The sequence below is a fragment of the Andrographis paniculata genome, unplaced genomic scaffold (assembly GCF_009805555.1).
Source record: "Andrographis paniculata isolate CXL003 unplaced genomic scaffold, ASM980555v1 Contig60END, whole genome shotgun sequence".
NCBI lineage: Eukaryota > Viridiplantae > Streptophyta > Magnoliopsida > Lamiales > Acanthaceae > Andrographis > Andrographis paniculata.
In genome coordinates this window covers 4,585,380-4,657,468 of record NW_026137596.1, presented here as the reverse complement: position 1 = coordinate 4,657,468, position 72,089 = coordinate 4,585,380, and the positions used below count along the sequence as shown (strand labels likewise).

The following is a 72,089-nucleotide window of genomic DNA, read 5'->3' as shown; positions in this document are numbered from 1 at the left end:
AACTCTCTTTCTCGCTCGCCTCCTCCTTTTCCACTCCGCCGTCTCTACTAATTTGACTTCATTATCTACAAGAGCCTCCCGGCGATGGATTTTCGCCTCCTAAACTCAGCGGATCTCCGCCCCGCCGCCTTCAAGGCAAAATCATCGTCGGATAGAATATCGGAATCCAACAGCAACAGTTTTAACCCGAAAAGCATTCAATTTCGCAAGTTTACGAAAAAAGACCTCTCGAGAATCCTACGAACGGAAGCGGCGATTGAACAGATTGAAAGGAAGGCGAACTCTTCAAAGTACAACAATCTCTGGCCTAAGGCTGTACTGGAAGCTCTGAGTAACGCAATTAAGAGAAACCGTTGGGAGTCTGCTCTTAAGGTTTATTATTATTTCCTACAGTTTTTATTTTGAATGAATTTCTGCTGCATCTTAATTCAAAGTCGCTCAAGCAAGTACAACAACATTTTGGCTTTGATTTCCAGAAAATACTTGTAAATTTGTTATTGAACATGAAATTCTATCACGAGTATGCATAATTACAGAATGCAACAAGCATTTGCAAAAGCATTGCATATTTCTTGCAACTTGTATGCTTTTTTGGGGAGAGATTGTTAAGAGATTTTCTTTTTTTTTGGGTATTTATTCAGTGATTTTTACTATTAAATTGATTTTTGCCTGGCGTTAGATACTAACTTTCAGTATTGCACATTGGTATGGAGATATCATTTCTTAATCTAGAGGCAAGAGGGCTCTTTTCACATATAAATTTTGTCTAATGTGGAGTAGCACAGAATGTTTCCTGTTTTGTTACAAATAAATTTCACTTTCTTGTGTATGTAGATATTTTATCTTCTGCGTCAGCAACAGTGGTATGTGCCGAGGTCTCAGACATATACAAAGCTTTTAGTAATGCTCGGAGAGTGCAAGCAACCAAATCAGGCTAGTTTGCTTTTCGAGACCATGCTATCTGATGGCCTCCGACCAACAGTTGATGTGTACACTGCACTCGTGGGTGCTTTTGCTCTGAATGGCCTTTTTGATGAGGCATTTAGTATTATTGAGAATATGAAGTCCACTGGCGATTGCAAACCTGATGCATTCACATACTCCATTCTTATCAAATGTTGTGTTAAACAATATCGGTTTGAAATGATCAAGGTTATTTTAGAGGAAATGTCATGTTTTGGAGTTAAATGTAACACCGTGACCTACAACACACTTATCCATGGATATGGAAAGGCTAAGCGTTTTGAACAGATGGACAACTCTTTGACAGAGATGATTCAGAGTGGTGAATGCTGTCCAGATATTTTTACTTTTAATTCTGTTATTGGGGCTTATGGTGGATGTGGGAAGATTGAGGAAATGGAGAAGTGGTTCGATGAGTTTCAGCTGATGGGCTTAGAGCCTGATATTATGACATACAACATTTTGATTAAATCATATGGGAATTCTGGGTTGTACCAAAAGATGGGATTAGTGATGGAGTTTATGGAGAGGAGATTTTTCTCTCCTACGACTGTTACATATAACATTGTGATCGAGATATTTGGGAAGGCTGGAGATATTGAAAAGATGAATGAGATGTTTCTGCAAATGAAGCATCGTGGGTTGAAACCAAACACTATTACTTACAGTTCACTTGTCTGTGCTTATAGTAAAGCAGGACGGTTGGAAGAAGTTGATGCCATTCTAAGGCAAATAGAGAGTTCTGATGTGGTGCTTGATACAGTGTTTTTCAACTGTATCATCAATGCATTCGGGGTTGCTGGAGATATAGAAAGGATGCAGGAGTTATTCATAGCAATGGAAGGATGTGGGTGTAAGCCAGATAATATAACATTTGCCACAATGATCCAAGCTTTTCAGGCAAAAGGGATGATTGACGCTGCCAAGAACTTGGAGAGTAATATGATCAGTGCTAATCGTTCTTCAGGTACTCACACAAGAAGCCTTTCTATTAATTTTTAGATTTAGAGTGCATAGCATACTTCCTAACCTGTTATATTACTGATTGCATTTGGTGCTCCAGCAAAGTTACAATCTGCGCATGGACTTGATAAATGGTCAGGGTTGACCTGTTTTCATTAGTTAGATTATAACTACCAAAAGATGTGATGTAAAAAGAATGGCTATTCAATTGATACAAGAAAATACTACTGAGTCCTATGTATTGTGATAGGGAATGATTTTGTTTCTATATTCACATATTTGTGTGTTTTACGGATCAATCTCCGGGGAATTGGATTCCATTACGCATTTAATGCAGGAAACCAGGAGATTCTATCTGTTAGGTCAATGTAAATCTTTAAGCTATCTGTGTGCTTATTATTAATGTTGAATTCTGGGGATTAAAGAGTTCTGCACGCCTTCTTTGAGAATTTGTGATAGTATTGTTTTTGCCTCTAGCTTCACCTTGAGAAGTTGTATCTTAAGAAACAACTGTTGAGGGAATTACTTTTCTATGAACTCCACTATGTATTTGTTTACAAGAACAAATTCTTAGCCATTTCAATCTCAGATCTTTCAATTTGTTTGGATGCTAGTTTCGATGGGATAATTTCGCTTTTGTTAGCAATGCTAAATAGTTATGCATGGTATTGTAAAGAATACTTTTATGTAATTTTACACTAATACAAATTATCCTTTTCAGTAAACACCTCCTATAAGTGTACTTATGCATGTATGCATAAGTTGGTAGTATTGCTATAGCATTATATAGATATAGATATTCAAATTTTGGATTCGTTTCATGTATGAGCAAGGAATAACTTTTTGTTCAAAATTCATTTAGTAGAATCAACTGTTTGAAAAGATCAATATTATAAGATCAGGATAAGTTGTCTTTGTGAATTCCATGTAATGTGATTGATGCAACTTTAATCTGATTCATTTTTATGGGTTTGCTCTTGCATTGTTTTAGCACAACTTCTTTTCTTACTGCAGCTAGGAGTCCAAATATATGACATTGTAACGCAGGAGGGCAATTTAATTACTGCCGTCTGCCATAAATACGATTTTGTTAGCTGAGATCTTTCCCCTTGCTTGCCCAGATCACATATTGATTCGATAGCAATCAAAGTACAGCCTGGCCGCTGTGCCCTTTCTTCTCTTTACAGTCAAGTCATTTTAAGTTGTGGTATGACTGCTGAAGAAGACAATGAAGTTATGGAGAGAGTAAAAAGTGCTCCTCAAAGAAATGCAAGGAATGTTGTGATTGATGGTTCCGGTGGAGGGTACATTTTTCTCTAAGATAAAAGAGTGCCGATTATTTGCTGCAGCTGTGTATAATTTAGGTGGGGTGTCGCCTAGATCCTTCCAGATGCTCGCAAGGTAACCAACCATCTTTATTTTATATTTTTAGATGCTTTCCTTGAAGTTGGAGATGTGTATATATCATATCATCATCATCAATCAATAGAGAAGTTTGTTTTTGGTCGAAATGTTTGCCTCTGTGCTTCCCCTCTTTAACATATAATACTCCCACTCCATCTAAAACAGGCATATTCTCCCACTCCTGTTCCTCCTTGCTCTTACATTGCCATATCCAGTCCACTTTTAATCTGGCCTTCCTCTGTAGCCATTGGAGCAATTCTTGTTGGGATTTTGATTGATGGTGTTTAGTAGATGAGGGAGGTCTTTGTTGTGTTTCTGGAGCCGAAAGAGAGTTTTTGGTGTATTTAGTGTGCACATAGCTCATTTCATGTGCTTGCGCACACCAGATTGCAACTATGTGCCGGATGCTGTTTGATGATATTTATTTTTCTATTTTATTTATGTATGTACGGTGCATTTTATTTTATCAAATTCATAGATAATTTTTATTTTCGGGCTTTACTTTTTATTGTTGAAAATCGGCATCAACAATACGATTAAACAAACAAAATAAAAATAACAAACAAATAAAAATAACAAACAAAACGATGGTGATAAGGGTAGCTGATGAAGAAAACAGGCAGCAAGATCCTATCTACCAAGACATATAAGATTCATTAGTATTTTATACTGCCTGAAAATGTCGTCAAATCCATAACCATGAAACAACATTTTAAGATTAAAAGGTAGGATAATGAAACACAAGAACATCGATTACAATCCAAGCAAGGAAGCCACAAACATACTGTCTGTATGTATAATCACAAAGTCTACACACAGAAGAAGAAGAAGGAGAAGATCGACTCACATGCAGCAGCGTCAGCCACCACCCCCAAGATCATACCGAATCTATTTTCATATTTTTATTTAAGCACTAGTAAAGCCAGAATTGAATTCAAGACAAGTAAACAACATCACCTTAGCGCCCTCTTTCGAAGCCAATTCTTGATCTACCCGATCCCTCGAACCCATCTCGCATCGATCCAGCACTGGCCTTCAATGTACCTCCACTCCCCACCTTGTCCATTGCTTTCTTACCGGTCTTAACCTCCGTCAAGAACTGATCCAAACCGAACGGATCCTCTTCAGCTGGTTGGTCTTTCTCAAATTCCATCGGCCTGTCCCTCGGCCCCGTCCTCTCAGATGTACCTGCAAATTGTTTGTCAGCCTTAAAGCGATCCGTTTTCATCAGCTTCTCCATCTGCTCGTCAGCACCGCCGTACATCTCATCATCCGCATCCTTTTTGGGCCTGTACAGAGTACTTAAAGTGGGCTGAGAATTGAACAACCCCTTGTCATAGATGTTGTAAGCGTCGTCCGTAGCGAAACCGGAATCCATCCCTTTCTCTTGGTTGAACAGCCTCTGATCATACATAACTTCACCCCCTCTCGCCCCGGTCGATGCCATTCCAAGTGCGACTTTCTCACTGATATCACGATCTCTGTCGCGGGTAATCTTGCTCTTCTTCCCCATTGCAGCATCTTTTGCCTCGAGTCTCCTTTCCCTCTCTCTCTCCTTGCGACGCTCCTCACGAATCTTTTCCCTCTGCAGCCTCTCCTCTCTCTCTTCTTTCGATTCCTTTGGATGAACATCCCTCGGGCGCTCGTAGTTCATGCGCATATCGGAATCATCCATGCCACCACCCCTTTCGGAAGGAGGCACTGTCACGGCAGTAGCTGTAGCCACACCGGTTCTCTCTTTTCTTGCCTGGCGAGCAAGCTCCCGGAGTTCCATCTCTTTCTTCTCCTTTTCTTTCATCATCATCTCCTTCTGAACCTTTGATCTCACTGCAACTGCCTCCCTAGCTTTCTGTTCTGCCACATACAGAGCCTCTGATAGCTTGGCAAAATTGTCATTGATCTGAACCTCCTGCAGACCCCGACCATCAGCAGCCAGGCGCTTGTCGAGTGGGATTGTGTATCCTTTAGGGTTCTTCCAATTGGAAATACAAGGTGGGATCTTCCAGTCCTGCTGGTCCTTGACTGTCACAGGCCGAGGCGGAGAATGCATAACTGGCACAGGTGGAGAACCCGAAGCCTTGGGTACCCTCTTGTGCTTAAACTTGGGAGGCTCCATAGGATCCACAGGCATCTCGACCATGCGAATGATCCTCTCTTTAGCCCCTGAATTAAAGGCTGCAGACTGCTGAGAAGGTTTGTACTTGATGAACTTCGAGTCTGAAGACTGTTTTGGAACATTTTTCGGCTGTGCAGCACTCAACCTGACATTCACAATCTTCTCAAGAGCAGATCGGGTTTCTTGGGTGGTCTCATCAATCTCTTTCTGCTTCTCATCCACATCCATATCATCTTCCTTCTCAGCATCCTTTGCAAATATTGGAACAAGATCGGTATGCTGAGAATACACGATCTTCTTAGAATTCTCATTCTGCCTCACAACTGCATCGTATCTCAAGTTCCCCTGCTCGTCCACAGTGAGGGGCAGAGTCTTCCCACCTGGCTTCTGCTTGGTGCTTCGGCCCATGCCAAGTGGATACTGAGCATAGTGAATCTCCGGGAATGCACCTCCATCCCCAAAATCTTCAGGCTTAGAGGGCTTAAATCCTGCCCTTTTCAAATAAGGAGGCACAGGTTTGGCCTTGGAGATGGGAGCTTCGGATTCCTCGGATTCAGATAATGAGTACCTACTTTTGAACCATGGATCATTTGAATGATCATAGTTAGAGGTCACAGATGATTTCGCCTTTGGGAGAATATCTGTCAACGCCACCATCTTCAAATTCTGGTGTCAACACGCCGAGACGTTATAACCCTAAAAATGAATTAATCCAATAAAATTATCAAAGAAATCCAAACAACTAAAAAGAATTATATCACGACAATATTGGAAAGAAGATGACACCTAGAAATCTAGCAAACAGCATACGGGATGGAATACAAGAACCAAAGCATATAAGAAACTATCTATGGGAGAATCAATAGCAGTTTCTCATAACGTTGATTTGAAACCATAAATTCAACGATTAATTCAAAAAATAAAAATAAAAAATCTAAATATTAGCGCCACATGAAACCCTAACCGAGATCTAAAATAATTGCTCGTCTACAGCGCGAAACGTATGCTCAGATGAAACGAATTGCAGCACGAGGAGGATACACGCAGATCTACGCATACAAGAATAAAGTTTGGGGGTTGCAGAAAGACCTGAAAGCGGAACTCGACGGTAGAAGCTTATCGGCCTTATGCCCTGGATGAAGGCGGCGCCTGATTACAAAAAGGACGAAAAATAAAGACCAGATAGAAATAGCATCGTATATACACTTGCCCATTCGGTATCGAACCGTCGGTTCGAACCGCCGGTTCGACGGCTTATGAACCGGTGATTACGGTTCGAACCGAAACCGGACACAAACCGAACCGAAACCGTCGTTTCGACGGTTCGGTTTGGAATTTTCTCAAACCGCAAACCTCCGGTTCAAACCGTAAACCGGCGGTTTAGCTTCTTTTTTTATTTTCTTTTTTTTAATCTCTCACCATGGCAGGGCAGGTAGGCGCACAGAAGAAAAAGAAGAGGAAAGGAGTAGAAGGACCGAGGTTGCAAGAAAAAAGGAAAGAAATGGGAAGACCTAAGGAAAAAGGAAGGAAGAGGGAGAACCTGGGGGCTCACTGGCTCAGGCGCGGCTGCGGATCTGCGGCCTCCGTACAGCGTGGATATGATGCCTGATTAGATATTATCGTTAAATTGTGTGTATTTTATTATAATATCATTATATTTATAATTAAAATTTAAAATATAATAATAATAATATTAATACATATAAATAATTATTAATAATATTGAAAAATAATAATACTATTAATATTTTATATTTATATTTTATATTTTATAATTATATATAATTTAAATTATTTTATTATCTATTAGTACAATATTTTTATAATTTAATTATTTATTATATTTATTATTTTAATTATTTTTATATTGTAAAAATTTAATTAATTATTTATATATATAATTTTTATATAATAAATAAATAATAAATATATCTAAGAGCACATACAGTGGCTTTATTAATTTAAATGTTTTTTTTTACACATTAATTTTACGTGTCAAACGACGGAAGTAGGCAAATGTAGGAGGGGGAAAAATAAATGTACAGTGGCTCTAACAAATTTATGTAAAGAGAAAGTGAAAGAGAAAAAGAAGACTTTGGCTTGGCTTCTTCTGCACCAAGGTGGTGTCGATTTTACATCAACTTATGTAAATCAAATTTAAGGTCACTGCGTATCACTAATTTCGATTAAGGAAAGTAAAGCCGTCCAAATGTAACGAGAAGTCTTCGATAACAGAGTCACTGTTAGTGCTTAAATAAAATTAAAATGAAAATTAATTATTTTTAAATAAAATTCAAATTTTTAGAAAAATAGAAAATAAAAAAAATATATCAAAAATGAATATATAAACCGGCGGTTCAAACCGTAATCGGCGGTTTATAAACCGTAATCAAAACCGTCAAATCGTAATCGAAACCGTCATTCGGAAAGTTCGGTTTCGGTTTGATATTTTGACAAACCGTAACCGACGTTTTGTAATCGTAACCAGCAGTTTGAACGTTTGAGCAAGTCTAATCGTATAAATATATAGACAGAGTCTCAGAGACTTGCCTTAAATTATTGGATAATAATGAGGGAAAAAATTATTTTTAGTCCCAATAAAACTAAAATTTATTAATTTTGGTCCCAATATATAAATATTATCATTTTTTATCTCAATATAACCAAAACTCATCATTTTTTTGTCCTGTATAACCAAAATTCATCATTTTTTGTTTCAATATAAAAATTTTATCAATTTTAGTCTCAATATAATTAAATATTATCTTTTTTGGTCCCACCGTCAACAAACCGACGGAAAATATTGATGTGAAAAGAAATCAAACCTTATATTTATATTCGAAGAAATTGCACAATCTTGCAAGTCAACATCAGCATTTTCCGTCGGTTTGTTGACGATGAGACCAAAAAAGATAAAACTTGATTATATTGGAAAAAAAAATGATAAGTTTTGGTTATTGAGACTAAAATTGATAAAAAATTTATATTGAAATAAAAAATGATGAGTTTTAGTTATATTTGGACAAAAAATGATGAGTTTCGATTATATTGAAACTAAAATTAATAAATTTTTTATATTGGGACAATTGATGAATTTTAGTTATATTGGTACCAAAAATCATTGTTTTTTTTCCCTGCTAATAATAATGATAATAATATTAGGACTTGCTCTGAAGGATGCCTGTTCGAACAATTGGCTTGACGTTCGAACCGGCGGTTCAGACATATTTATACTCTCTTATTATTGTCACAGTCCTACTATCCCACTATCATTACCTTTTTCCTTAATACCTTTGTGTTTGTTTTTGAATTTAGATTTTGAATTCCAGGATAGTAAAAATTTTAAATTATAATATTTGTTATGTGTAAAATGAATTTTTAATATAATATAAAAATAAATAATAAATATTTGATTTGATATTTTTTAAAAAAATTGATAAATAATGGAAATTTGAAAAAAAAAAAGAAAAAAGAATTTACATTGCATTAGGAATTACGAATTAGAAAAAATGACAAATTATCTGGGACAGAAGAACAGCAGGAAAAGAGTGAGGGAAAAAAAAAAAAAAAAAAAGTAATAAGGGGAGAATAGGAGAAGATGAAGTATGGGAAGAAGTGGCGCACTGTAGTGCAGCGTTTTTATAGGGTAAAATAAGTTTGTTCTTTTATCAAATTTTATTAATTTTTCTTTTAAAAATAAAATTATATAGTATTATATTAAATATTTACTTTTTATTTTTATATTATAGTAAAAATATCAAATTAATATCTATTTATATTGTATTATATAACTATTTAAATTAAAAATTATTATTATTTAAACCTGAGACACAAATTCTAAATCTCCAAACAAACTCATATTTTTATAAAACATAATAATAGTATATTATTAAAAAGAAAATTAGTAGAAATATAAGAATATAATGCTCCCTAAATGTCTGTCTTCTAAGGATCACATTTGTTTTTGAGTCATTGTAGTTAACATTAAATATATTTTTATATTTATATAATTTTTTTTTGTGTACAAATATCATTTTATTAATATTTTAATATATATTTTTGCAACTCACACAAAAAGTAAACGAAACTTTAGAGTCCGACGAAGTATATACTCTATCCCCGACAGATGATTCTTTTAACTTTTTTATCCGTTCCACAAAATTGACTCTTTCTGTAATTTTATCACTTTAAAGTCATTTAACATATATAAATATATTTAATTAAATTTTTATTTATTCTTTAAAACTTTCAATATTTTTATAAAACTAATTATAGGAATATAAATAAATAAATATTTTTTATTATATAAAATTTTATTTTCTACAAAATTATATTCATATTATATATATATATTATTAAAATATAATGATAAAAATATTTAAAATATATATTTTAGAATTTTTAATCATTAAATAATAAATATTTACTATTTAAATAACTAATTTATATCTTTCTTGTCCAAACAAATAGTTTTATCTTTCTTGTATTTGAATTCTGCATTGGGTGATCTATATTGTGTTAATTCAATTATTCTTTCACCAAAGTAAACCGGCCTTCTTTACACGATTGCATAAAATGACGTAGTTTTAAGGATTCATGTGTGGTTTAACTAAAATTCACTGACCTTAATCCAAATACTTACAAGATTTCAAGGAGTATTACTACAAGAGGTCAAGGAGTATTACTACAAGAAAGCAGACAGTTGCAATAACCCATTCAGATATGTACTTCTATTTCTATTGCATCGAATTCTCCAAAAGAGAAATTGGAAGACTTAGACTGCAATAAAAAGTTGGAAAAGTTAAAAGTTTTGCAGACAAACTATGCCGACAAAAGAATAATGGGTTCTAGCTGTATTTACCAACACATCCTAAGAGGCCAATACCTAAGTGACTTTGAACTAAACCAAAACCCATATTTGATCAGCAATCCATACTGTAAGTCGCAAGATTTGATCCAATGTTGCAATAATGTTAAAAAACTAGAGAGATTTCAAGACAAGCGTACCTTCATTAAATTCTCAATGGTAAGCCTGTTATTTACAACAAGAAGCACCGCGATGTAAAGATAGAACAAACCTGCATGGCTCTGTAAATAGAAAGCAATTAGTTTTGAACATCACATGGAACATAATATAACACAAACATGGAATTCAAGATAGTTTCATACAGATTGCTCTATCTACTATCTAGCCTGACACATCCAGCTCCAGGTAAATCTCTGAAAATGGAAAACAATTTAGTAATTAAATCATATTGGTCTTGATAACTTACAAAGACAAGAGTTCAATTACACAAGATTATAAAACACTGTGGGTGTGCTCATTTTGTCCAGACCCGAGAATACTATATGGCCAAACCACATTGTCATTTATTCTTGTAAAGAGAAGAAAATTCATGTCAGCAAGACCAACTTAAAGAGGGTATATATACATACATCCATCTATTTTTTGGTATATCTATATATCTATCCTTCACTGATCCTTTGTTAAAAATCATGTAGACAGAGTGATAGACTAACCGACCTTCAATCAGAATCTGATGTTTCTTCGAATGCTGGTTTCAACTTTGCTACCATATTTGACAGCGTCTCTACCATATCTTCTACATCCTCATCTCCAAATCCCCAACTTTTCAGTAACTCTGCCCCAAGTGCTCCTCGTCCAATGCCAAACTTGCCAAGGCTTCCCAGTCTATTCTCCAGAAACGGCAAAAAACCATTGCTGGAACGTAGTTTTGCTGCCATGGGGATCGAGTGGACTTCAAGTGACCCCCTTGATGGAGAGTCGGAAATGGGGGCATCCAAGAGCTCACCATTTTGGCCAACATGGTTCCCAAATATTGAAGGGAAAGGCAATGGTATTGGAAGAGGACACCGAGCAAGAGATAGATGGGAGAATTTGGGCCTTTCTTCTGCACTTAAATAAGCAGCTTGGACAGCTTCCTGAACTTGGGAAACTAAGGCTCTTTTGCTTCCTGATTTCAGATACAAACAAAAGAATTAGAGTTAAGATCATATGAAATTAATATTTCTCACAAACAGCATTCTACATGTTAATGGCCATTTCTCTGCTAAAGGTATCCAGCACTATCAATTTTCTTTTATACAATGCAAGATTTTGCAAAACCTTGAATTAAAGGCATAGATATGGATTCCTATGTATCAATGCTTCTATCCTTTTTGCTTCTCAGGAAGAAATTCAGGATATCACAAAAAAATATCCCAAAGAACATTCTCAAAACAATGTTAACTAGAAAGACTTTTCATTTTTCAACTTGTGCATATAGAGGTATTCAGGATATAGCAGAATCTAGAGAATAATTGCTTAAGAACATTCAAGTTTACAGGCTCAGAGGGAACTTAACCTGATCCACAGACCCCATGGATGATCATAGATTCCAAAGCATGCATGTCTTCAACATCGGATATTTCAGGACTAATTGGCTGCAACTGCTTTAATAAAGATTGTTGGACCTGGACAGCTGTTTCAAGTGATATAAAAATTTCAGCGATGGCTGATTCCTGATAATGGGGCAGTAAAATTTAAACTATATAGAACCTGTCAAAGCTGGAGCCGGCATTGCAACATCCAGTGTAACAACCATGTTCTGCCGATCCCGGCCTGCTAACATTTGGACGAGGTCATTGACACTCAAAGCACCACATGTGTGGCTCAACTGTGCACTAGGCCCCAGTGTATCCATTCTGAAAGGGAGACTGACAGAGTGTATCGCAGATGCATAAACTGCACTGGTGTGATAAGGTTTTTTATCTTCCAAATGGAGGTGCTTTGACATCTTACCTTTAAATAGACAAATAGAAGTTATCTAAATGCCGTGGCTACAAGCACATGCCAAGTGCAACGTACCGGTTACATGTAAAAACAAAAGAGAAGTGGAAACCACTCAAGCACACCAAAATACAAGGGAGAGGTTAATCTGAATTGTTAAAAAGACATTCATGTTTAATTACTGCAATGTCGCTTACCAATTAAACTTAACTCCATGTGATAACAAAAATATGCACAAACTTATTCACTAAATAGGGGTGAAAATTAACCACACTAAATGAAAATTGTGGTTGATTTATATACTATGTATATAACAGAACATCCCAAAAGCTTATTGGATATACAACTTAAGCCAGCAACATATAACTTAGCATTTAACATTCATATCAAGCATTTGACATGCAATGTTAAGTATTCAACATTTTTTTAAAATTTTACAACTAATACTTAGCATTTAACATCCATAGCAAGCATTCAACATGCAATGTTAAGTATTAACCATTTTTTAAAATTTTAATAAGCATCTTCAAACAAAATTTCTAATCTCCTTAAGCAAAGAGATACATAATATTTTAAAGAAGTGGGCAATATTAGCCAGGATTAATAAGCATGAAGCCATGAACTTAAGTTTGAAGTGACCCTTCAACTAATCAAAACTACAACAAGCATATGTTTGTTTAAATGTTGCAATTGAAATACTATAAAAGGTCAGTATTATTAGAATTTCCAACTTCAACTGTTATTGCAACTCTAAAAGAAAGTAGATGATCAATTGTCACTATAAACAAGCAGTTCTCTTAATATAAATTAAAGAGTCCCTTACGGCTATGAGATTTAATTTGAGAGTTGGGAGAGTTAATAGTCGGCATCATCAGCTTTTCAGTTCCATACAATTATCAATTGTTGTATTGTGGTATCTATTAGGTCTCACAGAGAAACAACCAGAAAACTAATAATACTTTTCAGTTCCATATAATTATCAATTGTTGTATTGTGGTATCTATTAGGTCTCATAGAGAAACAACCAGAAAACTAATAAAGAAGTGTCTTTCGTATGATCAAGATTCTTACTCATACTTGGCGATGGCAGACCAATCGGAACAATCATTTTACAGAATGATGACAACTTGGCGAATGAAACTGCATCATGAAGTTTACGGGATATTGCCATTTTGCGGTTTTGGGAACCTAGGCAAGTGTCAGGAGCATGAACAGAGTACAATAGGACTGGAATGTTTGGGTACTCATCAGAAATATTCTCTAGAAACTCCGCTGCTAAACCAGAGAAGCCCCCAAAATCATCAACAATGAATTGAATTCCCTGTTCAAGGAAATCAGTATTGAAATTCAAACACAAAAAAATAAGGTGAATATTAGTATAATGGATACTAAATAATTGGATGCTCTACAACATTATGCTTTGTATGATAGTAATTCAAAATATTAATTCCACGTAAATGTTTTCTTAAAAGGAAAACTTCTAATGCATCTTTGTGCCAAAGTGAACTGAAGTGATAAAAAGGTTTTCGAAGAGAACCCTGAAGCTTTCAATAGTTTAGACAATTGCAAGTCTTTTATATTCAGCGGCAGGCAGACCAATGCCCCAATTCCATCATTTACAAGTTGCACCGGTAAAACCAAAAGCTCTTAGTTATCATGCATGTACAGTACCTGAGGATGGTCACTTTCTTCAATGAAAAAGCGAAGTCTCTCATTAATTTCTTCTGTGTGTACACCTGAAAATGCCTCTTTTCCAATTCCATAATTTTTAAATTCTTTGAGGTCCATCCACATCCCACTCAATTCATACAAACTCTGAGGGTGATAATGAACTTTTGAGAAATCTGTCCAATACTGAACTTCATTTTCGAGACTTTCGACAATGTCCTTATCAGGAATTTCAGTATGGAAAGCATTGTCACTGCTGTCACAACCTCCTGAGCTACCCAAGTTTTCATTTTCTTCCAAGTGCAAACTTTGCAAGAACAAATTCTTCTTTATAGGCTGAGATGTTTGAATTGTTACAGGACCTGTCCTACAAATTTTTCTGAATATTCTTAGTTCAGGCAGTGAATGCAAAAACCAGGATGCAATTTGCAATATATGAAGAACAAAGCAAGAAATAAGAGCTTCCAAAAATGCAGCTAAGGCTTAAATTCACCATTTTTAAGGAGCACAAAAATTAAAATGGAAATAAACCTCCACTTTCCGAAGGCAGTGATAACAACTATGAGTGTTAGCATTTCCATTCTTTAAAAACATTATAAAATGGACCAAGTTCAAGGTCTGAGGTAATATAGCATTTCAGGCATTTGAACCATAATATGGATAGAGCTTCCAACATCTAAAGGCAGTATCAAGAGTCGCTAGTCTTTCAGATAAGATAAAGTCAAGACCAAAGACACAGATCTTTTGTGCATATAACAGTGTAAAAAAAAAAAACAGAGAAGTACAACATATCGAGAATTTAGATCCATTTCTGAGGGAAGAAGAGGAAAGGATGTGTAGGGAAAAGGATGTAACCATAATGCTTTTCAGTTAAGTCCCTCACCCAATTTAACAACAACCGAAAGAAATAAATATCTTTTAAATAAGATCATGTGATATAAAGTAGTACTCAGATTTCAATGTAGCAAGTAGCATAAAATTGAAAGAGATGCATCACAGAAGCAGTGAAAAAACAAACAAACAAATCTAGAGATGAGAGCCTCATTACACACAGAGCTACACTTGCATCCACTTACAGCAAAATTCAAAAGTATATTTCATACAATATGAAAGAAGAATTAACATCACACCATGTAATATTATCCGTTGACGTTTCTGGGGCTTCATTGTACAAAGATCCCCGCGAACCCACTGATCCTAGGGATCCTGTTGAAAGACACGCAGCAGCAGCAGCCTATTAGAAGCGAATAGCCCATTTATGCATTTTCAACTAAACTATGAACAAAAATGTAACCTGTACAAGATTGCTCGAAATGCTTTTCAAATGAGAACTAAGACAATGATGTTCTTAAAGCAGTCAGCAGATCTCTTTTGTCATTAACTATAACATGACTCAGCAAATTACAATGACATTTCCTCTCCCTGAAACCAAAAGTTCTACCTAAAGTACCAATTTTGAGGGTATCATACACAGCTACAAACATGGATGCATAAAATACATTGTGGAGACATATGCATAGGCAGGTTTATATGCATGCAAGCATGTGAACATATACATAGACACATACAGCACCAAGGTTTAGAAAACCTAAAAGGATAAAAAAAGAATTATCAAATATTTTTAACAAAAGATAACGAATCAACAGCAATTTCAAGATTTTCTTGAGTAAAGCAAGAAAGATACCCAAACACAACTTTGGAAGTCAAATTTTGAGACAAAGAATTTGAACAGTTAATATTCAATTTAAAACTAAAAATTGCTATATATTACTATGAAAGCTGAGGTATGCGTAAAAAAGCTGAGCAGCTAGCTCTGCAATTAAAATAACATATTGCAAATTAACTTTTATATTAGCATTTCTTTTTGTTTCGTCTCCTTCTGATATAAAGTTATAAATCTCAGATATAGCCTCTGAACTTAAAAATATGCTTTTCATTAACAGTTCCAATCATTTTCACACTCTGGTGCTCAATGACCAAATCTGATCAGTCATTTTTTTTTCCTAAAGGAGTTACTCTTAGAAATTACCAATTAAACATATTGATTTATTTTATTTTTCTGGTAGTAGGACTACACTAATAAAAAAAAAATCTTGAATCCCAAGACGGAAAATGGTGGAAAAATACTTCCAGAGCAGGCAAAATATTTTCTAGGCAACTCCATATCCTTACGCACCCACATAAGTTAATAATACAATTGTTTCAATTTGGTAGTGAAAACAAAGAAATGGAGAAGAAAAAATCAGCAGCAGGAGTTCTGATTGAAAACACAACATCATGAACTCGAAACTCAGCTTCAATAACCTACAAGCTCATCTCCTCATATTAGCAAAAACTCAGAAGTTGATGTATCTACGTATGTATATATAGAAGCAGGTTGGATTATAAGATACAACGTGAGGCTATATAAAGTGATTCATAAAATATAATGTACCTTGAAGATCTACCGAAACCATACGCGGCGTGTATGTAGGAATGCCCTGGAATTAATAGGGCATAGAGCACAAGAAGAAGTCGTCATCCTCATCTTTGAACTAAAAACCACCACTTAATTCATTCAAGCTAAATGCAGAAATAACATAAAAGGAAGAAATTTATGCCTTCAGCCAAAAGATTGACCTGACCTGACCTGCTGAGTTTCACCAGTACGATAAAGGACATCCATGCGGCCAGGCTGGCCAGAGACCAACAGACCAGAGCTATTAAGTTTCCTGCTACAGTCTCACAAGATAATAGGATCGACAGCCTGTCGGTTCAAATCAAAGAGCTTGCCAAGCTCGTAAAGTAGGACCCCGGTAATAAAGGAAAACATGTAGTAAGCGAGGCCGTGGCCATAGAGGAGTGCGCCTATGTTGACCAATCTAGCCTGCAGGTCGCTGAGGGCTCTACTAAGCAACCTCAGAACCTATCGGAGGTCTTTTACATAGCGAATAGAAATACTCTTCAGTTCCAACAGTTTCAGAAGGGGCAACCCCAAAGGCCTACTGGACCACGTGCTCAACAACAATTTCAATAGCCGCCACCGTTCGCTGCGCAACAATATTATCTGGGGTAATTCTACCCACAACAACAATACTTTCATACCCCCCATTTTCCGCATTTTCCGCAGCAGGCACTTGTTTTCGCTCCACTTCTCAGGCACCTGTTTTCGCTCCACTTCTCACAGTGGCACGGCATCCGTGAGTCTGGAGGAACTTTGGAGAAATACCATACGAGCGAATCAGGAGTTCCAACACAATACATCTCCTCGATCAAGATGCTGGAGATTCAAGTCGGGCAGATAGCCGAAGCTATGAAGCTGAAGCAGAAAGGAACGTTGTCTGGGATAGTTGAGACTATCCTGAACCAAGTAAATCGCCACCATTGCCAGCTAGAGGTACTAGCTTCTCTTCTACCTTTATTTTTGTAAATTTACCTTTGCAGGATGAAAACATCCAAATCCCAAAGAAGAAGGTCCATCCCAACCACGAGCGACACCAGTCATTCGGGTACTTGAACAGCCAGAAAAACCCCACGCTCAAGCGATAGCCAGGGCTCCTTTTCCAGCCAGGCTTGGGAAGAAGGAAAATGACTACAACTTAAAATGACTTCATTGTCTTGTTCAGCAGTCATACCACAACTTAAAATGACTACTGTAAAGAGAAGAAAGGGCATAGCGGCCAGGCTGTACTTTGATTGCTATCGAATCAATATGTGATCTGGGCAAGCATGGTGAAAGATCTCGGCTAACAAAATCGTATTTATGGCAGACGGCAGTAATTAAATTGCCCACCTGTGTTACAATGTCATATATTTGGACTCCTAGCTGCAGTAAGAAAAGAAGTTGTGTTAAAACAATGCAAGAGCAAACCCATAAAAATGAATCAGATTAAAGTTGCATCAATCACATTACATGGAATTCACAAAGACAACTTATCCTGATCTTTTCAAACAGTTGATTCTACTAAATGAATTTTGAACAAAAAGTTACAAATCCAAAATTTGAATATCTATATCTATATATATATAAATATATAATGCTATAGCAATACTACCAACTTATGTATACATGCATAAGTACACTTATAGGAGGTGTTTACTGAAAAGGATAATTTGTATTAGTGAAAAATTACATAAAAGTATTCTTTACAATACCATGCATAACTATTTAGCATTGCTAACAAAAGCGAAATTATCCCATCGAAACTAGCATCCAAACAAATTGAAAGATCTGAGATTGAAATGGCTAAGAAGTTGTTCTTGTAAACAAATACATAGTGGAGTTCATAGAAAAGTAATTCCCTCAACAATTGTTTCTTAAGATACAACTTCTCAAGGTGAAGCTAGAGGCAAAAACAATACTATCACAAATTCTCAAAGAAGGCGTGCAGAACTCTTTAATCCCCAGAATTCAACATTAACAATAAGCACACAGATAGCTTAAAGATTTACATTGACCTAACAGATAGAATCTCCTGGTTTCCTGCATTAAATGTGTAATGGAATCCAATTCTATGCAAAACTGTAACCCGGAGATTGATCCGTAAAACACACAAATATATGTAAATATAGAAACAAAATCATTCCCTATCACAATACATAGGACTCAGTAGTATTTTCTTGTATCAATTGAATAGCAATTCTTTTTACATCACATCTTTTCGTAGTTATAATCTAACAAATGAAAACAGGTCACCCTGACCGTTTATCAAGTCCATGCGCAGAAACCAAACATCATCAATTACCGGCAAGAGAAATCACATCAGAAAAGCAAATGAAACCGCATCAACTCCAGAAAAAAATCAAGAAAAACAAGCAGATCTCATGAAACAACATTCGAATGAACAAAATCCATGGATTAATAGATTGCTAATACGATTATCTTGACCCCAAGCTCTGTTCAAACAGGCACTCAGTGGTCATATCCATTTCCTCTTCACTCACATAAATCAGTGTGGAATCTAGCCATTAATAAAGTGTGCAGAAATATAAGAACATGACTTGTAGAACTCATACTGCTTCAAACAATAAAAATCTAAAATGCAAGGCGAAGACAGCAAGAAAGTGGTTTGCATTAAATAATGCAGTGATTGAATGCTGTTCTTAAAGAGGTAAGAAAACAATGGAAAAAAACATAAGAACTAGAAGTTCAAATTCAGAAAGTGGAGTCATAGTAGACAACAGCATAAAAATAGTTCCCAATCTCCCAGATCAATATAATTACAAAGGCATATAGTCAAGATTGCACACAATGTTTTGCTACTTCCTAAAAATTTATATGTTGGAAGTCTTATGCAAGGATGTTGCCATCAATGAGCTAACGAAGAACTTATTTGATAGTTGAAACAAGTGTAAGGGAAAGATTCATTTGGTACATAGAAATTTAAATCCGGGCAATACAACGACATATGTATACAAAATGTTGCCAGTAACAACACATGATGGGGTTAATAAGGTTACACTCAGACAGATTGGGGCTTTTCCACAGAGTAAGTATCTTGAGTAACAATAGAAGTAGAAGTGACCGGAATATTCAAGAAGCAAAGTCATTTTGCTTTTGAACAATATATAATATATGTCAATGAATTTCTATACACTGGTTTACAGGATTCAATCAATTGTCTTGATTGTATCATCGAAAATAGGAATCTATGTTATCAGAGGATTGTGCAACTAACTCTACTCAATCAACTTCTTCCATAAATCGTAATTGAACCACGTAGACATCGGCAGTTTTGTGATTGTCAACAAACATGTAGAATTATCATCAATACTATGCATTAAAGCTCAACAAGAGCCGAGGAATTGTAACTTTGCTGGAGTACCAAATGCAATCAGTAATATAACAGGTTAGGAAGTATGCTATGCACTCTAAATCTAAAAATTAATAGAAAGGCTTCTTGTGAGTACCTGAAGAACGATTAGCACTGATCATATTACTCTCCAAGCTCTTGGCAGCGTCAATCATCCCTTTTGCCTGAAAAGCTTGGATCATTGTGGCAAATGTTATATTATCTGGCTTACACCCACATCCTTCCATTGCTATGAATAACTCCTGCATCCTTTCTATATCTCCAGCAACCCCGAATGCATTGATGATACAGTTGAAAAACACTGTATCAAGCACCACATCAGAACTCTCTATTTGCCTTAGAATGGCATCAACTTCTTCCAACCGTCCTGCTTTACTATAAGCACAGACAAGTGAACTGTAAGTAATAGTGTTTGGTTTCAACCCACGATGCTTCATTTGCAGAAACATCTCATTCATCTTTTCAATATCTCCAGCCTTCCCAAATATCTCGATCACAATGTTATATGTAACAATCGTAGGAGAGAAAAATCTCCTCTCCATAAACTCCATCACTAATCCCATCTTTTGGTACAATCCAGAATTCCCATATGATTTAATCAAAATGTTGTATGTCATAATATCAGGCTCTAAGCCCATCAGCTGAAACTCATCGAACCACTTCTCCATTTCCTCAATCTTCCCACATCCACCATAAGCCCCAATAACAGAATTAAAAGTAAAAATATCTGGACAGCATTCACCACTCTGAATCATCTCTGTCAAAGAGTTGTCCATCTGTTCAAAACGTTTAGCCTTTCCATATCCATGGATAAGTGTGTTGTAAGTCACGGTGTTACATTTAACTCCAAAACATGACATTTCCTCTAAAATAACCTTGATCATTTCAAACCGATATTGTTTAACACAACATTTGATAAGAATGGAGTATGTGAATGCATCAGGTTTGCAATCGCCAGTGGACTTCATATTCTCAATAATACTAAATGCCTCATCAAAAAGGCCATTCAGAGCAAAAGCACCCACGAGTGCAGTGTACACATCAACTGTTGGTCGGAGGCCATCAGATAGCATGGTCTCGAAAAGCAAACTAGCCTGATTTGGTTGCTTGCACTCTCCGAGCATTACTAAAAGCTTTGTATATGTCTGAGACCTCGGCACATACCACTGTTGCTGACGCAGAAGATAAAATATCTACATACACAAGAAAGTGAAATTTATTTGTAACAAAACAGGAAACATTCTGTGCTACTCCACATTAGACAAAATTTATATGTGAAAAGAGCCCTCTTGCCTCTAGATTAAGAAATGATATCTCCATACCAATGTGCAATACTGAAAGTTAGTATCTAACGCCAGGCAAAAATCAATTTAATAGTAAAAATCACTGAATAAATACCCAAAAAAAAAGAAAATCTCTTAACAATATCTCCCCAAAAAAGCATACAAGTTGCAAGAAATATGCAATGCTTTTGCAAATGCTTGTTGCATTCTATAATTATGCATACTCGTGATAGAATTTCATGTCTAATCCGAAATCATAAGATCTTCAACAAGTAAACTAACTTCCATAACAAATTTACAAGTATTTTCTGGAAATCAAAGCCAAAATGTCGTTGTACTTGCTTGAGCGACTTTGAATTAAGATGCAGCAGAAATTCATTCAAAATGAAATCTGTAGGAAATAATAACAAACCTTAAGAGCAGACTCCCAACGGTTTCTCTTAATTGCATTACTCAGAGCTTCCAGTACAGCCTTAGGCCAGAGATTGTTGTACTTTGAAGAGTTCGCCTTCCTTTCAATCTCTTCAATCGCCGCTTCCGTTCGTAGGATTCTCGAGAGGTCTTTTTTCGTAAACTTGCGAAATTGAATGCTTTTCGGGTTAAAACTGTTGCCGTTGGATTCCGATATTCTATCGGACGATGATTTTGCCGTGAAGGCGGCGGGGCGGAGATCCGCTGAGTTTAGGAGGCGAAAATCCATCGCCGGGAGGCTCTTGTAGATATGAAGTCAAATTAGTAGAGACGGCGGAGTGGAAAAGGAGGAGGAGGGCGAGAAAGAGAGTTAGTTGGTGGCAGTGTCACCGTTGTTAAGAATTGCAGGCGAAGAATGTGAGGATGAGGAGATGTGGATAGACTCGCCCATCCGGTTCTTAGCAGCCGGTTCGTCGGTTTTCGAACCGACAATGTTCGGTTTTGGTGTGTATTTGTCAAACCGGCAGTGGTTCGGTCATTATTTATATTTATATTTATATTTATATTCATATTCGTATATTTAACCTGCTTGGCAATGTCTGTGAAGAAGGAAGGGAAGGAAAGAAAAACGAAGAAGAAATAATTGAAGATGAAGAAGATAAGCCATGCATTTAGTATTATATTGAGATGTGATATAAATAAAATAAAAATATATATATGTTGTAAGTTGTAAGAATATTTTTAATGTTAGTATAAAGTACGATTTCTAAAAAAAAATAGATAATTTGTTACAAGAGAAATCAAAATAAAAAAATTGATAAATGGTTAAAGGAGATAGAAAGTATATATTATTATATTTTTATAAAAATAAAAATAAAAATAATATCAATATTAGTAAAAATAAGTAATTATTAATAATATAGAAAATAATACTACTATATTATTTTTTATATTTATATTTATAATTTTATAATTTTTATTATTAATATATTTAATTTAAAATATTTTATTATTTAATATATCAATAATTTTATAATATATTTTTATTTATTATAATTCAAATTTTAATTTAATTAATTACTAAATTTATTATCTTTTATTTTTCATATCATAATATTAAATTAATTAATATTTTATATAATGTTTACATAGTAAATAAATAATAAATAGTATATATCTAAACAAAATTAAAATGAATTATTTTTAAATAAAATTTAAATTTTAAAAACTAAAAATTAAAAAAAAATTTATTAAAAATAGATATAAATAAAATGGCAGTTAAAATTGTAACCTGTCATACCGTAATGAAATATGTCATTCCATTTAAGCAAAAGCTTAGATGCGGATAAAATTGTAAGAGTTTGCCTTTGTTTAGATTTTTATTTTTCTTATTTTATATTTTAAATAACTTTTATCTAGTTTGCAAAACTATAATAATCAAATTTTAATTCACTGAACTTTTTTTATTAATTTTAATCAGATTAATTCATTTTAATTTAAATGAAATCAAAATTTATTAAATACTAATCAACCCAAATTTATTAAAAACTAATCAACCGGCAATGATTTTAGGGTTTATTTAGACAAAGATTTTTAAAATTTTGAAAATTTAAAAAAAAATAAAAAAATTAGTATTTGATTCGATATTTTATAAAAAATAAAATAATTTGATATAATATTTTTGAAAATTAAATAATGCAGTAAAAATGTACTGTGTAAACAGAATTCTGCTAAGTCTGAATTTACCTAGAGTATAATTCAAAATTAGTCAACAGTGACCATTATTGAGTGCGAAGTTAGGACTTGAGGGCCCTCCAGTCTAGGATCTAACAAGGGGTTTAGGAACCTATTATTCTTTTTTAGCTTTATTTTATAGGAGTAAATATTTGGAGTTATAAATATTTGCAAGTACTAATAAAATACACAAATATATATATATATATATATTCACTTTGATTCTCCAAATCAGCACAAGTAAAATACAAAAATAATACATGTTTTTATTAAATACAATATGTATTGTTTGTAATAAAAATATATGCTATTTGTAATAAAAATATATGTTGCTAGTTCATAATTATAACATGGGCTATACGAGAGTATGTCATGTATTAAAATCATACTGTATTGTGTGAGACTATATCATGTGTTGTAGTAGCACACGGTATATTATTCAGCACAGTGCTGAATTTTACATTTAGTACTGTAGCCGCCACGCCACCTTACATATAAATTTAAACTTCCTAAGAGCATCTCCAACCCAGCGCCATTAATGTCTTCTTTGGCATTGGTTTCTGACGCTAAATCTTGAGCCACTTTTTGGCGTTGCTTTATTTATTTATTTTTTAAATTATAAATTTGACTTTTAAATTTAATTTTTATTTTTTAAAATTTTATTTTAAATTATAAAAACAAAAAACTATTTAAAATAATAGAAAAAATTGAATATTTAAAGAATAATAGTAAAAAATAGAATTATGATTAAAATAAAATTATTATATATTTGGAATTAAAACTGGATAAATAGAATTGACGGGTTGAAGATGGTCTAATATTGGCACAACACAAGTGTGAAATATTTGTGGCTGCTTTTTCATTCATTTTAAAAGCTAAGAGATGAAAAAGAAGCCATACATGGACATGTTACATGGTACATTCTTGTTGCCCAAATGCACTCACATACATACATACATAACATACACACAACACATGCTTCATAAACACACAGCAGCTTGAAAATAACAATAACAACTTGAGAAAATGGTGTGAGCCAGCCAATGTCTGTTTGTTTGTGTTTCATAATCTTCTTCTTTGGTCTTATTAATTACTCCATTAATTGTTGAATGAGGATTCCTCATGAAGACTTGAATGGAATAGCCCTGATCACAACCTGGTGGTACAGTGCTGCCAGTGCTGCTCCAATGAATGGCCCAACCCAGAATATCCACTGCGTTTCAAATTATTACCACCAAACAAACAAACCCTTATTATCATTTTTAATTAATTAATTAATTAATTAATTAATTAACTAATTAATGTAGTAATTCTTACGTGATCATGCCAGGCGTGGCTCTTGTTGTAGATAATAGCCGCCCCGAGGCTACGGGCCGGGTTTATACCCGTACCCGTTATCGGAATCGTCGCCAAATGCACCAGGAACACCGCGAACCCGATCGGCAAAGGCGCCAATATCTGATTATATATATATATTAATCACTAATATAAATATAAGACTAAATTCCGTAAAATTCATCAATAATTTTATAAAATTGTACAAAATCTTCGTTCTTTCAAAATTGTGTCAAAATCCCCTCAGCCATTCTTCTTATTTATCAGTTTTTGTTATATACGCTTCCTACCGCGAATGAATTTCAGAATATTCATTTCTAAATTTTCAAAGTTATAAATACATTCATTTACTCCCACGACTCTAAGGATTTCATTTATTTTTGTGTCGTTGTACTTAAAATTAAAAATATTTTTATATTTATATAATTTTTTCACAAATGTTAGTGGTATTATAAGACACTACTATAATACTATAAGTATTTTTGTCATTTTTAAAGAATCGTAAAAAAAAAAATACTTTTAAAATTAGATAAAAAAAATAATTATGTTTTTATTATGTAAGTTAAATAATAAGAATAATCAGTATATTTGTAATTTTAGAGTTTAAAAGTGAAAATTCTAAAACTGAGCATATTCTAATATTAGGGTTTAGAATTTATGAAATAAAAAAAAAAAAATAAAATGATGTAATTTCGTAAAATCAAATGGGCAATTTAGCCTAAATATACTTAATTAATCAACGTCTACGGACTCACCGGCACGTGCGAGTCGCGTGCGCTCCGCTTGGCGTCGGTGGCGGAGAAGACGGTGTAGACGAGCACGAAAGTTCCGACGATCTCGGCCCCCAGGCCGTCCCCCTTGGTGTAGCCGTGCGCCACCGAGTTGGCCCCCCCACCGTTGCTCATATACAGCGTCTTCCCGAACCCCTTCACGACGCCGGCGCCGCAGATGGCGCCGAGACACTGCATCACCATGTAGAACACCGCCCGCGTCAGCGACAGCTTGCGGGCCAGGAAGAGGCCGAAGGTCACCGCCGGGTTGATGTGGCCGCCGGAGATGCCGGCGGTGCAGTAGACGAGGGCGAAGATCATGCCGCCGAAGGCCCAGGCGATGCCCTGGATGCCGACGGTGGAGCATTTGGAGTCCGACTTGCTGACGCCGATCACTGTCAGGACGGTGACGTAGAGGAAGAGGAAGGTGGCGACGAACTCGGCGATTCCGGCGCGGTAGAAGGACCAGGACGCCAGCTCCTCCGCCTCGAAGAGCGGCGCCGGCGGCGGCTCTTTGTAGTCCTTGTCCTGAGTCTGCGCCGCCGTGCCGATCGGCTGCCGCTCGGTGAACCGGTTGGCGCCGACTCGCACGTCCTCCTCTTTGTTCTCCATTGTTTGATTTGGTTACAGGTTGGAAGCAGAGCAACAATGGCGGATTTGGGGGATTGAAGATGGATGGATAATCGAGTATTGGATTGATTGGAGGTGTGGCTGGTTGGGTGCAATTTATAATTGCAGAGATTGGTTATTGATGACGTGTAATGGGGGGGGAGGGGGGTGGGGGTGGGTGAGGGAATGATTGGAGATGGGTGAAAACGACGTCGTTTTGGTCGGCGCAATATAGGCCACGAATAGAATGGACTGACAAACAATGGAGTGGCGACCGCCGCCCAACCGCACTCTACAGCATACATGCCTGACTTTTTTAAAAAATTTGCTTCTTTGTTTGTTTGTTCTTTTCAATTTAATTATATGCGTATTTTTTAGAGTTTGGATTTTAAGTTGAAATTTAAACAGTAAAAATTTTAAATTAAAATAGTTATATGATATTGATATGATATTTTAAATGTAAAAATAATTTTTAGTATAATATAAAAATTAAAAAATAGGAGTTTTATTTGATATTTTTGGGAAAAAAAAATAGGTGAGTAGTGAATTTGGGAGAAACAAACACACTCTTACTCCCACATAATTTGTTCTTTAATTTTTCTGAAAATATAATTATACACTTTAATATTATTTTAAATTTTTTTTAATCTTAATTAAATTATTTAGTTATCTTAAATTTAATTTATAATTATTTTAACTATATAATAATTATTTTACTAATACACTCTTTAATTATTTACTAATTACATCAGTATCTACAATAACACGCTCAAATTATAGAGGAAATTAAGATTAAGATAACTAATTAGTTTAATTAAAATTAAAAAATTAAATTAAAAAATTTAAAATAAAATTAAGATGTATAATTATTTTCCAAAAAATGAAAGTGACTTGAGACATGGACGAATAGAAACGGCAACATGGACATGATAAGTGAGACGGAATGAGTAGTTTTTTTAGTAAAATAATTTGTTAAAAATTTATGTTTTTTTGTAAATAAAATTTTTAAAAATTAATTCAAATTTAATATTAAAATAATGTATAAATAATAAAAATTTAAGATTTGGAATATAAAAGAAACACATTATTCACCGCTGCATAATAACAAAAGTCAAGATAAAAATAGGCATGAGAAAAACAAGAGGATAGTCTGTCCTGATTCCCTCTATCCTTCTGTCCCCTTCGATAAAGGATTGACACGTTGTGAGGGCTAATTTTACTTTTTATTACAATATTATTTTATTTGCAAATGATTTGAAATATTAGATTCTATTTATACAGCATAATTTCATTATTTTGACACTATTTATTTTTAAAAAATATCACATTAAATATATTTTTTCTCTCACAAAACTATCAAATTAAATACTTATTTTTTATTATTTCTAAGCTTCTAAATTTCCAAAAACCTCCGAATATTCCTATCTAGACAAACGTTCCATTTGGACATCAAAAATCCATCAAGAGTACACTTGGCAAAAAAAAAAACACACACACTATACTCCATAAATGCGGTTTATTGATTCCATGACTAATCATAATCATGCGGGCATTATTTAGATACAAAATTTTGAGCATTTTATTTTATATTTTTTTAAAAAAATAATTGTAATCGAAAATAGGACTTAATACTTGTAGTTTACAATTAATCGAACACATACGAAACAAGAAACATCGAATCTTTTATATACTTTCAAAATCGAAGGAGTTCGGACTCAGTTATCCAAAGTTCCAAACCGGTTCGACCCAATTGAGTTCACGACCCAAACCATATCGACATCCACGGTAACGCACAATCAGCGCGAAACTAACCCCAATCAAAAGAAATCTCAAGATTCTAAACCTAAATCATCACGTACAACCAAATAACACAACAAACAGTACATAAAAGGCAGAATCGATAAATCAAACTGAAGAACAGCCTTAGAACAGGCTGAATCACAACCACGGGGGACGAATCTCAAACTTCCATGGCCAATCTCGCCGGAAAGACAGAAGCACATATTGATCGCAATGCGTCAGGGATATTAGGGCTTCAGAGAGTATCGCGGGGTGAAGGATGAGAGAATGAATCACGCTATCAACCGAATCGGGGAAACAATCATTTATATGAACTCCAAACCGGTTCGGGGCAGTCCAGGGCGGTTCAGGCCAAACGAACCCATCATCCAATTCATCACTCAATTGGGTCGAATCGCGGGCACAGGATCCGGGTTTCGATAGGTTGGATCGATCGAAGTGTAATATGCACAAAACATCACAATGATATTTGAATTAATATTTTGTGAAAAAATAAATGTAAATAATAACATGATATTTTTAAAAAAATAAATAATACTCATTCCGTCTCAAACATCGTGCAACATTTGTGTTTGATACGAGAATTTAAATAGGGAGTACTAAGTATGATAATTTGAGATAATTTAAATACTAAGTGATGTGATTGGAGAGACGAATGATTATTTGGTTTTTTTTATTTGAATGATGTGATAGGATAAAATGAAATGTATATTAATATATATATATATAAATATTATTAATTATTTATAAATTTAAAAATATTACAGTTTGAAAAACAAAAAAAATAAATATTGATAAGTGAATATTTAACATTATTTATTTTGCTTTCAAATTTGATAATCAAAAGTGTCCAGCGTGAACATCAAGCCACGTTCAATTACTACAAGTAACAAGTGATTTTGACTGACGGTTTTTCTTTAGACAATTTTTATTTTTTTTAAAGCATAGTTTTATTATTATTTTTTTAATCTTTCTTTAGACAATTTTCATTTTTTTAAAAGCATAGTTTTATTATTATTTTTTTAATCTTGTAATATAGTAATCAATTACAATCATATAGAGTAGAGTTTGTTTGTTCAATAATTTTTTTTACACGAATTTAAATATTTATAATATATATTCCCTTCCCTCTTTTTTAAGTAAGTATTCGCTTTGCTTCTTTTGCGGAGTTTAAGGTATATTAGTATTATATTGATATGTAATAGAAATAAAGTATAAATAATTAAAATAATCTTATTAGTATTGTGTGATATAAAAATAATGATATTTGTAAGAATATTTGTAACGTTAAGTAGATCGTACAATTACTAATAAAAATAAAATTGATATTTGATTCGAACAAAAATAAAAAAATAAAAATTTTATAATAGGATGAAGAAAGTATTATATTCTTTCACAAAAAGTTAATATTTAATACAAAATTTTATTTTTTATGTTATCCATACAATTCATTATATTTCATATATATAAAAAAACATAAAAATACTTCAACTAAAACACTAAGAACAAACCCATACTTTTTCGGTCCCAAATCAATTGGGATGTAAATTTTCTAATTTTTGTGACACCCAATTTAAAGAATATTAATATATTATTGTTATTAATATAAAATATTAATCCAATTAAACATCTAAAAGATAACAGAAAAAAAAAAAAAAAAAGATAACTCAAATGAAATATATGTGTTTTTGTTACATATTATTATTATTACAAATTTGTAGTATTAAAATGATTGTAGTAATATAAATAGGTATTCTATGTAATTTTTTAAATAAAAAATATTTTTGTATTAAGTATTAAATAACAACATAATACTAGTACATATTATGATATTAAGAGATAGAAAAATATTATAAATAAATAGTAAAAATTATATTGAAACACACCCAAGCAAATTAAAATTTGTTTAGATGAGTTTTTTATTTTTTACTTGAATTTTAGAGGTCATTTTGTAATTGAGTAATTTTATTATTATTATTATTATTATTATTATTATTTAAAAATAATAACAAAACTACCCATTTACTTAATATTTTAGTATTATTAAATTCAACTTAGAGTGTTTTTTTATTTGTTCGTAATTTTCAATACTTAGGGGTTTGTTTCTTTACCTAAGTTTTTACTATCTAAATTTTGCATTTTTTCAAAAATATATATATATATATTTTTATCTCACAAAATATTTTATCATATATTATTTTACATTTTAATAAATTATTTTGTATTGAATTATTGAATTTTTTATGAATGAATAATATATATATATATGTAAATATTGTGTTAATGTCTGTAAATTGTATATTTTTTAAATTATTTTATAATATTAATGGATAATTGTTTCACCAAAAAATATAAAGTAAACAAATCTAATTTGTATGTATGTTCTATTATTTTTTAATATTGTATTAAAATGAATATTAATTGGCATATTTTTCATTTTTGTCTATAATACACTTAACAAATATAAATCAATTTGATTAACTATATAATATATAATATTATACATCATGTATGATCTACTTAAATAATTTTATTTCTATCCATTTTCAAAAAAATAAATATTATTATTTACATTTAAAATTCCACATCATTTATAAAATCAGTTTACGTTAATTATAAATAAACAAACATATTTTTTATTTATTTAATAAAATTCTTCAAACCAAAAAACAAAACAAACACGTTCTTATTCTCTATAAAATGATATACATATTGCATATATATTTTTATTATGATATAATATTTAAAATATTTAAATATATATTCTAATTTTTTAATTATATATATTAAATTTATTTTAAAATCATCAATATAATTAATTACATAAAAAAATAATAATATTATCATAATTTACTATTATTAACTAATTAAATATTATTTTCTAAAAAGATTTAAAAGAAAAAATAACTAGTATTCGAATGACGAATTGTTTAACAAATTAATTATTAATACAAAATTTTAAGGCTACAGTTACTTATATTACTGACAATAAGTGACATTATAGTAGACAATACATAATATTATAATAGATAATACATTATTTATATTAATATAATAATATTGCAATTAATTTCAACATATTATATATGTTCATACCATACATATTTAAATACGACAAAACAATATATATATATATTCACATAATACAATATATATTATATTATTTGAATGTATATGATTATGGTTTTATATACTCCTTTCGTCCCACCTAAATTGAACCTTTTGATTAGGGACACGGTATTTGAGGTAATAATATTTAATTAGTTAATAATAATTAGTTATGATATTATCGTATTATTTTTTTTGTATAATTAATACTCCAATATTTATAGTTTTAAAATATATATTTAAATATTTAAAAATTATATAGCAATTAAAAAATATATGCAATATGAATATTATTTTATAGAGAATAAAATTTTTTGTAATACAAGTAAATAAATAAAAAAAAATTGTTTATTTATAATTAACATAAATCAATTTTATAAAGATATGTAGTTTTAAATATAGATAAAAATATTTATTTTTTTAAAAAGAAAAATAGGATTAAAGCGGTTTTGAGTGGGTCCTATGTCATTTATGATGTTGTATGTTACGTAGTTAATTAAGTTGATTTATATTTATTAAATATGTTTTGATTTAATAATTTTTACTAAAAAAAGAAATATGTCAATTGTAACGGGACAGACAAAAATGAAAATAGTGTCAATTGTGGTGGACAGAGTGAGTATATATATATATGGGAAAAAATTATTTTTAGTCTCAATATAACCAAAATTCATCAATTTTGGTCCAAATATAAAAATCTTATCAATTTTGGTCTCAATATAACAAAAACTCATCATTTTTTGTCATAATATAACCAAAACTCATCATTTTTTGTCACAATATAAAAATTTTATCAATTTTAGTCCCAATATAACAAAAACTCATTATTTTTTATCCCAATATAATCAAACTTTATCTTTTTTGGTCACATCGTCAACAAATCGACGGAAAATGCTGACGTAAAAAAAAATCAAACCTTATATTTATATTTAAAAAAATTGCACAATTTTGCAAGTCTATGTCAGCATTTTCCGTCGGTTTGTTGACGAGAGAACCAAAAGAGATAAGGTTTAATTATATTGGGATAAAAAATAATAAATTTTGGTTATATTGGGACTAAAATTGATAAAAAATTTATATTTAGACCAAGAATGATAGTTTTGGTTATATTGAGACCAAAAATGATGAGTTTTGGTTATATTGAGACCAAAACTGATAAAATTTTTATATTAAGATCAAAATTGATAAATTTTAGTTATATTGTGACAAAAATGATTTATATATATATATATATTTATATCGGTTTTGTCATATTAAAAACATGAAACCTAATTGTCGGTTCCATTTAGTGTAATAAATTGAAGAGCAATAAATTACAAACTGATGTAGTCACAAATCATTTAATTAAATATTACAAGCTCACAAAATCATTTACTAATTAAATATTTAAGGGCGGTGTTTATATATAATCTGATCCATAAAGTTATAATAACCGAAATAAAATTAAAAAAAATTAAAGGGTGGCTTGTATTTTCATCAATTTCAAATTTGTTAAAGTTCATTTAATATTGGTTAATAGTACTTTTATGCTATTATTCAATTAGGATTCCACTTAGTTGGACAAATTTAATTATCTTAGGGATAACATAAACTAATGTCCATTGCACAATTGCTTATTTAATTATTATTACTATTATTTTTAATAACACGAGAGATCTGCAATCGTTACCCGAAAGTGCGTACTGGACACAATTTTTTATTTTACATAATCGGAAAGTGGGTTAATTATCCATCTTTTAGGGTTGTATAGGGTGTGTTTGTTTCAGGGAGTTTGAATAATAAAAATTTTGAATTAAAATAATTGTATGGTGTAATATAAATAAGTATTAATGTGATATTTTGAATATAAAATGGTTTTTAGTACTCCATCGATACACAAACTAATGTCCTACTTTGTTATTTAGAACGTCCAAAAATAATTGTCCTCTTTCTATTTTTATACATAGAATTTACCTTTTTACATTTACTTTATTTATCTTTTTATATCTATACACAAAATAAAGGGTTTTTTGGTCAATTTACAACCAAAAAACTAATTATCGTGTAAATATCACTTAGGACATTAGAAAATAGAGGGAGGGAGTACAATATAAATGATAAAAAATAAATGTTTGGGTTTGAGGTGAAATTAATTTGAAATAAAATATTGATTTGAAGTTTATTTAAATAATATTTTTATGTGATATTTTATGATAAAAATAATGTATTTTTATTAAATATTGTAAACTTGTGTTTAAAATCATAAACAAACAAACACATTTTTTTTAAAGAAAAAATTCGAGATATTAAATAAAAATAATTAAAAAACAAAACTCATCAGTTTCTTTTTTTTTTTTTTTCGTGAATATGTAGTTTCATATTCTTAAAAAAAATAAACTACTTTTCTTGTATGAAGTATTACATCAAACTGCCATACAAATACAATCACACCCAAAACATATTACATCACATTGCATTACAAATACAAAGATTAATCATAGTCATTTCCTAGAGGGATTGTTTGATTTTAGTTTTTTTTTTTTTTTTTGGAATTTAAATTTAAAAATATTTTAATATAATATTTGTTAAAAAAAAAAAATAGTATACAGACCCAAAACATCATTTTCTAAAGGGATTGTTTGATTTTGATTTGAATTTTTTTATTTAAATTTAAATTTAATATTTTGTAAAAAAATAATGTATTTGTATTGAGAAACTAAATAGTAATATTTTTATTATAAAAGACAAATAAAAAAGCTCATAATACTACCGGAAACGATAATAACTAAACAAATTCACACCATATATATTTATCATAAGTAATACTAATATAATAATATTTGTACAAAAAATTATACAAATATAGAGATATTTTTAATGTTGCGGATATTAATTAATATATTATAATTAGAATGTCATGTAGCTAGAATTGAATGCCTTAACTTTAATCTGACTCGTTTATTATCGTATCGAACTCGCGCCAATCCGCGTATATATAATCCTAAAAAAGAATTACATACCTAAACTTCACTACCAATACTATATACTTCCTTTGTCCTGTCCATGTAGCTGAATTTTAGAACGTCCAACATTTCAGGTCTTATTTCTTCTGAAAAGGAATTACACATCTTAAATTTTCTAATTTATAATTTTTCATAGCACAGAGTAAAACATCGAGTGAGCAAGCATATGAAATGAATGCAGTGAAAGTAACACGATAATATTCCGATAAAAAAAAAGAAAAAGAATCACGATATTATTGAGTTACTTAAGCACGCGCACAACAACCTGAACAATAGCAATAAAAGTAAATGGTAACATCACATTCAAATTAATTGTGCATAAAATTCGTCATGTAGGTTCATCTCTATTACGAAAACATCTATAACCAATGAGTCAAAAGGCTAAAGTTTAGCTATCATAGACCGGGCTATAATAATAAACACAATGGTTTTCATCGTGAATTTTCACCTAACATGTGCATTAATTCAAACATGGAGAACCGCTAAAACCCAAAACAATACTTGTGGCGTAAAATTAGAAACTAACCTGACCACGATATTCAATCAAAATCTTGTCCATCCAGTTCCGTGAAAATTCTGCTTGGGGTTCCGCTTTAACTTTTTACGAATGAAGCTGCCTTATGCAATGGCAACATTCAGTAGCTCTTCCCATGTCACAAGCTTTTCTCTGGGTTTGTTCTTCAAATCCCCACGCCTTCTCTCTTCAAGATCGATCTTTTCCCATGAATCAAAAGGCACAACTTTGTTGTTCCTACTGTCTAATAATTCCATAAGTCCTTGCCTTCCCGGTTTTTGCTGTTTGGATGTTAATACTCCTTTCACAATGTCGTCTGAGATGCATGCAAGCTGCAACCAGTTTTTGGTTAATCTATGCAAACTCAATCTTATAATAAAAATTTCTTAAGAATGTCGAATATCTTAAAGTTGTTTTAAGGAGCAATAAGCCTCTATCCAAATCAGTCGCTGGTTTAATTTCATTTACTACTTACATTGTTATTAATATTTTTCTGGCTCACTCGAAAATATTCATAGATTTAAATTAGCATAAATGGAAATACAAGTTTGTGCACTTACAGTTTCTTCGGCACAATAAATGTTTGTACCAATAATTCCAGTTGGTCCTCTCTTCAACCATCCACACACATATAAGCCTGGTTCGTACGTCGTGTCATTTTCTGGATCAGCTAATACACGGCCTCCTTCATTTGGAACAATTCCTGGAAAGAATAAACTGTTTCACTTGCACATAAAACCTCAAACTTCAACAAGTAACATAGAAATGAAGAACAATTTTCTGTGGCTGCTAAGATATTTGCAGTTATGACCAAGCTATTTCAATTTCAATGTTAAAGAAGAAAAACACAATAGAACTTGTTTAGCAGAATGACTAGAATGGTCAAATGTCTACCTCAGTGTTGCAAGCCAAAAACATACCTTTCCTGTTATCAAAGGGCAGACCATCGACACCTATGGATTTGTAACCAATGCTCTTCAGCGCTAAGCTGTGAATGGCAGTGAAATCTATCAACTTAAGTAGTTGAGATATTTTAGAGGTTTACATATCAATCGAAAGAATTAATTTGAAGCAGAATGCATTAAAGCAAAACTGAGATTTGAGAAGAAATTAAAAAGAAATGAAATAATCTGCATTCATAGTGTATGCTAATTGCTAAATTTTGGAAAACTTACCCACAGTTTAAGTCTTCATACTCCCCAGTCCCAAACGCAACCTGGTTCGATGATTTAGCATCTCCTATAGGAAGGAATGAAATTTTAGCAAAAGTCAACAGATACAACAGGGATATGTGACTGCAATAGATATTCACATTAATAAATCCATCAATAAGAGGAAACTGATTATAAGATGAAAACCAGGTCATGTTAAGATTCATATTGCCAATTTTTTATTGCTTGTCTTCACTAAAAGCTAATTCTATCGATATTTCATTCAAAGCATCATATCCAACACCAAAATTTCATATAAAACGTCAAACTATTTCACCTAAAAAGAAAAAAAGATACAAGTTAACACATCCTATCAGGTCTGTTCAAATTTTAGAAACTTGGCTCCGTTATCATCATTAAGAAAAGCCTGTTAAATGAGCATTAAACATTAATGGAAGTCCTTGCATTTCTTATATTATCCTTATTCAAATAAGAAGTTACATGTTTTCTATTAAGTACAAGAATGAAAAATCACCTACACATCACATGACTTAATGCCTACAAAGCAGATAACACAGAGCACATGGAATAAGTAAAATTACCAATGGAACATCAATTAAATCTGATAACAAATGGCTCCATAGAAGATGAACATTAAGGAACGCAATTACCTTTAAGTATAGTCTTCTCAAGGCGAACCCCACCAAGATGACCATTCTTATGATCCGACTCAAAAAAACTGTCTGGCTTGCGGAAGAATACAAAGTGAAGTTCACGCTGACCGGGTACCGAAGCAGTCCTGGCTGTAGCAGCCTTAGAGAGCAATTCATACACCCGCTTCCTGATCCTGCTATTCTTCATTTCTATCTTTGCCACAGTCAAGTAAAGAACAACACATAAGGTCCTAATGATACTTTAAAATATTATTTTAGAAAATGGGACTACAGAATGAAGACAACATTATATGAATGTCACAATAAAATCTACCTCATCAGCAGGAGTAGTGACAAGATCTGCTTGTGGGATATGGATGCTCAAATTCTTAATCCCTGGTAGTACATCAATTACTTAATTTTATTAAACTAAGTCCATTCAACTTATACTCAAGTATGACAAATCCAAATCCAAAATAGACAAGATATGATAACATATTGAAAAGGGCATAATTGTTACCCAAAATTTCTCGTAGTTCTTTTGCAGTACAGGCCGCCTGTACCGGTCCACGTCTTCCAACCAAATAAACTTTTCTGTCAGAAGCACTTGTTAACACATTGTAAATCTGAAGACAGTCAGATTTTAGTTTCAAAACAATGTAAGTATGGATCTCATACCTAATCGAGCTATCCTCTAAAGCAGCTAATGCATGGGTGGCAATGTCTGTTCTTGCCAGTTCCTCAGTGGGTCTTAAAAGAATTCGTGCAACATCAAGAGCCACATTACCCTAAAAACAAGTGGATGCCATTATACTACTGTCAACTGTTGTTAAATGAAAGTTTCAATAAACCTGAAGATTTAAGCGCCATTTGTTTTAATTCCAGACTATCACAACAATAAACATGAAAAGAATATGATACCTGACCCAGAACTACAGCCGTATCAGTACTTTTCAAGTCTGGGTTAAGATACCTGCAGTCGGGATGGCCATTATACCACCAAACAAACTCTCTAGCAGCGTATGCACCACCCAAATTCTGCATCAAACAACATGCAAAGGAAAATCAACAATAAAGTATAATCAGAATGAAGGAAACGGCACATCTTAATACAAAGGGAAAAAGAGAAATACAAACCTCCCCAGGTATGCCAAGAGATCTGTCACTTTCTGCACCATAGGCAAGCACCACCTGCCACAATAGACATTTTAATTGTTACATGTATAAACTATAAAGCACACACAAAAAAAGAAAGGAAATAGCTGCATTAGTCAATCATTGTTTCCAAAGCCAGTATCTTACGGCATTATAAATCTCCCGTAGTTCACGTAAAGTTACGGAGGATCCCACAGATATATTCCCAAGAAATGAGCATCGTTCATTACGAGCAACCCGAGAAAATTGATTAATCACTACCTGTTACAAGATTAAGAGAGTAAATATGATCACAAAATTAAGAAAGGGCAAAAAGATTTCCATATTTGAAAAAATAAATAAAAAAGATTCTTTAATATCCCATGTTCTGTCTTCATTTCTTATTCGCAATTAAGAACATGCTAAATGAATCATATAATCGCCAGAAATCGAAGGTCATTAAACGTAAAACCAATATAGTTCGAGGACATATATTCCACTCAACCCTTATAAAGTCAATCTCTAACAACCAAAGTTAGCTTGTCAAAGATATCAAGCCATTGCTTGCAAAATTTTAAAAAGCAAAGCACTTTTCGATGTTTGTTCATTGGTAACAAATTCTTCCATCTACTTTCAGATCCCTTAAAAAACACAATTCTTTGTCCAAAACAAATTTTATATAACTTCAAACTATGATTTCAGCTAGAACTAAAATGCACAACAAATCGTACTAAATAGAAAGTTCATTTAAAATTACTTCAAAAGCTATATTACCTATGAACAAATTAAAAATATTACTTCAATAACCATAAATCGTTTAAATACAATAAATAAAGAACCTTCGTTTCTGGATGATCAGGCGCAACACCAGACCGCACTAAACCAAAGGGCGTAGGCAACCGATCAATTATATCAACTTGTACACTTTCGTGCGTCTTCAGAAGCTAGCAAAGTTACAAGAAATTACTCATCAGACGATTCAGGATATCATATGCTTGAGTCACTTGAACTAATATTCAACAAGTGTGCAAACCAACAAGAGAATCGAAAATTAAATTTCAAAACAACCGAATCCAACATATCCTAGCCCCACCTTTTCAGCTGTATAAAATCCCGCAGGCCCGCTACCAACAACACAAATGCGCAAAGGTGCCGATGACAGCATCGTAAGGCTTCTCGAAATCGACCTTAATCGACCAAGACTCGCCATGATTAATAATTTAAGGAGCCGCAGCAAGCTCGTGTTAATTCTTTTCTCCGTCGAGAAGGTCTGATCTGAAAATCGGCAGTGCGCACGGTGACGGATGGAATTTGAAGATGGGCTGAAATGACCACGTTTGTTTAAAAAAAACACAAAAGAAACTAGACTTGCCCAACCGCCGGTTCTATCGAACCGAAATCAAAACCGGTTTTTGCCCGGTATTTCCGAACCATAAACCGTCAGCTCGAACCGACGGTGTAGCTATTTTTAATTTTTAAAGAAAAGAAAGAAAAAAATTGAATCGGAGTAGAAGAAGAAGAGAAAGGAAGTGTTTGTTTAGACAGAGTTTTAGAATTTAGAAGTTTGAAATAAAAATAAAAAATAAAAATTAATATTTAATTTGATATTTTATGCAATAAAAAATATATTTTATTTGATATTTTTTAAAAAATAAATAATGTCAAATAAATAAAGTTGTGTTGCGTAAACAAATTCAAAAAACTTGATCTGCAAGCGGCGGCTGAGGATGTGGATGTGTGATTAGGGCAAAAGCTTTAGTAAAGTTTATTTTATAAAAATAATATATTTATAATATATTATAGTATTTTATTGTATTTTTATATAAATAATATATAATAATAATAAAATAAACACATTGAAAAAAATCTTGAAACTAAAAAAGTTGACAACATATCAATTTAGATATTATTATTTCATTTTAACATATGTTTAACTATATATATTATGATATAAAAATTCAGAAATTTAAACTTATGAACTACTAGCTTAATTGTAATAAATACTATAATACATACTGTATGTACATGAAAGTCTTGAATTTATTCAAATGAATAAATGCTTTGATACCAATAGACTCTATTTGGACATAATAATCTTTATATCCATTAAGGGGTGGGTTTGAAATAATTTGAAGGGGTATTTTCTTTTTTCATTTTTTTTTATTTTTGTGTAAAATATGAAAAATTGTGTAGGTAATATAAAATTAATAAGTATGTGAAATATTGTTATTACTAATCCAAGATCTATATTATCTCGATATCAAATCAACATCAAAGAAAACTTAAAAGAAAACTTTGATTTATTACGTAAGCAACAGTTCATTTACCCTAATATCAAACCAATCGACACCGAACACACATCCAAGACCCAACCACAAATGACACGCCACGGAAACGCAACAAACACGCTAAACCGAAACCCAATCTAAGGAAACATTTCCGAAATTAAGCCTAAACTCACATTGCAGACAAGTTACACCGCGAACAAAATAAGGCATAAATCGAGCAAACCAAACCGTAGAAACACCGAGGGAAGAGGCGCGCATCAACAGGGAAGAGGAACTCCCAACTCGCCGGACAGATTCACCGGTGAAGGTAGGCGCGACGCGACGACAAAGGAATCGCCTAGGGCACGAGAGAAGAATCGCGAGAAGGTTCTGTTCTGTATTGTTCTCTGAATGAATCGAATTAAGGGCCGGATCGGTTTAAGAGCTGCTTTATATATATATATATATATATATGAAGCAGACCCGGTTCAGACCGGTTCAGCCCGGTTCAGCCATAAACCGACGGGTCTCTCAGAGATTGGGTCGGATAGTGGGTTGCCGGGTCCGGACTTCAATTTGGACGGGTCGGTTGTGTGCATTCTAGGCCTCAATAATCACGGGCAAAATATATAACAAATATATTAAATTTTTTGGAAAAAGTGTATTTATTTGTGGGGTTTTGGTTTTAATTAGTATAATTTTTAATTGATATAATTATTTGATGTAATATTAATACGTTTGATGTGATATTTTGAATGTAAAATAAATTTTTTTGTGTAATATAATAAATAAAAATTATGTATTCAATTTGACATTTTTGGGGTGAATTTTTTTTTTGAAATAATAAAAGCAAAATCAAAATTGCACAAGTAAATTTGTTTTCACAAATCCAACAGTGTTTACTTAATATTCAAATTTTTCCACCCCAAATAATCAAACAAATATTTAATTATTATTTATCATTACACAAAAATTTATTTTATACATCAAAATATCACATTAATAAATATTTATATCACATTAAATAATTATTTTAATTCAAAATTAAAATCTAAAATCAAAACTTTAAAAGTAAATGATCTTCTTATCATAATTAAAATATGCTCAACTTTTTAAGCACAATTTTAATATGAGTATATATTTTATTACTTTTTTATCTTTGATATTATACATGTATAAGAAAAAGTAATAAAATATATGAGCCAATCGAATATTTGTATCCGTAATTTTGTATTTATTTGATGAAATGATGTATAGGTTAACAAGTTTGGCCTAAAAATTGTATAAGTTAATATAAAAAATTTTCGTAATTAATTGAATATTTGAATTGATTTTTCTTGTGCTAAATCCAATTGAAAAAATTATTCTATAATTGTATCTACTATAAATTTTAAATTGGAGATGATATTAATCGGTTGTATTATTACCATCAACAAAGTAATAAAAAATTGGGTGTTTTGATCGTAGCTAATGCTTATAAATAATTTATTAATTGATCAACGAGATTATTTAAAACCAATAATCGAACTCTTAATATGATTTCTTATTCATTTCTTAGGTTAGAGAATTTTTTTTTTTTCTTGCTTGAGTTATACTCCCTCCGTCCCAATATAATAGTCTTGTTTACCACTTTTGTCCGTTCTAAAACAATAGTCTCATTTCTATAAATAATCATATCACCATAAAACTATCCATATTTTTTCATTATTATTACACAATTGCCAATACTTTTTACACTAATGTAGTCGCAGGGGCAAAAAAGTCATTTATCCTTACTTTTTACCACTATCAATATAATATCAATATTTCTTAAATCTCGTGTCCAACACAGTTAATACTATACTTTTAGGATGGAGGTAGTATTTTAATTACCTAGTGTTTTTTGGTTTTATTTTTAATTAATCTTTCTAATTCCCTCCCCCTATATTTGATTTGTGACGATACAAAAAATATTTCACATAGTTTTGTAAATACAATCTCGATATTATTTACTATACGATAGTTGTCGGCACAAATATTTTTTAAGGGGCAAATTATCCAATGAAAAATAGAAACAAGACAATGACTATCGTACTGTATTTTGTATTCATTATAAAAAATTGAATTAGATCTTTTATCAAATAAAATGAATAATCATCGTAATCATTTGTTTTTAAACATAAGTAGCACACATGCTAATTATAAGTTTCATCAAAAGTCTTGCATTACAAAAAAGACAATAATTCATCCAAAATATAGTCAAGAACTTGTTTTAATCATATACATACGTATGTTCATTCATTTTTTTTCTCTAATTTTTTCTCGAACCAAATAAATTTAAGGTTTATTATTCTAGACCAGCTTGATTTATTTTTATATAAATGAAATAACTTAAGTAAAATTAAATTATATATATTATCTACATAATTAAAATTAGATTTATTTCCTTTTATAAAACTTATATATATTATGTATAATGTTAAATTAATTGAAATTTGGAATATTGTTTTTCTTTACAAAAAAAAAAATCAATCATTCAACATAAAATATTATTTTTTTTATTATTAACATAAATTTTCATACTTAACATAAAATGCATATATAAAAAAAGAGTATAATCGTCAACGTTACATCCAACATTCTAACTGTAGAGCACATGGTACAATTTTTAAAAACACAAATTTGAAAATATTGTATCACTCAGTAATTTCCTATCAACTATTTATAATAATACATCACTTTATCGTATATAATTATTTCTTTCTTTCCGAAAATGACGAGAGATTCAAATATGCATAGTTCATTTTGACAATTTTGATTGTTGATTGTTCTTTCATAGTTTTCCTGAGAATTTGAATGACAACAATGACGGTTCATCAGACGGAGATCATGTCGGAGACGAATTTGGTGTTGATGGCGGCCATTCATGTTTTGAGCCATCATTGATATAAAGAGAAGCATTTCCAAACTCGTCTCTTTATATCGATGATTTAGAGATTTAGAGGAATCCATAGACGAGAGCAAATTGTAAGATCTGTTTAATCGAGTGGTTCTTGTGGTGTCTATTGGGGTTTGTAGAGATCAAATGCACATCTTCTCGCTTGGCTATGATTACGTTAACTTTAACAATCCTATGAATGATAATTTTCTTCAACTAATTTTGGTTATTATTATTATTATTATTATTATTATTATTATTATTATTATTATTATGTTTTTCTTTACAGATTAATCATGTTTAGTTTTTTTATTTATGTTCTATGTGATCGCATGCAAATAATATTATGTCATTTTTTTTTTCCGAAAGATTGTGATTTCAAAGAAATTGATATTGCAATTTACAATTATTCGATGTTAAATACGTACTTCTTGTCGAGATATTTTCGATATTTAGTTTTAGATTTGTTAGATTTAAATTTGGTCATATCCATTAGATTACGTTATTTAGATTTGAGTCTATCGAGTCTGTTTTAAGTTGCCTATATATAGGTCTCTTATTTTGATTATCAATAATGCAAGCTTTAGAGTTTCAGCAAAATATTTTAACACTTCTAATTATTTAAATCAATAGTTTTATCCATTTTAATTGTTTTCATGAAGAGTTTTAATGTTTCGATAAGGATATATTTTCTTCTTATAATGGGGACTGATTAATTACAGTTTTATATGAAAATTTTTCTAATTTAATTATTTTGGTTAAGAATTCACTTTCATCTCTTTTTGTTTAATTTAAAAAATTTGATTATAAAAATGTTCGTAATTTTTTGTATGATTTTCTACAGCTTATCAAACGAGAGATGCTTTAAATTTCACGGCTATGAATGAAAAATTTATTATAATTGTATTATATAAAAGAGATCCTGCTCAAAGAAAAAGTGAAATTGTAAATTTAGATATAAAAGAATTGAATTTGTTGATATACACTTGGACAATTCATGAAACATTATCTACATTTAGAAATATATCTTATTTACCCCAATGAAAGATCCAAAGGATTTGGATTTGTTCAGTTGGATAAAAGAGAACATGCATAAATTGCAATAAAAGATTGAATGACATGCTGATAAATGACAAGCAAATGTATGTTGAAAAGTTTATTCGTAGCAAACAAATGATTAAGAAGAAAAGATTACTCAAATTTACTAATATTTATGTAATGAATTATTTTAAAAATGTAACGGATAATGATCTTATGGAAATGTTCAAAATGTTTAGTCCAATCACTAGCGTAGTTATTATGAAATACATCAATAAAAAATCCAAATTGTTGGGTTTTGTCAATTATGAAAATAATAACGATGCAACTGCTGCAGTTGAGAATTAAATGAAATCTCCTTAGTTGATAGCGTACAATACGTTGGAAGGGCTGAGAACAAATTTGAAAAAAAAAAAAACAAACTTGAAGGCTAAATTTGAACGAAAAATGAATAATAGATTTGATGAGTTAAAAGATATAAATTTGTTCTTTAAAATCTAAATGAGAGTATAATCCATGAAAATTTGAAGTTTTTTTTTCGAAGTTTAGAACCATTAATCATGTAATATATTTATAAAAAATGTTTGAATACATTATGATTTTTCTCTTCTTGTAATGACACTCAAATTTAATTTACTTTTCCACATTATGTGTGACGGTAATGGAGTAAACAAAAATGTTGGTTTTATGGTATTCTCTAATCCTGAAAATTGTAAGATAGATTTGTTAATTATGTATTTTTGTTGATTGAAAAAAATTTGGAATATATTTATTAATTATTTTTTATTCGCAACTGAATTGCATGAATGTGAAAATGGTAGTGAGAAAATCTTTATATGTAATTGTAGTTCAGCACAAAGAAGAAAGAAATGTATGGTTCCAAGTGATGTATTGGTTTTTTCTTTCAATATTAACAACAATCATTCATTATTCTAACGAATAATAGATGAAAGAAATAGACACTGATGCTTAATTTCCTTTGATTCTAATATGTGACCTGAGTTTCTTATCTTGTCTATAGATAGAATTAATACTATATGTATGTCTATTTATAATTAATGTATTTTGTGTAATTTTTTATTTTGAAACTCTAACAAGTGCAAACAGTCATTAGATGTAATAATTTAATGAAAAATAGTTGTTAAATGTGACAATTATATAATATAATTACGAACAATTTTAATTTTTACCTATGATCTATTGATGTAGATAGTTCGTAACATTAGTTTTTCAAATATAGTAACCCTATATTTGTTGGATTATTATGGAAAAATATTCATATGTCTAAAATAATATGTTGAAAGAAGTTTAGATGTTTTGGTGTACTATTTATCAAGTCTTTATACTTCATACTAATATTCTTTTGGTTCTAGAATATTTTGAATAAATACGAGCCCACGGGACAATTTCACCATTTATAGAAATTCATATTTATCAAACAAGTTCGCCTTGGTTCTAACCTCAACCGTTTTACATTGGACAAGTCAATCATGCATTTGGATTTTATCAACAACAATTATTAGTCGGATTGCAACCTAGTATTTCATCAAATTTTGTGTCATTCCATCTTCAACGACAAAATCAACTTGAAGGATAACAACTTTCCGTCCCATGAAAAAATTACAATTATCTATAGCAACAACAGCAGGTTTGTCTTGGCCTAAATGTTTTTCTCTATTTTTTCAATTTCTAGACGAAAGTATTAGCAATTCAATTTACTACTTTTAATTTATGTGATTTGGCGCAACTCGAATCAAGATTTTAATCAATATACGGTGAACCAATACAATGAAGTTAATCATTGGTTACCTATCCAGAATTTCATGGAACCGGTCGTGCCTTTACCTCTCAATGCATTGGCTGCTATGAAAATTGTTATACTTGCTTCACTTTGGTCTTTACTTCTCCATAGAACCAGTGCATGACTAGTTTAACTATCAAATTAGCATCAATCATTGCTAAAAAACTTGACTAAAGATACCACTTGACTAAAGATATTGCATTATCTACATATGTTTGGCGAACACCTCTACTCGCTCATTGAACGCCTTGAGCCCAATTATGCGAAAAAAGTAATCGGTATGTTATTGGAGATGGACCAAACTGAAGTGTTTCACCTCATCGAATATCCAGATGCATTAAAGAAGAAAGTTGTCAACACCATGAAAGTGCTTCGATTGAAAGCATCAGTACCCAACACATGGAACGTGGAAACAATTGAATAATAAATTTGTTAAAATTTATGCCATCGAAGAATTAGAGTGCGGATTCAATAGAGGTAATTTAGGAATGAAGAATCGATAAGGTGTGCTTGGGTAAATTATGTGTTTTTCATTGTACAAGTGATATTTTGTTGCTTGTAATTTCTTTCCTGACAACGGGGCTACGCATTATTGGGAGCTTTCTATCTAATTAATTTTGAATAAATTCTTGATTTTCCTTATCAATGTAATTACATATGTGAGTATTGTAGATTTTTTTACACTATTGAAATTAGTGTAATTTCTAGAATGAATCAAGTGCATATATACATAAATGTAGAATTAAATTCAAAAATAGAATAGATGTTACACAATGTGACACACTCAACCTTGTTAGTTTAATGTTCAAAAGCTCTTGGAAATATATTTTTCAATGTTTTCACCTTTGAAGAAGTTATTCTATAAATAACTTTTGATATTAAACAGTACCATGTATGAGATTAATTTTAAATTTGAATTTTCTATCCGCGGGAGGTCTAGGTAATTCATTAGAAAATACTTTTAGAAAAGTTTTTATAATATAACTCCTTAAGTTGTTTATGCTCTTTCACTTCTACTACACATGCAAGATATATGTTATTGCACTATTTTTTTTTTATTGTTTTTTTTTGCTTGTGCTATGATAATAAACAGTTATGTCATTTTATTTTATTCTCAATATTTTATTGGATAAAGAAATATATATATTTTTTAATATGAGGTAGAAATAAATAATCTTACTTCTACAGATGATTTGTGTCATTTCTAATATTATGTCAAATTCATTCGTATTGATCTTTATTAAGTCAACTATTCTCACAATTATCACTGAACAATATAGTAGAATCCTTAAACACTATAGGTGTGTTTGTTTGTGGGTTTTATTTTTAGGTTTGGATTTTTAATAGTAAAAAGTTGAATTTGAATAGTTGTTTGATGTGAATAAATAGACGTTGATGTGATGTTTTGAATATAAAATAAATTTGTAGTATAATATAAAAAAGAGAGTGATTGTTTGATGTGATATTTTTTGAGGGAAAATAGAATTTGAATATTCCCTCTGTCTCATAAGAAGGGTTTCATTTTTTATTTTCGTTCATCCCAAAACAAGGGTATCATTTCCTAATTTAGTAATTATACTATCTACCTAACATTTATATTACACAATACTAATAAATTATTTTCGTTTTTTCTACTATAACATAATATAATATTAATATTAAAAAATTTACGTACAAAAAACAAAAGTTACTATGGGAGGGAAGGAGTATTAAAAACATGTGCTAAAACAAAATTGAAATAGAAAGGCAGCTCAATCGCCTCTCCTACCTAAATCATCTCCATAATAGCGTTTATACACTCGGAACGAAATAGGTTACCATATTTTGTGCTGATTCTCGCATCATGGGTTGAGCCTTAATTCAAAATCCTTATTGCCGGAGGAAGAAGATCGGTAAAAAGATCGGAAGTATTGTCATTGTTTCATTCGGAGTCCCCGGTTGTGTTTTTGACCGGAGTTGCGGTGTTCGGGGGAGATCGGAGCTGACACCAAAGAGACGCGCTTCTGTCGAGTCGTCGGAAAAGACAATTGAATTGTCCACCGGATCTGCTCGAAATTGTCCTGCCACTGTTCGTCTCTGCAATTGGAAGCCGCCGCCGGTCATTCGTCGGAAATCGCTCGGCTAAGTCATTTGTCAGAGCTTTCAATAATTCCTGAATCGTTTGTCCCAGACAATATATACAAAGACTTTCTTGTGAATTTTAGAAATCCTTTACATATTCTTCCGACCAGCTTTCTTCATAAGTAGTTTGAAGAAGAACTTGAATTCTAATAATTTTTTGAAAACTTTGAAAAACCTGTAAACTTATCATTCTAGTCTAAAAACTCGAAGAAAAAAAAAAAAAAAAAAAAAAAAAAAAAAAAAAAAAAAAAAAACAAAACTATACTGACACAATTATAATTATTCACTAATAAAATGAATGGGCTTAGGCTAAATGAGTTTGAGTTAAAAGGATTTGGGTTAAAAAGTTAGAACCAAATTAAAAAATAGACCAACTTTTAATATATATATATAATAAAGAACTCATTAAGTTAGGCCTCCAACACTTATAACAGCCACTTGCAACAAAAATTTTCCCAAACTCCATGAATGTTTTTAATTAATGATTCTTAACTTTTGTAGCTCTCATCTTCAACTCTTTCAATAATTTTTTTTATTTTTAAATCCTCCATATATTCCCTTCAAGTTCTCCTCCAGAGAATTTGAGTTTTTCCTTTTGGGTCGATCATCACCAAATTGGACTAAATTTATCATTTTTTCCCCTCTATTTGTATTTTTTGGGTCCTAACAATAAAAATATAATATTTTAAATTAAAATATATATATATATACTTGAAACATATGGAAAATATATTATTTTACTCTAATGTTCACATTTACTTTTTGTATTATTGTATATAACATTAAAAATATTTTTATATTTGTATAATTTTTTTATTCAAATATCATTCTATTAGTATTATAAGACAATAACCGATAATATCTTTGTAAATTTTCTTAATTTGTCGTACATTCTAATATTAAAGCTTTGATATAATAATTAATATTAAAATAGTACATTGTAATTAAATTATAAATTAATCAAGCATGGGCTAAGAAAAGCGTTCCATGTCCGCTGTCCATACATATTTATGATTCATTTGTAGTATGCATTTAATTGATATATGGAAAATCTAGTGCAAATAATAATAATAATAATAATGAAAAGAAAAAACATATAGCTCAAAAATATTGTGAGAAAAATAATCGATAATAATTTTTACAAAAGAAGCAATGATGAATTATGATCCAATTTCGATATGTAACGATAATCGTGTTTCTAAATTTGGCATAAAAATAAACGAACAAAATGTTTAAAACCAAAGTCGCTATACTCTGCAAACACGCGTCTTCCATAGCAATGGCCGACAAGACACCGTCCCCACCACCCCACTGGTTTCAAACCGCCGCCGTCCGCCGGCGAATTTTCTTCAATTCTACCCATCTGTGCGCCGACCGCCGCCGTAGCTCCACCGCTCCCCGAGAAACGTCTTCGCAGCGTCCAGGCTCGGAAAGTACGTCGGCTCCATAAATATCTGACTCAAAGGATCGTCGGAGCCGACGGCCCCCGTCGCCTCCAGGCTCCCCATAACCGCCGCCAGTAACTGCTTATAGCTGAAATAGAATTTCTTCACCGCCGACTCCACCGCCTGCATCGCCTGCAAGAGATGAATCTTCGCAAAAGCGTCTTTCCTCCGGTAAAGTTCCATGGCGGCGTTCTGTATTCTCGGTCCGCCGGTAGGATCAACCTCCACCTCTAGAACCGCCGGCACCTTGTGCTTCAAATCCTTCGAAGTTTTCGTGATTTCGACGAGTTCGCGCGATCTGAAGCAGAAGAGCTCTGAATTCGAAGTAGCTTTGATCATCAATTGAGTTTTCAGGCGTAAGAAATCGTCCGGATCCATTAACATATGCAAATCTTCGATCTGATTAACGATCGACCACACTTTTTCGAGAATCCAGCAGAGGCTCGACGCCTTTTCGTACCTACGGCCGTCGATCTCGTCGGAGATTCGCCGGAGAAGCTCCTTGCCGACTAAGATCCACGACTCGAGAATCTGGTGCGTTGCGTAGAGGATTCGGTTCTCGAAATTGCTTGAATCGACGTCGTCGTTCGTCGATTTCTTCAGCGCGTGAAGCTCCGACGGCTTGCAGATCGCATCGTAGTTGATGCTCGTCTTCCCGCTCAGATTTGGTTCCCCCAATCCGAGAGTGTACGGACATCTCTGCATCTGGTACTCGATCGAGAAATGGATCTTCCTCGCTACGTCTTCGAATTTCTCCCAATCGGCGAGGCGAGGTAGAAGGCTCGCCTCGCTGACGTGGCTCACCACCACCGTATCGTCCGCCATTTTCCAAACCTCCGCCGAGCTATTCTCCCTCGACAAAGCGCCGCCGTCGGAAGTCAGATCCACCACCGGAATCGTTCCGCGAGTCTCCGTATCGTCTTCATCCTCCTCACACAACAGAGAAATAATCTCCACTTCACTATCAGCCAACGCCACCACCCTCCGCCTCCACTCACGGCGGTTAACGTACGGCCGAGGATCCGACAGCACCGTCGTTACGAACCGGAACGTGATTTCTAAACCAGAGAACGCCGGCTTCAAAATCGCCTCGCTCTTCCAGCCTGGAAACTCGCCGGCGCTCCAGAGCTTCTTCAACTCCGGCAGGCGTAGATACTGCTCGTAGGCGGAACACGCCTCCTCCGACGCCGCCGACACCTCGGAAACGCGAATCTTCTGCGGCGGAATACAAATCTGGAGCTTATTATTCCCCTTCCTCGGCGATTTGCTCGGCATCTCCGACGAGATCATCTTAGTCTTCCAATCCAATTCCACCATTTTTCATAGAACAGCAAGGAATCCCAAACCAAACCCTAATTTCTCAAATTCCCAATTTCAATTTGCAGTTTGTGCAAAATCAACACTTGGCTACGCTTTATATATATAGTCAGGGGAGAATGCATGCGCCTATGCGCGTTGAATTTCCAAAGGCGCGGCGGAAAAACTAATTAAAGAAAATTATTATTTTAAAATAAAAAAAATATATATAAATATTCTATTTCTTAATTTAAAAATAAATAAAATAAGGAAGCCTTATCCTTATCCATAGAATAGCGGAGTAGGTCCATAGCTTGGAAGTTGGACCATAGGTCCTATTGCTATTTCGTGTGTATTTCAATTAAAGTCTGCTGGCAGCAATAATCGGCTGAACCCGGTGCATGACTGCCGTTCGCCTCACAACATATCATCATCCGCCACGTGTCTCGCAGATGTATTTAGTACCCAAAATTCTTTTCCATTAATATACGCAAAGTTGAATTTTGTACAGTTATTATTTTTTTTTAAGAAAAAGGAATAATGTAATCACTTTTATATCAGTTTAATTTTTTTACAATTAGTTATACTGTATCTCAATATAATTACTAATATCTAAAATTTTATAAAAAATAAAATAAAATAAAATAAATAGATATGAAACGGATGGAGTAATTTCTTGTGATTTAATTGTGACGAAACTTAACAATAATAACATTATTTTAAATGGCATTATTAATCAATACAAAAAGTTACTAAATTTAAAAAAATAATAAAAAAAAAATCCATTGAATAAATGTAGTAAAATAGAAGTATTAATGCACCGAACACAATTAGGAAAAATATTTATAATAAAAGCAACAAAATCAATAGGGGCCATTGTATTCCAAATTTAAATATAAATAATTGATCCGACAAATGGGAGTCGGGAAAATTGAACAAGGCTGATAATCTTGACTATATGAATAATAAATATTATTAAAAAAAAAAAAAAAAAAGGAAAAAGAACATTAATAATGTTATAGGATTGTTCCTCCTAGGATCCTACAAACTGCGCTAAGTCTGTCAAATTGAAATTGTCACGGCTAGGGAAATTACAAATATACCCATGAGTAATAAATCCAAATATAAATATTAATTAAATACTTAAAATAAAAGACAGCAGAAAACGTAGGGGTGTTGCTTGGGAATACGAGTGTGGACAACTGTTTTCCACCAAAGTTCCCTAACTTCTCTAAATTGTCTCAATTATTCCTTTTTATTTTGACCGATTAACCCTAAGATATTGTTTACATAACTACAATTTCCTTTTAAAATATTAATGTTTTTCTCTCCATCCAAGTAAGTCGTTCTTTATTTATCAAGATATTATTTTTTAAAAAATACTTATTTTTATCATTCAAATTTATATATATATTATTATTATTAAAAACATACTTCATTCATCTCAATACAATAGTCTTATTTATCATTTTTGTCCGTCTCAAAATATTGGTCTCATTTTCATAAATAACCATATCACTATAAAATTATCCCTACTTTTTCATTATTATCACACAATTACCACTACTTTTTACGTTAATATACTCACAAGGGCAAAAAAAAGTTATTTATCCTTACTTTTTACCAATTATCAATATAATATCAATATTTCTTAAATCTCGTATTCAACACAATGGTGTGTTTGTTTGAGGGATTGGATTTTTTTTCTACTATTCATTCAATTTTTTTCCCCTAAAAATATCACATCAAACAACTATTTTTCATTTTTTATATTATACTAAAAATCAATTTTACATTCAAAATATCACATCAACACCTATTTATATCACATCATACAACTATTCAAATTCAAAATTTTTACTATTCAAATTCCAACTCAAAATCCAAACCTCCAAACAAACACACCCTAAGACTATACTTTTAGGACGAAAGGAGTATATATTTTTTTCAGTAAAAAATGTCATTTTCTCTATTGTTTTACTTTTAATTTTCTTTTATTTTTACTTTTTGTTTTTCAAATTCGTGCTAAATCAAATAGACATAAAGATTAATGATAAAAAATATTATCCTCTCTCCTCTTAACAAACTATCTATCTATCTTTTTGTTTTGGTATATTTCGTAACAAATTATAATTATTTTTTTTAGTTATTGTACTATATATATATATATCTAACGTTATAATTACCTTTCAAATTTACAATATATTACACAAATATCATTATCTTTATATTATACAATACTAATAAAGTTAGTTTGATTTTTTTATCTTTATTTCTGTTGATATATATTCTATATATATTGTATATATTTATATATATCCTACCTAATATATCTCTTGTATAAATATAACATTGTACCCTAGTTGTGATTTAAAGAAAATAAAAAGTTTATTCCATTAATCGTAACATGGTATCAGAGCCATGCCTTTTCCCGACCAAATCGAAACAACCCACACATTTCAGATAGCATATTTCCGACCACCTCCGACCGTCACCGCCACCACCATCGTCTTCGCCGCCACGAGACCGGCCGGACACCGGAACAGTTCGGCGACCGGCGGCGCGTGAGCCTCACACGCGCCTGACGCGTTTTCCGGCCGGACGCCTCGCCGGCGCGTGGAGGCACGTGCGGCGGCCGTTGGCGGCGATCTTTTCACCGTCGTGTTCGGAATTTGATTTCCTCCGCAATGGTATCTTCACTTCTTCCGTTTGAGTAGTTTTTTGCATCCAGTTGACTTTTCGAGTTTTGGGTTCGATTCGGTTTTCTTGTGTTTATGTCGTTTCGGCTTTCGGGTTGAAGTTTGAGATATTGTCTTCTCTTGAATTTCTATGGAAAAGATGGATGTCCATATTCTGATCAATGTTGTTCTGTCCGGAGATAATTACAGTTTGTGGGCACAATCGATGAAAAGTTTTTTGATAGGTCAGAAATCATGGCGAATTGTTACGGGAGATATAGTTGCTCCCATTGCTCCGGTTTCTATAGGAGAAGTTACGCCTACCGCCACAGTTGTTGAATCCTTTATTGAAAAATTGGAGGATTGGGATAGTAAGAACCATCAAATTCTCACTTGGTTGCGCAATACTTCCACTCCGGTGATCCATGTTCAGCTTGCTCAATTTGATACTGCAAAGGCAGCGTGGGATTTCTTGGCAGTCCGCTTCCGTGCTACTGGTTTGTCACACTATTATCAGTTATAGAGCACTCTCCATGATTTAAAACAGGAACCAGGACAATCTATCAACGACTTCCTTGCCCAAGTGCAACCCCTTTGGCATTGATTAGATCAAGCAGAGATCAATCCTGATCATCTTCGCCTCATTCAGGTCTTGATGGCTTTGCGTCCAGAGTATGAGACAGTTCGTGCCTCTTTATTACATCGGCATCCACTTCCTACCTTGGATGCAGCTATTCAGGAGATTTTGTTTGAGGAAACTCGTCTCCACCTAGCTAAGGCTCCTCAACTTGATTCTGCTATTACGGTCACCGCCCGAACTCCTACTCAGAATCGTTCTCATTGCTGCAAAAGATGTCAGTATTCTGATCATGACTTCGGTCATTGCCCAAAGGTGGAGTGTCACTACTGTCATGTTTTAGGTCATACCATACAGTACTGCCCCACTAGACCGTCTCGCTCTGGCAGTAGTAACTACAAACCTCGGCATTCGCGTGGACCTCAGTCCGGTACCTCATTTGTCACAGCCTCTGCCACGCCTGCGCCTGCGCCTCCCACGATTCAAGACCTGGAAGCTCTTCTTAAACAGGTTCTATCTTCCAATACCGCCATGTCTACCACATCAGGTAACTCTCCTTGGTATTTTGATTCTGCTTGCAGTAATCATATGACCTCTGATATACGCCTTATGACCTCCACATCCACCCCACCATCCTTACCTTCTATCCTTACTGCAAATGGTACCCATATGCGCATCACCCATACCGGACATACATCCACCTCATCCTTATCCCTCCCCGACACATACTGTATCCCTCAATTAACCTTAAATCTGATCTCCGTTGGTCAATTAGTTGATCAAGGTCTAACAGTGATTTTCTCTTCTACTGGTGTGCAGGTTCAGGACGCACAAACCGGGCGGACTCTTGGGAAGGGCCGGAAGACGGGCCGCTTATTTGAACTTACGTCACTCCAGGTCCCTCGTCCCTCTATCTCGGCTGCCACCACCTCTACACCATCCTGCCTTCAGTGGCATCATCGTCTCAGTCATGCGTCCTCCAATAAAGTCAGGTCTTTGATTAGTCAGTGTAGTTTAGGTTCTGTCAAGTTTGAGTCTTTTCATTGTGTGGATTGTTCGTTGGGAAAGCAACCTGCCTTGTCATTTCCTCATAATACTTTCATTGCGGATACACCGTTTTCCTTAGTTCACTCAGATATTTGGGGACCTTCGCCCGTTGTGTCTATGAATGGTTCTCGTTATTTTGTGATTTTTATTGATGACTATTCTCGCTTTACGTGAATTTACTTTCTGAGGCATCGTTCTGAACTTCCATATATTTATATGACCTTTGCTAAAATGATACATATCCAATTTTTCTCTACCATAAAAACTCTCCGCACAGATAATGCTCTTGAGTATACTGATTCATCATTTCTTCGTTTCTTATCTGATCAAGGTACTGTTGTCCAACGCTCCTGCCCATACACCTCTCTACAAAATGGTCGCACCGAACGTAAACACCGACAAATCCTCGATACAGTCTGCACCCTTCTCTTATCTGCCTCTTGTCCGGATCGCTTTTGGGGAGAAGCCGCACTTACCGCTGTCCACACTATAAATCGTGTCCCTTCCTCTGTCCTGGGTAATATCAGTCCCTTTGAAAAACTATTTAATCGTACCCCTGACTATAGTCTTCTCCGCCCTTTCGGTTGTGTCAGTTTTGTCCTCCTCCCTCCACATGAGCGCACTAAGTTAGAACCTCGCGCGCGTCTGTGTTGCTTCCTGGGATACGGGTTAGAGCATAAGGGTTATCGTTGTTGGGATCCCATTTCCAATAGCCTACGTATTTCTCGTCATGTCACATTTTGGGAGGATACCAAATTCTCTTCCTTGTCCCACTTTCGAGTCCCCTTTGATCGTTCGTCTCCGTTCTTTGTCTTGTCCTCTCCACCTCTATTCCCCTCCGGTGACACGGCTCCGTCTCCCGTCCCTGACGCTGTCTCGGTTGCGCCTCCTGAACCGACGCTGATCCCCGAGCCTACTCCTACTCTCGACTCCGATACATCACCATCACCAGAGCCCGACACGACTTCGATCTCAGCCCCTGATCCTGGCCCTCGTCGTTCCACTCGGGTTAGTCACCTTCCTACTCACTTACTTGATTATCACTGTTTCTCCGCCACCTTGTCCCATCATGAGCCCAGGTCCTTTTGTGAGACGTATGCGGATCCATTGTGGCGGCAGGCTATGTCTGAGGAGTTGCAGGCTTTGGAGAAGATATGGTTGATCTTCCCTTTGGCAAGAAACCTATTGGCTGCAAGTGGGTATTCAGAATCAAAACTCACTCTGATGGATTCATCGAGCGCTACAAGGCGCGTTCGGTAGCCAAAGGCTACACCCAACAGTATGGTATCGACTATGAGGAGACATTTGCCCTGGTTGCTCGTCTTACCTCTATCCGTTGTCTTATCGCTATCGCTGCCGCTCGTCGGTGGCCCCTGCATCAGCTTGATGTCAAGAATGCATTCTTGCATGGTGATTTATCCGAGGACATCTACATGTCTCCTCCTCCTGGTTTTCCTACCTCTTCCAAGGTATGCAAACTTCGCCATGCCCTATATGGTTTGAAACAGGCACCTCGAGCTTGGTTTTCGTAATTTAACTCTGCTCTACTCCAGCTTGGCTTTACCTCTAGCGATCACGATTCGGCTCTTTTCCTTCGACGTGGGTCAGCTGGAATTACTGTTTTATTGCTTTATGTGGATGACATGATCATTACGGGAGATGATGCATCAGGTATCTCTGAGTTGTAGGCTCATCTACACCGCCACTTTGAGATGAAGAGTTTAGGGCCTCTTCGGTACTTCCAAGGACTTGAGATCTCCGACACCTCCGATGGATATTATCTCTCTCAAGCCAAGTATGCCTCCGACCTCCTATCTAGTGCCGGTCTCACTGACTCCAAGACTGCTCCTACACCTCTTGATTCTGATTGTCGTCTTACTCCGATGGATGGTGTTCCCCTTGATGATCCGACTTTGTATCGTCAGCTGGTGGGAAGTCTCATCTACCTGACTGTCACTCGACCGGATATTGCTTATGCCGTCCATATCGTCAGTCAGTTTATGTCTGCTCCTCGGATGACTCATCATTCTGCTGTCCTACGGATTCTCCGGTACGTCAAAGGTACTCTTCTTCATGGGCTTCATTATTCCGCTCGTTCTTCCTTAGTTTTGACCGGGTATTCTGACGCTGATTGGGCGGGAGATTCCTCTGATTGCCGCTCGACCACTGGGTTTTGCTTCTTCCTTGGCGACTTGCTTATTTCGTGGCGCAGCAAGAAACAGACAGTTGTCTCCCGGTCCAGCGCAGAGTCCGAATATAGAGCCCTTGCCGATACCACTGCCGAACTTCTATGACTCCGCTGGCTGCTGGCTGATCTCGGAGTCCCTCAGCCCTCTGCCACTATTATTCATTGCGACAGTCAGAGCGCCATGAAGATTTCGACGAATGATGTCTTCCACGAGCGTACGAAGCACATTGAGATCGACTGTCACCTTGTACGTCATCACGTTGCTCATGGAAGCATCTCCTTGTCTCTCATTTCCTCTGCTGATCAGACGGCCGACGGATTCACCAAACCTCACCTTCCCAGCCGTTTTCAGTTTTTTTTTAGCAAACTTAAGTTGGGTTCCACCTTGAGTTTGAGAGGATGTTGATATATATTATATATATATATTGATATATTTCTATATATATATATATCCTACCTAATATATCTCTTGTATAAATATAACATTGTACCCTAATTATGATTTAACGAAAATAAAGTTTATTCCATTAATCGTAACAATTTCTAATATAATATAGATAGTAGAAACTACATGCACAAAACAAACAAATAGATTTATAAATATGAAACGGAGTGAATATTAAATATTAATCTTTTCTTACCGGAAATTGTACTCCCTTCGAAGTTTTGTAGTAAATTAAAAAATGATATTATTTTATTAGTTAGTGTGAGTGTGTAAGAGATTTTGATATTTTTGTTCTTTCTTTATGTATAAAATAATTGTATAGTTGTAATTTAGGTAAAAAAGATAATAATATTTTTATATTAATGTATGATTATTTTTAGTTAAAAATTAAAAATATATATATACTTTGAAATTGAGCAAACGAATATATTAAAAATAAAATTTTGAGTAAAATTTTGAGTTGGAACAGAAAAAATATTAGATATTCCTGATTTTAAAATTTTTGAAATTCTATCTTTTGGTAAATGAAGCCGTAGAGCTGTTTAGTCGTAAGAATTTTTGAAATTTTAAGAAAGTTGTAAAAATATACATATATGTATATATTTAATCTGATAATTTATAAATATATATATAGCTATAATATATTACTTGTATCATAAATATATATATATATATACAGGCCGTTCTGAGCCCGGGCGAAAGGGGCGACCACCTAGGGCCCAATGTAAATTGGGGCTCATTGTTTATTTATGTTATATATAAATTATTTATATATACAAATTATTTGACATTAATATATTAATACAAAAGTATGGCCTAGTGGTTAAGGTTAATATTAATAGTATTATTGATATTTTGCATATAAAAATATTAAGAAATTTATTTTATTTAATTATTTATATTTTATTATAGATAAAAAATATATTATTTATACTGGGCCCCTAATTTTTGTTTTAACATTGTTAATATTAATACTATTATTGATATTTTATCTAAAAATTCTGAAAAAATTATTTTATTTAATAACTTATATTTTATTATAGGCAAAAAAAAAAAAAAATCGGAGTAGATCATATATATATATATTTAGGGGTCTTTTATTTTTGTTTTAATTATTTTTTTCACTAAAAAGATAGTAAATATTAGACAAAATTATTATTATTATTAGGCAAAATAAACTCTTTATGATTTCAAAACTCATACTTTAAAAATGATATGAATCCCCTTATACTTTAAAAATGTTCTATGAAACTCATTTTTATATTTTTCTGGTGATGAGAAGATGACTTTTCATATATATTTTTTGCATGGCGAGGGTTTAATATAGTGTTTGTTAAAATATAAGGGAGCGTTACACAATTTTTAAAAATTATGCTAAAAAAAATATTTTTTTATTTATATTTTATTATAGGTAATAAAATATTATATATATATATTTAAGGCCCCTAATTTTTATTTTACCCCGGACCCTTCGAAAATCAGAAACGGCCCTGTGTATATATATTTAAATGTCACGCATAGTTCATTTATAATAATAATAATAATAATAATAATAATAAAGTATTCATACATAATTTTATTAATTTTATTTAAATAAATAATAATTAATTTGTTATTATTTATTCTATTATTTTTATTAACTATTTAATGAAAATTTTATAATATCTTCAATTTATTTTGGATTTCGGTCAATTTGTTTTTTTATAGATTTATTATTATATTAGATATGAAAAATCATATTGATGATATAAAAAATTAATACTCCCTCCGTCCTTCTTCTTCTGATCCGATCACTTTTTTTCTTTTTTTTTTTTAATTTATTTTGATCGGATTGCTACTACTACAACATCATAAAAATATAAATAATTAATTATTCTTTTTTAGTTTCTATACAATTTTTATTATTTAAATTTTATATTTCATAAATATATATATATTCTTATAAAATTTCAAATTCAATATTACTTTAATAAAAATTTAAAACTTCAAAATTCAATTTAGACATAAAAGAGTTTTTATAGTATTTTATTCGTCATTCATTGTTCATATTATCATTTTAATCCATCTTACATTTTCTATTTCATTTATTTTTAAAAAAATTATATATTTTAATCATATTTTAAATTTTATAATATACAATTATTTAAATTTTAATTAGTTAAATTAATTATATTAATATTAATCTATAATTATTTGTATTATATTATAATTATTTTTACTAATATATTTTTAAATTATTTACTAATTATGTCAATTCCAAAATTTCATATCTACGATAACTCAGGACATAAGACGAACCTACGTAGAGGCAAGGGGATTTGTAGCCGGGGATACTATGTAGCCAACTTCCAAAATATTAGGATTTTATTAGTGTGAAAATTATAAAATTATGTATTTTTTATTATTTTGTCCTTTTTATTTATTTATTTTTTTATAGTGTAAAAAATAATAAAATTTGTGTAATTTTGTTGATTTATATTTTTATATTTTAATATTTTTTTTTTAGTAGAATTATTGAATTTTATTTATTTTTTTAACCCTCCCTATATTTTAGGGTTGGTATGTCATTGGCTGTACCCTCCCATCCCCATACCCCACCCCTTTTTTTAAAATTTTAATATATATATATATATATAATTGAATAAACTAAAAATATACAAAAAAAATAATAATAAATTATAAGATGTGTTTGGGTATTGAATTTTGAATAATAAAAAATTTTGTATTTAAATATATTTATAATAAATTTTTTTCTACTAAAAAATACTTATCGATTTCCAACAATATTAAAATAAATATTGCAATATGTAGTTGATGTTGCTGTAATCAAATATATATGTCATGGTTCCTTACTTCGATAGAGTAAAAATATCGAAATTTGATATTTTGCAATACTTTTTCAAACATATTGCATTAAAAATTTGTATCCATTTTTCATGATATTATGCATGGATCAGGTATATCATGACGAATTCTTCAGAAAACAATAGTGTCTTCCACAATGGAATCTGATAATTGAAATTTCGAGTAAGTGTTTACATAATTTTCTTTTGTCCGAAGAAATGATTCATCGAAATAATGAGTCACTATTGCACGGTTTCTTAAATATGGCATATCGAAAAATAACAAATAAATTGTGTTACTTCTAAAATTTTAAAAGTTAGCCCCTATTTTCGTCGAATCCTTGTTCCGCCCCTGACTCATTATATAATATATGGGTTTGATGAAATAATCACTCTGTTACTCAACAATTCTCAATGAAACAATTCTTCATAAATATTATTAAAAAAATATAAATATATACACACATTAATATAATATGTATATTATCCAATCATAAAAAGTTAACTATTCAATAAAAAAAAATATTCCATATGTCCCAATACAATAGTCTTGTTTATCATTTTTGTCCGTCCCAAAACAATAGTCTCATTTTCATAAATAACCCTATCACTATAAAACTATCCCTACTTTTTCATTATTATTATACAATTACCACTACTTTTTACACTAATATACTCACAAGAGCAAAAAAGTCATTTATCCTTACTTTTTACCAACTATCAATATAATATCAATATTCTTTAAATTTTGTGTCCAACACAATAAGACTATACTTTTTGGGAAGAAAAGAATATTACTTTTTATATTGCCAACATAATTTTCTATACCACACACAAAAAAAATCAATTTATCTAAAAATCCAATTAAAGCATCCCAATTGATATGTTTAAGACAAAAATCCAAACACAATCAAAATAAAGCATCCCAATTAAAGAGATCCAACAAAATAGACAAAGAATGGAGTGAATGAATGAATATTTAATGTGAAAATTTTGAGAGAATATACTTTGGAGTGGACTATGCTTTGTAGTATTAGAACAAGAGATTAATGGCTTTTTGTGAAAGAGGTTTTTTGTCCTAATTGCTGTTGTCATGTCATCCCATTGCTCTATTATTAATTAATTTGCTTTGGTTTTAGGTATATTCACAAGAATCATTCTTAATTGTTCTTTCTCTTAATTAATTATTTGTTATTTCATGTGCTTATACTTAATCCCTCTTTTTTTTTAATTATGTACAATTTTGTCGATATTCTTGATTGTTGTCTAAACTCACTAATTGCACGGACAAACCTTCGTTGGACGTATTCTCTTGTAACGATTTGGCATGAAATTGGTATCCAAACAAGAACTTTGAGGGTATGTTTTTTTAATCAAAATTTTTAAAATTTTACTATTTGAACTCTGCGTTTTTTCAAAAAAAAAAAAAATATTTCAAAATATCCCATCAAACATTATTTTAATGTCAAATTCAAACCAAATTTTCTCAAACTCAACCAAAAGAAACATGCCGCCAGATATTCTTGAACAACAAGGTAGTTAAATTCATTTGGTATATTATTCATGTGTTGTTACATATAGGTTTATATATAATAATTTTTTATTTTATTTTTTTTATGCTATTCAATAAAAATCGTAAGATCGTCAATGAAAAAGGATTATATTTTTTTTGATGTATTTTAGTATTTCATTTATATTTATTTAATATTTCATTTATCTAAAATCTTTTACAATTATTTCTATTTCGAAATATTCTTAATAGATATTGCAATTTTTCTTTATTTAGACTTTTCTTAAGCACTTTCAATATAATATATAAAATTATTTTAAATAAAAAGTACAAATAAGTTCGTAGAAAAAATTATTAAAACTATACTACTTAAAATTCAGCTAACTTCTCATTTGTTTGACTCTTATAAATTTACTTTATGAACAAAATTTAACAAATTTAGAATTATTTTTTTTCGAATTCGAATTATTAGTTATCAAATATTATGATAGTATAATGAAGAATTTTGATGAAGTTTTTTTTTTTTATAGTTATTTTATAATAATAATAATAATAATAATAATAATAATAATAATATTTTTATTAAAAAATAGAATTTTTAATTAAAAATTAAATAATATTTAAAAGAACAAATTCTAAAAATGTGTATACAATCATGATTAAAATTAGTGGTGATATATTAAAAATTATTTTCCTCCTGTTTTATATTATAGTTATCAATTTTGATTTTATTAAAAGTTTTTTTTTTTCTTTATCAATTTTAGTTCCAAATAAACTAAATTTATCGATTTTAGTTTCGATAACAGACATGAATGATTCAAAAATGTGACTGGAAAACTCAGATAGTCAATACTGCCGTGTTGGATTCAATACGGCCGTATTCATTGTTTTTAATATGATCATATTCCTGCCTATATTCACGATACTTTTTTGAATATGGTCATATTCCAGATTATATTCGTTATCATTTTCACTTTTCATTTTGAAATTATCTGATATATATTTTATATTTTAGAAAAAAATAAAATAATAACAAACTAATTATTATTTTATTAAAATCAAAATATAATAAATTAAAGTAAATAAAATTGTTTATTGAATTATGCATAACAAATGAAATGAGTATTTTAAAAACGAGTTAACTGTATTTTTAATTCTGTAATTAAATTTTTTATTATTTTAATCGTATAATTAGAACAAGTTAGTTTGAAAAGTGAAAAATTTTCGCAGTTTTGTGTGACATCAGCATATTTCACGATTACCGCTTCCCCGTACACTGCCACGTGTCAGGCAGCGCTGGTTCTCCCTGTAAACCTAAACCCAAACCTAAACAGACTAGCAGACTGCCCAACATTCGTTAATTATTCCTCTCACTCCACATAATTTGTCCTTATTTTCTATTTTCGTTCGTCCACGTAACTTGTTCTTTCTATTTTTGAAAATATAATTATGCACTTTAATCGTATTTTAAATTTTATAATTTTTTTAATTTTAATTAAACTATTTATTTATCTTAATTTTAATCTATAATTATTTTTACTAATACACTTTTTAATTATTTAGTAATTATATTTTACCTAAATTCTCATGTCTACGGTAATACACTCATATTTCATGAGGTATAATTAATAATTAATATATCCAAATAATTTTAGACGTGATGTTTCAAGTGCCATCTTACCAGTTCCCATCACTTATTAATTACCAGTTTTGTTATGCTTATTGTTTTATCCACTTATAATTATATACCTTTTCATATATTTAAAAAATACAAGTATATATTTATTTTATTATATATATATATATATTTTTTTTATAATATGTGATAGTATTGAATAGAGTTATGGCGTCCAACTAAGAACCCAACATGTACTCATTATAATAATAATAATAATTATTATTATTATATCGGCCACACCCACAGCAGCTAAGCTAATCCACGACGCGGGCGAGCACGTGACGGTACCCTCCCCCAATGACGGTTAGACACGCGGCGTGCTGGTCACGTGAGAAGCATGTGATGGAAATGTGGAGAGACTTGGTTGGTTCCAGATGTCGCGCTTGCAAATAAAGTGCGCTTTATTCGTTGCGGCTTAGGTTTCGGAGTAGCGCTTTTATTTGGCTTGCACGTCTGGACACAGGACACCCGTCATCTCCTGTCCGGACCCACAAGCCAGTAATTGACCAAACTCAAGGGTGTGTTTTCTTTTTTAATTATATCACACACTCCTTGTGTGTTAATGTAAAATTTGCACGAAAGACTCTCATTATTTAAAATTGATTTTCGGTTCTAAATAAAGATATAAATTATGAAAATTTTATAAGAAAAATATAAAATATTTTAAATAATTTTTTAATAAAATAAATAAATAAATAATTGATCAATAATTTATTTTTATATTTTTTGTAAAAATCATATAACAATTTGTCTTCAAAAAAATATAAAATGAAGAATTAATTAATTATTTATTTATTTATTTTATTCAAAAAAGTTATTTAACATATTTTTTATTTTTTATTTATATAAAATTTGCTTAATTTAGGTCTTTATTTAGAACCGAACATCAATTTTGGACAATGAGGGTGTTTCATGCAAACTTTACATTAACACAAGAGAATTTCACGCAATAAATAAAACACGAGGTATTTTGTGCATTTTTACTAAAAACACAATGGAGTGTTATATAATTTACCTTTTTTTTTTATATGAATTTGGTAAATTTTTGGGTTTAGATTTATATTAAAATAATGTATAATAAATATTTTGTAAAAAAAATAAATTGTATTTTTTTTAAAAAATACATATTTCAAATAGTAAAAGTTTAAAATTTTGGTAAAAAAATAGACCCTCGAACTTACTTATTTTATACTTCTTCCTTCTCAGGTACTATGTCAGTATTACTGCAGACACAATGATTTAAGAGGAGTATGATTCATAAATAATTAAAAATATATTAGTAAAAATAATTACAATATAATACAAATAATTATAGTTTAAGATTAAGATAATTAATTGGTCTAATAAAAGATTACAAATTATAAAATTTAAAATATGAGTAAATGTATAAATTTTTTTTGTCAATAAAAAAGTGACATAATATGTGAGAGAGACAAAAATAGAAAATGTAATATTATATGTGAGACGGGATGGAGTATAATTTTGATATTCTTTTATTTGAATATATTTACAAATTATTTTTAGAATTTGTTCTTTTTTATTCATTTTTTTTATATTATATAATCTCGTAATTTCTTTGAAATATATTTATTTTTATATAAAATTTTATTTTCAATAACTAGATTAGTTTTCAAAATATTAAAATCTTTAATTGTAGTCAAAACACACGCACACAAACTATATATATAAATTAAATAATAGTTAAAGATTTGGATAATCTTTTGTTTTAATATTCCATTTAGGAAGGGCGTTCAAATTTTATTATTGTGTAATAAATTTGATTAGATTCTAAATTAATTGTCATGATCTGGTAATTAATTAGAGGTTACACATGCACCGCACCGTACCATTAATATCATATTACAAATTTGTTTCGTGTCTCTACGTAGTACTCCCTTTCACATCTCATGTCATTTTTTTTTTTAAATAATTACCCATCTTAATTTTATTTTAAATTTTATAAAATTTAATTTTTTTAATTTTAATTAAATTAATTAATTATTTTAATTTTAATATATAATAATTTATATTATAAATTAATTATTTTTACTAATATATTTTTAAATTTACTAATTATATTTATCTTTTAAATTCTCATGTCTACCGTGATTGAGACATTCAATGTAGGATAGAGATTAATAAATTATAAGCTTTAGGTATGGTGATGGACACGTCATCATTTGGGGGGTTGTTATTCTTCCAATCTCAAACACGATCAATCTCACCTTCGAAGTGAAAATACGCCATACTATTTTATTATTATATTTTTATTATTATTATTATTATTATTTTATTTTATATTATTTTTTATTGATTCCCATCACTTTAGCTAACCAAACTTTGATCGTTTCAATACCACCAAAAATTAATTAACAGGAAAATTAGAAGAAATTTCACACACACACACACATATACGTATGTGAGGTGTGAATGTGGATAAACAAATATATATACATATATATTTAATAAATAATTAATTGCATATTAGTCAAAGGGAGCATGGTCAACGATGGTTGACTTTGAAACGTGTCAAAGGTGATATCCGTTGTGTGGTTTCCGGGAGCAACCCCACCCATGGTGTCAATAATTTTGCTTCCAAATTAACATATGGTCCTAAATGATGACGTGTTCATTTTTTTCCTTACAATAAATCTGATGTGGATATGTATATATATATATATATATTTAAAAAGGTTTATAGATAAAATGTATCCTTCAATTTAATTAGTCTTCTAGACGTTTCTTTTAGAATTCTTTGTCTGTACAAATGAATTAAGGCTGAAAAAATCCTTTGTTTAGATAGAGGTATTAGGAGGTTTTTGAAATATTGGAAGTTTTGAAAAAAATAAAATAAAATGTTAGTATTTGATTTGATATTTTGTGAGAAAAAATATACTCTTTTCGTCTCATAATCAAATATTTATTTGCGTTTTGAACGTAATTTTAGAAATATTAGTATTATATTTGGATGTAGTAGGAATAAAATAAAAATGACTAAAATAACCTTATTAGTATGTGTGATATAAAAGTAATGATATTTGTGTAATATATTGTAAGTTGTAAGGGTACTTGTAATGTTAGGTAGATAGTATAGTTACTAAAAAATGAAATGAATACTTTGTTATGTGACGGACTAAAATGGAAAAATGGATATTTTGTTATGGGACGGAGAGGGTATTTGATGTAATATTTTTTGAAAAATGAATAGAGCTAACACTACAAGAAAAAATCATTTTTGTAACAAAACTTTTTTGTCTCTAAATCTATTTTTTCCATTACTAATGACATTAGAGACGAAAATAGGAATGAAATTACGTTAGCTACGTGAATTTTAGGAACAGAATTTCGTTACAAATATAATATTTTTTTTTTTGTAGTGTAAATGAATGAAAGAGGTGATGTCTTATTACACTTGCCAAATATGTAACAAACTTTTACTACCATTCATGCATCGGAAGCTGACCCTCACAATTTGATCATGATCACGAACTAGATCGACGGTCAGGATTCGTCGACGCCTAATTGGTAGGGCCCGCTATTTATATTGGTGCACATTTTTGCATGCCCACAAACCCATATTGAGATAAGTATGTATGTATGGGGTGGAGGATAGGCAAAGTTGTTTAGAGAGCATTATTAATATTCGCTACGTTACTTGTGAGATTTTACTCTGATTTTATTATTTTAATTTTAATTTTTAAAAAAAATATTAAATTAAATATCATATTTTTATTTATTTTATCACACTAAAATCTAATTGTATATTTTAAAATATCACATCAATATATATTTTAATTATATTAAAAAAAATTATTTCAATTCGAAATTTTACAAATTAAAATCAAAACCCAAAACTAAAACTTTACAAGCAAACACACCCTACATTATTGATATATATATATATATATATAATATAATTTGGATAAGATTTGGATGAATCCAATTATGTGTATATATTGTACAAGTTGGTGAAGTTAGTAAGTAAGGAAGATAATATGGGATGTTTTGGATCATGCATTAGTGTTGCCAACCCATGTGGCTAAAACTACTATACTACCCAACCAATGATATATATATATATATATTATAAATAAAAAAAAAAAAGAAAGAAAAAGCTATACAATCAATCAATGCATGCACCATATATATATATATATTTTTATTTTTTTTATATTATTGGATAATAGTATCACCGTCCTAAATTATAATTTTATAAAATATATTGATAAGAGTAAAAAGAATTATTGATATAAATGAAAAGAAAACAATTTCAAACATTTTGTAAACTTCCAAATTAAAAATTACCACAAAAACATTGGAAATAAGGGTCTAATTTAAAGACCTTTTAGGATATGTTTTTGTTTGGGATCTTCAAACTCAAAGTTGTGTTTTTCCTTTTTTTTTTTTTTTTTTTTTTTTTGTGGATTTGAAAGCAGGTTTTACTATTTAGATTTTTTTCTCTCTAAAAAAATATCAAATAAAATAATTATTTTTTTTATTATTATTATATACAAATTTATTTTATATTCAAAACATCAAATCAACATATATTTATATCATATTAAATAATTATTCAAATTTAATTTTTTATTGTTCTATAAATCCTAACACAAAAACCCAAACCCACGGACAAACACAAAAATGACTCAAACAACCCTCTCAGCCTAAAAAATATGAGACTCTTTGGCAATTAATTGTAGTTGGTTTTGATTACATATTGATTTGATTAGTTGAATATATTAATTATTAGTGCTAAAATATTTTGTAAAATAATTATTTATTATTATTATTTTTTTATACATAAAATAATTAAAAAATTTATTATTAGTTATTAAAAATTACAAAAGAATTATTAAAATATTTTTTGTTGTTATTTTTAAGTATTTTTGTGAAAAAGTAATATATTTTTATTATGGCATAGTTAGTTGGGGTTGATGATAGTTTTATATATATTTTGTTTATTAGAAATGGTAGTTGAAAAAAAAAAGAATAATCAAAATAGTTTTGAATTTTGAGTAAATAAATATTTAAATCCGTTTGGACGACGAATAACAATGGTGAGATTTGAACACAAGATTTCTCAACTCTATACCAAATTAGATGGCGTTAAGTAGAACTGTCAAAATAGATTGAGCCCGTCAAATTGGCCCAACCCACCTCACTTTTAAGAAGTATTATAATGTAATTTTTAAGTTCGTTAAAATACAGACTTAATTATTTGAGCCAATTCATAGAGGGCGTGAGTTGAAAGAAAAAATACATTCATCCAAAACACAGAGTGAACTCATCCTAAGTAAAAATATATCAAGCAAAATACTCACTCAAGATGTAATGTGCAAATAAATCTCTTGTTTTATTTAAAATAAAAGATAAGACTCTATGAGCTCATTTCTTATTTGCCAAAGTAATTGACTACATGTTAGCTGTTTCTTTTAAAAATTTTGACTAGATTATAGTTCAAATTTTTATTTAACTATCAATTGGATCAAAGAGGTGAGGATTTACCTAACTGTTTTGTCTATTGAAGTTCATCTTGATTTTGCTATTGAAATTGTCATGGTTTGATTTGTTGTCAAATTAATATTTTTGTAAATTCTTTTTTAATCTCATAAAATTCCACCAAAAAAAAAAAAAGTTTGTAGAATATGAGTGGCGGTAGCCGGTCATGAAGGTACAATAGAATGTGTAATAAAATTCTTAATAGAATGCGTCTGCATGTGTTGAGTGGATACATACTGATGCATCTCAATCTTTCATGAAGACATCGGAAAAATTGGTATGTAATTATTTACTTATTTATTTTGATTAATATTCATCCGGCTTACTGACTAATATATTATTTGTCATTCTAAAACGAGGTTCAATAAGGTTGGTATATATACGTGGACCCAGACCAAGGAACATAATCGGAAGTATTATATAAACTTACGATCAAGACAAGTTGTAATTTATTATGAAATCAAGAGGCTAAAATGTTGATAGTAATCTTTTTTTAAAATTTGATATTTAATGTCTTACTTCAAGTACAATCAAAATGAATTGTTTCTTAACCTAGTACCGTGTGATAAGAAAAGTCGTATTCAAGAATCGAGAGAAAAGTCGCATTCAAGGATTGAGATTATTGGCTTCGACAATCCTTCATGTAAGGTCCTCTCATAGTGCTAGCAACGGGCACACTACAAATTCATTTGCTAAAAATGATCGATTAAAGAAGGTAGAAGACAATGTTGTGAATATCCACAATCACATGTCTCGTGTGGACAAACGAATGACTAACTTGGATGTTCAGTATCAAACTATAATAAATTAGAATTTTACTATAATGTAAGGGCTTTGGCTTTTAGACAGACGCAAGGCGGTGACTTCTACCAATATGATCCTGATTCTAATCACAATCATTCCATCACAATCTATTTTGCTCGAGTATTTGCTATGACATTCCGTAGCAAAAAATTGTGGCGAAATCGGTTACAATTGATAATCCAGTCGAAGAACATTATTTAAAATCAAATAATGTGTAATGGAAGACACACCCAAGGTCCACCAAACTGTAAAAAAAAAAAAAAAAAAAAAAAAAAAAAAAAAAAAAAAAACCAAACTATTTCATAAGAAGGAATTAAAAAAAAAAAGTTGATTATCCAATCGAGAAATATTATTTAAGCTATCGAAAAACACACAATACATACAATACAGTAACACACACTCTACTATATTTTTACTATTTTTAGCTTGCATTTAAAGTTTATCCTTAGAGTCTTGTAACTTATACATTGTTTATGCTAATTCGAGCTTGTTTATTGATGATTCATGTTAAACTTATGTCGTCTACTATCTCTTACGCTTGTCAATACAGTTAGATCGGACACTTTTAACTTTATCGTTCAAAAACATTGCGTGTTCCTTGAAGATTTTGATCCTGAAGCCATTTGATAATCCAACGATAGACAATCTTTGTAGAATGTTGTTGGGATCCATATCGATTGATTTAGGTGCATCAAGTAAAAATGTTTGGACCAACGCGGAATTCATTTTAGTTCCAAAAGTTATATTTTCTCTTTTTTGTTTCCAATATTCATTAATAATAATTTATTTTTCTTAATGCTAAAATTGATATGATAGATTTTTTTTATAGTTAATATATTATATAGAAAAAATTATTAAAAATATCACATCAATTATTTATTTATGTTATATTAAACAATTATTACTGTTCAAAATTTTTGTTAATACCCCATCACATAAAAAAACACAACAAAAACAATTTATTTATTTATTTATTTTAGACTAGAATATTCACATTGACCCATAATAAAGAGATCAATATCTAGTAACTAACCACCAAGTAACTACTGGAAAAAAATAAAATAAAATTATAACCATATTTATGCCTTAAAATTTATTTTTGGATTATTTATAAATTATTTAAAAACAATATATACAAAATTTACTTTTATTTAAAATATTATATCTAAAACTCTAAAAAGATATCTATTTCCATCACATAAAATAGTTATTTTTTTATTCAATTTTTATTAATTTTAAATTAATCAAAAATTCTAAATTAATGAATAATGTTAATTCCTAGACTTTAAATTATTTTTATTTAATTGGAATTTAGTTATTTTCAATGTATTTTTCTTTTTAATTTCGATTTGGTTCGACTGCAAAATATTTTCGATTAACTGAAAATTCAATTAACCAAAATTTTAGATTCAAATTAAGTTTACGATTTCGGGTACTTGCTCTATTCGATTTCAATATCAAATATCTTCACATTTGCAAATATCATATCCACCCCTACTTGATATAATATAAATAGTATTCTTAATCTAAAATTAAATTTTTGTTATAATTTTATAATGAGTTAGGTGTGGCAATGCAAAAATCTTACCATTAAACCATATTTTTATTTTAATAATTATTTCATTAGTTAATATATAATATATTAAATTTTAAATATTAATTTTAATAAATCGAATTGGACTAAACACATTTTTATGGATTCAGACACGGACCGTTCATTGACGTGCCGAGCCAAGCACAACTCGAAAAGTATACTTTAGGAAAATTCACATTTGCCCCCACTTCTTATAGGATTATTTATTTATTTATTTTTGTGTCAAAGAAATTAAGCTAAATTATATAACATTCTCTTATATTTTAGTAGAAATGCACAAAATACTATAAATTTATATTTAATCCATCTTGATATTTATGTCCGTTAATTCAAAAAGTAAAGTCCATATTTGCTTATATTAATCAAACAAATTTATAATTCAATGTCTTATTATTTGCAAAGCAGTAAAAAAATAATCCAAAACATTTTGTAATATAGTTTAAAAAAAATCATTAATAAGAAATAGTGAAAACCTAAACAAAAATCATATCATACCTATTCCCTCTTTTAAAATGTTACAACAATAATTCACTTTAAAAATATAAAATCAAAACAAAATATAAAAATATAAACTAGTGTGTTTGTTTAAATCTTAATTTAAAATATAAAAAATTGCATTGATGATATAAAAAAATGATATTAATTAAAAAAAAAACACCTTATTTAGGTGAACAAATTCTATATAACACATTCATCTTAAAAAAAGACAATACTCCCTCCTCCGTGCCATAAATAAATATCTATTTGTTTTTTACACGTAGTTTTAAAAATATTAATATTATATTAAAATATAATATGAATAAAGTAAAAATGACTAATATTATATTGAGATATAATAAGAATAAAGTAAAAATGACTAAAATAATCTTATTATATGTGATACAAATGTAATAACATTTGTGTAATATATCGTAAATTGTAAATGTATTTGTAATGTTAAATAAATAGTACTATTACAAAAAAAAAAATGATACGTTATTATAGAATGGACTAAAATGAAAAAATAAATACTTTGATTGGAAACAAAAAGAGTATTTTATTTAAAAAGATTCTTTTAATGTAAATTATAAAAAAATTGTATCTATAATATAGAATATAATATTTTATATTTCATTTGATAAAATAATTTTTTATGTTAAAT

The 72,089-nt window shown here is 31.1% G+C and overlaps 8 protein-coding genes across 19 annotated transcripts in view; 2 read left to right on the top strand and 6 right to left on the bottom strand.

The window, feature by feature from the left end:
* The window catches only part of LOC127259648 (pentatricopeptide repeat-containing protein At3g53170-like), a 3,902-nt gene extending 83 nt beyond the window's left edge, over positions 1-3,819 (top strand). The window contains exons 1-4 of one of the 3 annotated variants that reach the window (XR_007840534.1): positions 1-372; positions 835-1,930; positions 2,941-3,327; positions 3,496-3,819. The exon at positions 1-372 is cut by the window's left edge and continues 83 nt beyond it. Coding sequence is in view for 2 of the 3 variants with exons in the window: in XM_051287126.1 (XP_051143083.1) it covers positions 85-372; positions 835-1,930; positions 3,048-3,067 (1,404 nt within the window). In the remaining variant the exon portion in view is untranslated. Of the gene's footprint in view, positions 373-834; positions 1,931-2,940 lie in introns of all 3 variants that reach the window. The other 2 variants (XM_051287126.1, XM_051287125.1) reach the window with 2 other exon arrangements.
* Positions 3,820-3,960: 141 nt separating this feature from the next.
* On the bottom strand, positions 3,961-6,601 carry LOC127259645 (SNW/SKI-interacting protein A). Of its 3 annotated transcripts, none has more exons than XM_051287118.1 (2): positions 6,536-6,601; positions 3,961-6,142 (listed from the first exon to the last, which is right to left on the bottom strand). In XM_051287118.1, the coding sequence occupies exon 2, from the start codon at positions 6,101-6,103 to the stop codon at positions 4,289-4,291; it is 1,815 nt and encodes a 604-aa protein (XP_051143075.1). In that variant the 5' UTR covers positions 6,104-6,142; positions 6,536-6,601; the 3' UTR covers positions 3,961-4,288. The 3 variants fall into 3 exon arrangements, with proteins under 3 accessions (XP_051143075.1, XP_051143077.1, XP_051143076.1); XM_051287120.1 differs by having other exon boundaries at positions 3,961-6,112; XM_051287119.1 differs by lacking the exon at positions 6,536-6,601 and adding an exon at positions 6,411-6,526.
* On the bottom strand, positions 6,560-16,668 carry LOC127259646 (uncharacterized). 7 transcript variants are annotated; one of them, XR_007840530.1, is made up of 11 exons: positions 16,534-16,668; positions 16,339-16,384; positions 15,035-15,110; positions 13,908-14,271; positions 13,308-13,557; positions 12,006-12,248; positions 11,812-11,928; positions 10,971-11,421; positions 10,454-10,534; positions 6,987-7,051; positions 6,560-6,595 (listed from the first exon to the last, which is right to left on the bottom strand). XR_007840530.1 is itself a non-coding variant. In XM_051287121.1 (9 exons), the coding sequence occupies exons 1-8, from the start codon at positions 16,567-16,569 to the stop codon at positions 10,973-10,975; spliced, it is 1,581 nt and encodes a 526-aa protein (XP_051143078.1). In that variant the 5' UTR covers positions 16,570-16,668; the 3' UTR covers positions 10,212-10,534; positions 10,971-10,972. The 7 variants fall into 7 exon arrangements, 1 of the variants encoding a protein (XP_051143078.1); XR_007840529.1 differs by lacking the exons at positions 6,560-6,595; positions 6,987-7,051 and adding exons at positions 10,054-10,225; positions 10,616-10,666; XR_007840528.1 differs by lacking the exons at positions 6,560-6,595; positions 6,987-7,051 and adding an exon at positions 10,616-10,666 and having other exon boundaries at positions 10,212-10,534.
* On the bottom strand, positions 15,035-21,794 carry LOC127259647 (pentatricopeptide repeat-containing protein At3g53170-like). Of its 2 annotated transcripts, none has more exons than XM_051287124.1 (4): positions 21,392-21,794; positions 19,794-20,889; positions 16,339-17,709; positions 15,035-15,138 (listed from the first exon to the last, which is right to left on the bottom strand). In XM_051287124.1, the coding sequence occupies exons 1-3, from the start codon at positions 21,677-21,679 to the stop codon at positions 17,690-17,692; spliced, it is 1,404 nt and encodes a 467-aa protein (XP_051143081.1). In that variant the 5' UTR covers positions 21,680-21,794; the 3' UTR covers positions 15,035-15,138; positions 16,339-17,689. The 2 variants fall into 2 exon arrangements, with proteins under 2 accessions (XP_051143081.1, XP_051143080.1); XM_051287123.1 differs by having other exon boundaries at positions 15,035-15,110.
* Positions 21,795-23,959: 2,165 nt separating this feature from the next.
* Positions 23,960-25,948, bottom strand: LOC127259741 (aquaporin PIP1-2). The gene is made up of 3 exons (XM_051287312.1): positions 25,215-25,948; positions 24,442-24,582; positions 23,960-24,337 (listed from the first exon to the last, which is right to left on the bottom strand). The coding sequence occupies exons 1-3, from the start codon at positions 25,839-25,841 to the stop codon at positions 24,245-24,247; spliced, it is 861 nt and encodes a 286-aa protein (XP_051143269.1). The 5' UTR covers positions 25,842-25,948; the 3' UTR covers positions 23,960-24,244.
* An 8,079-nt stretch (positions 25,949-34,027) lies between these two features.
* On the bottom strand, positions 34,028-38,541 carry LOC127260066 (NADPH:adrenodoxin oxidoreductase, mitochondrial). Its single transcript, XM_051287722.1, has 13 exons — positions 38,294-38,541; positions 38,040-38,144; positions 37,369-37,482; positions 37,204-37,257; positions 36,988-37,104; positions 36,745-36,854; positions 36,587-36,660; positions 36,401-36,462; positions 36,085-36,280; positions 35,438-35,501; positions 35,183-35,250; positions 34,823-34,965; positions 34,028-34,594 (listed from the first exon to the last, which is right to left on the bottom strand). The coding sequence occupies exons 1-13, from the start codon at positions 38,408-38,410 to the stop codon at positions 34,367-34,369; spliced, it is 1,452 nt and encodes a 483-aa protein (XP_051143679.1). The 5' UTR covers positions 38,411-38,541; the 3' UTR covers positions 34,028-34,366.
* A 9,913-nt stretch (positions 38,542-48,454) lies between these two features.
* Positions 48,455-50,199, bottom strand: LOC127259680 (nematode resistance protein-like HSPRO2). The gene has a single exon (XM_051287199.1). It carries the CDS (start codon positions 50,104-50,106, stop codon positions 48,700-48,702), a length of 1,407 nt encoding a protein of 468 aa, XP_051143156.1. The 5' UTR covers positions 50,107-50,199; the 3' UTR covers positions 48,455-48,699.
* A 5,900-nt stretch (positions 50,200-56,099) lies between these two features.
* LOC127259503 (uncharacterized mitochondrial protein AtMg00810-like) lies at positions 56,100-56,681 on the top strand. The gene has a single exon (XM_051286868.1). The coding sequence runs from the start codon at positions 56,100-56,102 to the stop codon at positions 56,679-56,681; it is 582 nt and encodes a 193-aa protein (XP_051142825.1).
* Positions 56,682-72,089: the final 15,408 nt, after the last annotated feature.

What these genes read in the sequence shown, in the direction of transcription:
- LOC127259645 (XM_051287118.1), bottom strand. Translation starts at nt 6,103, where the DNA reads ATGGTGGCGTTGACAGATATTCTCCCAAAGGCGAAATCATCTGTGACC.
- LOC127259646 (XM_051287121.1), bottom strand. Translation starts at nt 16,569, where the DNA reads ATGGATGTCCTTTATCGTACTGGTGAAACTCAGCAG. An exon ending in TCAACGGATAATATTACATG is followed by an intron (nt 14,272 to 15,034) that starts GTGTGATGTTAA and finishes AAAAATTTGTAG; the next exon opens with GACAGGTCCTGTAACAATTC. An exon ending in CCATGGGGTCTGTGGATCAG is followed by an intron (nt 11,422 to 11,811) that starts GTTAAGTTCCCT and finishes ATCTGAAATCAG; the next exon opens with GAAGCAAAAGAGCCTTAGTT.
- LOC127259647 (XM_051287124.1), bottom strand. Translation starts at nt 21,679, where the DNA reads ATGGATTTTCGCCTCCTAAACTCAGCGGATCTCCGCCCCGCCGCCTTC. An exon ending in GTTGGGAGTCTGCTCTTAAG is followed by an intron (nt 20,890 to 21,391) that starts GTTTGTTATTAT and finishes TTGTGTATGTAG; the next exon opens with ATATTTTATCTTCTGCGTCA. An exon ending in CAGTGCTAATCGTTCTTCAG is followed by an intron (nt 17,710 to 19,793) that starts GTACTCACAAGA and finishes TTCTTACTGCAG; the next exon opens with CTAGGAGTCCAAATATATGA.
- LOC127259741 (XM_051287312.1), bottom strand. Translation starts at nt 25,841, where the DNA reads ATGGAGAACAAAGAGGAGGACGTGCGAGTCGGCGCCAACCGGTTCACC. An exon ending in CACGCGACTCGCACGTGCCG is followed by an intron (nt 24,583 to 25,214) that starts GTGAGTCCGTAG and finishes ATATATAATCAG; the next exon opens with ATATTGGCGCCTTTGCCGAT. An exon ending in GCCACGCCTGGCATGATCAC is followed by an intron (nt 24,338 to 24,441) that starts GTAAGAATTACT and finishes TTTGAAACGCAG; the next exon opens with TGGATATTCTGGGTTGGGCC.
- LOC127260066 (XM_051287722.1), bottom strand. Translation starts at nt 38,410, where the DNA reads ATGGCGAGTCTTGGTCGATTAAGGTCGATTTCGAGAAGCCTTACGATG. An exon ending in GATTTTATACAGCTGAAAAG is followed by an intron (nt 38,145 to 38,293) that starts GTGGGGCTAGGA and finishes TAACTTTGCTAG; the next exon opens with CTTCTGAAGACGCACGAAAG. An exon ending in TTAGAGGATAGCTCGATTAG is followed by an intron (nt 36,661 to 36,744) that starts GTATGAGATCCA and finishes TGCTTCTGACAG; the next exon opens with AAAAGTTTATTTGGTTGGAA.
- LOC127259680 (XM_051287199.1), bottom strand. Translation starts at nt 50,106, where the DNA reads ATGGTGGAATTGGATTGGAAGACTAAGATGATCTCGTCGGAGATGCCG.
- LOC127259503 (XM_051286868.1), top strand. Translation starts at nt 56,100, where the DNA reads ATGAAGAGTTTAGGGCCTCTTCGGTACTTCCAAGGACTTGAGATCTCC.